We start from the raw sequence: 72,089 nt of genomic DNA, 5'->3' as shown, positions 1-72,089 counted from the left end.
TCAGGATTCCCCGGGCCGATTCAGATGATTATGGGTATCTGTTCAGAGTTGGTTTGGTGATGATGATGTTGATGATGTATCTGTCTTCCATTTATTTCGGAACCCGTGAGGAGGATTGGTGGTTACATGTTCCCTCAGATGGTTGTGATCGGTTCAGAGATCAGGGCTGTGATTCAGAGCAACAGATGATCAGATGACTTGGAGGATGGCCCAGTACATTGCATACATCTGCATCATTCTCATTTTGCATTCATCTGCACTAAACTATGTTTAGCCATATGGGGAGCATTATTGATTGAGAATTTGGTTGAGAGACATCTTGAATTTCAGAATGTGGATGTCAAAATATTATCTGTCTCGATGAAACCAGAATCAAAGGACAGAAGCTTCCTCATATGGATAGACGTTGCATTCATGCATATTAACCTGTTTGTTGTTTTGCAGGAATCATTGCTCGTGCTCGTAGAACTGTACCTTTGCACTCAACCCGTCCTCACAGATACTTCACCAGACGCAATACTCCCAGACTGATGGATCTCCCAAATACAGACATCCTCGAGCTGAAGGACAAAATGAATGAACTGATCAACATCATGCAGGGTTTTGCAGTTGGTCAGAAAGCTCTAGCAGACAAAGTTGAAAAGCTCGAGCGGGCTTCAGCTGTTAACAGTGTTGTTAATCTGGACGGTGTCTCCAATCAGGGGCTGGGTGGATCCAGAGACGGTGAAAAGAGAGCAACCGTGGGTATGATGAACAACAATGCTGCTGGTTTTGGTACTGCTGGTGGTCAGCCTGGGCCCGGTCTGGGGCAGAATCTGAAGGATAATTTTGTGCCTCCATTCTATGGTTTCGATGAAGATAGAGAGGAAGATAGGGAAGCAGATCAATTTTCCATGCATAATGAGCCCTTGGGTCAATATGGGGTCCCACCTCAGAACAAGGAGATCCAGCTGCTGGCTGAGAAGATTAAAGTGCTGGAAAGTTATGCCACTCCGGGGATGATCAACATGTCGAATATGGGGTTGGTAGAGGGGATTGTGATCCCACAGAAGTTCAAGGCGCCCAGTTTTGACAGATATAACGGGAGTTCTTGCCCAGAGACGCATTTACAAGCTTTTGTCCGCAAGATCTCTGCGTACACGGTAGATCAGAAACTGTGGATGTACTTCTTCCAGGACAGCCTGTCTGGAGGCTCCCTGGAGTGGTATACTAAGTTGAAATCGTCTGATATAAAGAATTGGCAGGATCTTGGAGATGCTTTCTTCAAGCAGTACCAGTTCAACGCTGACATGGCTCCGAGTCGTACCCAGCTGCAGGGTATGTCTCAGAAACATAATGAGGGATTCAAGGAGTATGCCCAGCGGTGGAGAGAACTGGCTGCGAGAGTGCAACCTCCTCTGGTTGATCGTGAGATGTCTGATCTCTTCATGGGTACCCTGCAAGGGGTTTTTGCTGAAAGAATGGTGGGCTGTCCGGTAACCAACTTTGCTGACATTGTGGTGGCCGGAGAAAGAATTGAAAGTTGGCTGAAAATGGGGAAGATACAAGGTAATGCTTCGTCATCAGGGTCGAAGAAGCCATTCGGGAACAGTCAACGCAAGAATGAGGGTAATACCAGTGCGGTCTACGCTCAGAGAGGACCCAGTAGGGATCGTTACTTCCCGCACACCGCTGCGGTAACTATTCCTGCTGACAATCAGCCTGCACAACAGCAACAGCAGCGTCAGCCATTTCAGCAGAGGTCTCAGAGGGTAGGATATCCAGTCAGGAGGAGGATGAGTGATCGGCATTTTGACAGGCCGCCTGTGACATATTCTTTCCTATTGAAAAAGTTGAAAGATATGGGGCTGGTACAGTTGAGGACTTTGGCACCTATGAGACCTGATCAAAGGCCGGCCAATTTTGATGACGATGTCAAATGTGAATTCCATTCGGGTGCTCCCGCGCACAGCGTAGAGGACTGCAAAGCTTTTAAGCACGTAGTCCAAGACCTGGTGGATTCAAAAGCAATCAACTTTGCTCCATCTCCTAACGTTAATGCCAATCCCATGCCGGCACATGGTCAGGCGATGGTGAGTGCAATTGCTGAAGATTCAGGTCACACCGGTGTGATGGGTGAAGAGAATGACGGTAACTGCAAGTTCAATAGTTGGATAAAGCCGTGCGTACCAGGAAGCTGGAAGGCTTAAAAGATCAGCACTGACACTCGTCCGGAAGAGTAATATTTCTTGTTTTCAGTTTTATCTGCATGAAAGCCATACGTGTTGCCCGACACGTAATGGTCCATTGTAAGGGCCACCTCATGTTCATAATTTGCAACATTCTGCATCATTAATAAATGGATGTTTTTCAGTCAAAAAGCGGTGTTCCCTGTTTTTCATTTATTTTTGCAGTTTTAAAACAAATAAAAATGGCAATGTTTATTTTCATTTTTCTTTTTTGATTTGTCTCGTTCCGAATTCAAAAATATTCTCCGGATCTCGTTGATAACGATTCGGTTACACCTCATATGACTTCGACAATCCGAGCAATCAGGCTGAAGAAGAAGGCGAAGAAGATTGTGATCTGCTGGAATTAGCCAGGTTGTTTAAACAAGAGGAGAAGGTGATTCGGTCGCATGAGGAGCGGATTGAGGTTGTTATTCCAAGCACCGAGGTCAGAAAGGAAGTGAAAATTAGAGCCGCTTCAGAGGCGAGTTGAAAGCAGAATGGTAGCCCTGTTGAAAGAGCATATGGATACCGTCACCTGGTCATGTCAGGATATGCCAGGGACGGATACCGACATCGTTGGGCACAAGATACCGTGGAAAGGAGATTGTCCTCTGGAGAAGCAGAACGACAGTGCCTGTATCAGAGAGCCATGGTGACTTTGTTTCATGAGATGATTCATCATGGAATTGAATGCTATGCTAGGACATGATAGCAAAGTCCCAAGCAGACGAGGGGCATCTGGCAGACCGGGGCAAGTCGTTTGACCGGTTGAGACAATTCAAACTGAGGTTGAATTCGAATGAGTGCACTATCAGAGTGCGGTCCGGTAAGACGCTGGGGGTTCATTGTAAGAGAGGAATCGAGGTTGATCCTGCTAAAAAAAAAAAGGGAAAAAATATATAAAAAAAAGAACAATAAAAGAAATGTCTGAACCGAGAAAGAAAAAAAGAGGTTCGTGGTTTCTTAGAAAGATTGAACTACCTGTCATGGTTCACATCTCATCTAATAGCCACGTGCGAACCTATACTCAAGCTATTGGAAAGGAAAAGATCAAACGGTCAGGTGAAATAATGATTGCCAAGGGGCGTTGGAAAAATAAAAAAAATTGCAGGAACCTCTGAGTCTGATACCTCCTGGGAAAGAACAATTGTTAATCTGGTACTTGACGGCCTTCGAGGGGTCTACGAGGTGAAGTGGGTCGGCATGACGAGTCTTGTCGAAAAGAGCATGCAATTTACCTTAGCAAAAAGTTTACCGACTGTGAAACAATACATTCACTGTTCGAGAAAACTTGCTGTACTTTGGCATAGGCTGCTCGCCGACTGAGACAGTATATGCTGGTTCATACCACTTTGTGGATTTCGAGATGCATCTGATCAAGTACATATCTGAGAAGCCAGCATTGACCGGACGGGTTGCGAGAAGAGCAAAAGAATGTTGACTGATTTGTGATGCTCTCAGAGAGCAATCAAGGGGTGTATTGTCTGATTACATCGCTCAGCAACCCGTGGAGGTTATCAACCGATGAAGTTTGAGTTCCCTGATGAGGACATCTCGAGGTGCTCCAATCGAAAGATTGAGGGTGACCGATTCCGGAGGAGGGGCCTGACCCCAAATCCGAACGGATTCTGATGTCTGATGGGGAGGTTAAGGTGAATGAGCTTTTGATTGCCCGGATAACGTTTGCATGCACCGACGGTGATTGTGCAGAAAATGGTGGTAACCTACAAAGATTGGCATGAGATGCTGCCATTTGCATTGCATGAGTATCGAACGTCGGTACGTACATCTACTAGGGCAAACGCCTTTCTCACTCAGAGAGCATGATTGAAGAAAAGAGGCTGGCAGCCATCTGTCATGGGCAGCTATATCAGCAAAGGATGAAGCGTGCTTTTGACGGAAAGGTGCGACCTCGGGTATATCACGTGGGTGATATGGTGTTGAAAAGGATCCTTCCTCCTCAAAACGATCGAAGGGGCAAATGGACGCCGAATTATGAAGGTCCATTCGTGGTCAAGAAGGTTTTCTCTGGTGGAGCCTTGTTGTTAACGACCATGGATGGTGAGGATTTTCCATCCCCTGTGAATGCGGACGCAGTTAAAAAATACTTCGTATAATAGACCCGCTGGACGAAAAGAATAAAATAGTCCAGGCAAAAAGGGGCATCCTGGCGAACCAAAAACAGAAAGAAAGGTTCGGGCAAAAATTAGGGATAAAATGAAAAATGTACACCCGGCAAGTCGAAAACCTGAAAAGGCGACTTGGGCAAAAAAGGGTATCCCGGTGGACTGAAAACCCGAAAGGGCGGTCCAGGCAAAAGAGGGATTGAAACGAATAACTGCGTCTAGCATGATCGTTTTCGCTTTGGTTAAAGCATCATGGATAATACCCGGTAGGGATCAGTTGGAATCGTCCTGTTCAGAAGGCAGAAAGCACGGAGAGTCTGAGGACATATGGGGTGTAACCGAGTTGGAACTCGATGAGATCACGGGTTTCACATTGCCATTAGGATAGATTTTTCCTTTTGTGCAATTACCTCTTTTCAGGAATTGCTTCCTTTGTATTGCTCAATTTGAGCCACACTTTTTCAAATCAATAAAATGCATATTCAGTCAAATAATTTTGTTTTTTGTTTTCATTACCGCTTTGATTGCAAAAACATCCAGATATTTTTGATAAAGAATCTTGCATTTTAAGACATACAAGTCCCTTCCAATGCATGTTTATAAGATTGAAAGCTTGAAATCTTATTTGGAAGGTTGAGTGACCCAAGTGTTGAAATCTTGACACGCCTGGGGCACGGTTTTATCTGACGATCTGTTTTGCAGGAACTGTTGGATATTTTCACTCACTTGCAGGTTGTGATGTGGAAGCTTTAAAACAGATCCCCAGAGAGTTCGCTCAGGGACGAATGTATGAAGGAATGACGAAGACGTTGAGACGTACGACGGTCCTTGATAGTAATCAAGAAGACTCTTCAAAGTCAGAAGGCTTGAAAGTATGTAATTCCCCGCAGAGTCCGATCAGGGACGAGTGCATGAAGAAAGGACGGAGAGACGACGAGACGTCCGACGACCTTTGGAATTAATCAAGAAGACTCTTCAAAGTCGGAAAATTGAAATTTCTGTATAATCCAGGAGTACGTTTCCGTCGAGCGCGGAGCGATTTGGAGTACAAGATGATGGAGCCGAAAAGGTCCAGACGAGTCTGGGAGTTCTCAAAAGTGGAAAGTCGGTACGAGATTGGGAGGTGGATACCGTGGTTCGACGAGTCGACAGGTGTTCTGTACCAACTGTTCTCATTTCCCAGCTAGGTCCCCGAGCAGAATCAGAGGGCCAACTCCCTTGCAGATCCAAGGTCTGTGACTTCCCTAGCCGAGTCAGGATGGTTATCCCGGTAGGTTTACAACGGTGTTTCCTCAGCAGCCAGGTCTGAAGGTTGCTACTCCCCGAGTGGAGCGGGTTTCAATGAAATATATCTCCAGCAGTGTTCATCCTACCAGTGGATTGGACAAGTTTCCGTAGCAGACGGATATCTGCATCCCCAGCTGAGTATCCTAGGGGTGGATTGGATGGATTCCCCAGCGGAGTAGCATTCGCTTCCCTAGCAGGGTCAGGATGGTTATCCCCAGCAGGTTTCAGATCGATGCTTCCCCAGTTGCCAGGCCTGGAGGTGGCTGTTTCCCAGCAGAGTATCTGTGAGCATTTTCCCCAGTAAAGTCGTCAGGTATCTGTGAGGGTTTCTCGAAGCAGAGGTAGGATGTGATATTCCTAGCAAGTCAAAGACTGGTGTATCCCCACAGAATGTTGGTGGTGTGTATCCCCAGCAGTTTCTCGAGAGGATTGGGTGCGAAGGATGTTCTTTCCCCAGCAAAGGTTGCCTTATCCCAGCAGCAGTGCTTATTCCCCAGCGGGGTGGAATCGGAGTTGACGAGTTCCTCAGCAGAATGTCTCGTGCTCCTCAGCAGAGTTCCTTGAGGGGGATACTTTTTATGCATTCATCATGTAGCGTAATCATAGCATACTGCATAGAAAAAATAAATCGCGTAGCATTTCCATAATTATGGAGCATTACGCAGAAAAAGATCATGCATCATTGTTGCAAGCATAGAGCTAGTCTCAAGCCGTGGTTACCGTTTGAGAGGTGGTTGTGCCAGAAAGCGAAGATGTTACTCTGTGGAGTTTACCATCATGACGTCAGATCAGCAATGTTCCCCCAGTAGTGCGATATTGGAGGAAATGTTTCCGTCGGACAGAGATGGAAATAAAATCAGAGGACATTACGCGATCAGCGCGATCCAAGCCGTGGTTACCGTTTGGGAGGTGGTTTTATCAGACAGTGAAGGTGTTACTCCGAGGAGTCTAGCATCATGGTTTTAATCAAGGATATTCCCCAGTAGTACGATACTGGAGAGTAAGTTTCTGTCGAGCAGAGATGGGAATGTTAATCAAGAAAGTTCTGGGGTTCAAGAAAAACAAGAAAGAAGATAATCACCAGCTAAACGCGAAGTGTTTGTCTGCTAGGGTTGAATAGAGAGCAGTCGGCTCAGGGCTTGTCATTCTCAGCATGGGTCGTTGTGGCACTCCGGCCAGTTTCCGATTTCCAGATCGAAGAAGTTCTCAACCATCAGGACGAAGAACTTGTGGCACTCCGGCCAGTTTCCGATTTCCAGATCGAAGAGGTTCTCCACAATCAGGACGAAGAACTTGTGGCATTCCGGCCAGTTTCCGATTTCCAGATCGAAGAGGTTCTCCACAGTCAGGACGAAGAACTTGTGGCACTCCGGCCAGTTTCCGATTTCCAGATCGAAGAGGTTCTCAACAGTCAGGACGAAGAACTTGTGGCACTCCGGCCAGTTTCCGATTTCCAGATCGAAGAAGTTCTCAACCATCAGGACGAAGAACTTGTGGCACTCCGGCCAGTTTCTGATTTCCAGATCGAAGAGGTTCTCCACAATCAGGACGAAGAACTTGTGGCATTCCGGCCAGTTTCCGATTTCCAGATCGAAGAGGTTCTCAACAGTCAGGACGAAGAACTTGTGGCACTCCGGCCAGTTTCCGATTTCCAGATCGAAGAGGTTCTCAACAGTCAGGACGAAGAACTTGTGGCATTCCGGCCAGTTTCCGATTTCCAGATCGAAGAGGTTCTCAACAGTCAGGACGAAGAACTTGTGGCACTCCGGCCAGTTTCCGATTTCCAGATCGAAGAGGTTCTCAACAGTCAGGACGAAGAACTTGTGGCATTCCGGCCAGTTCCGATTTCCAGATCGAAGAAGCTCACGATGATTAGATCGATGCAGCTTGCGGCAATCCGGCCAGTTTCCCGGTATCCAGACCGAAGTGGTATCCAGACCGAAGAGGTGCAGACCAAAGTGGTGTTCAGGCCAAGAAAATGAAAAAAGAAGAGAAAATTTCGGGGTTCAAGAAAATGAAAAAAGAGAGAGAATAGTAAGCCCGAGCGAGTGGTGTTCAGGCCATGGGTTATCCCTGTGTTACCATTTGTTTTGGTATCCAGGTCGACAGTGTTGTTTTGGTATCCAGGTCGACGTTTATGTTTTGGGGTTCAAGCCGAGCTTTCTCCGTTCCCGACGGATTTTTGTTTCAAGACTGTTTCTTCGCCGATTCCGACAGGCGTTGTTAATTATTTTCCCATCAGAGTGCAAATTGTTCGTCTGTTCTTGGTATTCAATCACTCTTCATCCTGATCATTTGAAAGCCGAGGCTATTCATATCGACAGGTTCACAGTGGATTGAATAGGGGCAGCTGTAACACCTCAAAATTTGCCCTCCTCTCTTGGGACTAGCATTATCATTTTGCATATCATTTTAGGTCATTAGGCATTGCATATTGCATATCATGTGGTTACATTGTGCAAGCCATTTTTCCAAGTCTTGATCAGAAGATGAGGAAGTCAAAGTGCAAGTTAGGGTTTTGTTGACTGATCATTGGCCATCTGAGGATTGGGCTGTGAATTAGGGTTTTGTGATTCTCAAAGGATATTGGTCTTCATCTTGATTACAATGATTCATCATCATCATCATGTCTTGTTATCATCAGAGGATTCAAGTGTTGAAGCACATTCCTTGAGATTAGGGTTTTGACCACTGGTCAACCCTAATCAGTTGCATTGGGCCAATCAGGGCATAATTAGGAGGTGGGGTCTATGATGGCTATGGGGTTCATTATGTGGTTATATTGTGCTTATTGAGGCTAGGGTTTCACCCTTGAGCCATTTCATCAGGAGACTGGAGTTTAATTGGATCTATGCATTGCCAGATTCATCTGTCAGTTGAAAAGTCAACTGTGGTCAACTGTACATGATCTGATGGATTTGGAGGTGGAAATGAGTTGGATACACTTCTTTTATGTTGGAACAAGTGTTATTTGACATCTCAAAGCTTAAGAATGGAGAAAATCAAGTCAGACAAAAACTGCCAAAAATAGAAAGTGACTTGTAATGGAAGTTTCCAAAAATGGAAAGTTTTTGACCTCAAGACCACGTGTCCAAAAATGCTTCAAATGAAAAATTGTTAAACATGAAAGTTGTAGATCTTGTTCTCACCTTTCCAAAAAGTCCAAGAACTTGAAAATCCCATGTATGGTTGTCAAGTTAGGGTCTAGTGAATTTCAGAAATGACCCATAATCAGGAGGCCATAACTTCCACATGGATTGTCCAAATTGGAAGTTCTTTATATGCACAAACTCCATTTGACATGTGCTTTCATGGTGCATAATTGGATTTTCTCAAAAATGGTCAATGCAAAAAGTCAAATTTCAACTGGACAGTTAAAATGACCAGGGGCAAAATTGTCCAACTTGTGAAATAATTGGAATTTTTGGATGGGGATTTTTGCAACACTTCACAAATGGCATTTGAAACTTGTTGGAATATTCATAACATGCCAAAGCCTTATGGTTTGGAAAATGGCTTTTGAAATGAACTTGAATAATTGAACACATAAGCCATCACATAGTGAAAATGAGAAATACACCTCCAATGAGCATGAACCAAGTGGCATTAGCTCATGACAGGTGTTTAGAAGGTGTGTGAGGTGGCATTGAGCTGTCATGAGCTGGCACATGAAATGACCATTTTGCCCCTAGCTTGAAATTAACATTTTTGCTAATCATTTCCATTTTGGCTAATGAGAGTGATTAAACATGGATTAAGCTTGAGTATATATTGTTAATCATCATCAAATCATAACAGAAATTCACCATTCCCAAAATCAGATCAAAAACTCTCAAGATTCATCACATTCTCTCAAGAACACATAGAACTTCAATCTCTTGAAACTTCCTCAATTCTTGCTCAATTTTCGAAGTTCTTCTTGCTGCCACTTCCTCTCATCATCATCTTCAACTGTTTTTGGAAATTGGATGGAAAGGAGTTATAGATCGTGACTGTTCAAGTTTGCATCATTCATGGCAAATCGAAATTCATTGCATTAGGAGCAATTGCAATCGAACCTGAACGCATCAATCACCTCACACATCATCATTCTTCGACTGTTTGTGGAAATCGAAGCTCAAGAACACCAATTTCATCACTGTCATCTCCAGGTGTGTGAATTTCGAATCTCACGAATTGCTTAATTGTTATGTGCATTTGAAAGTTCATTCCATGTAGATTGCAATGCTAGGTTTATTTTGGATTATGATGACGCATAGAGTGAGATATCGTGCTTGAAAGTTTCGAATGCAAACCCTAAGTCGATCGATCCGTGAGATTTAGGAACATTTAGGTTAAATCAGGATCATATTTGGACTCCTTGTTCTTAGACGGTTCCAACCATGTGTGGATTGTGGATTCTTGTGAAGTTTTGATGTTCGTCATATTCATGCGTGTTCTTGGTGTTGCTGGGCGAAGATGATGATGAAAACTGGTGTTTGATCTTTTGTTTCGTTTGAACTTTTGAAAAAGCTGTTTCCCGCGCCCGCGTTCCAACAATTACAATTGCCATTAATGAAAATTCATTTAATTAATATTAATTCAAAAAATTGTTAAAAATCATAAAACACTTTAAAAAATTCATAAAAAATAAATTAACAATCCAAAAAATATGTGGTTTTTTTTGTTGACTTCCAAATTCCCTGTAGAATTTTGTTGACCTATTTTTGGAAGTTGTGCTTGGTGAATTTTTAGTTTGACCTAGGGTTATTTAACATGTGTGCAATTTTGATACCTTTGGCCATTTTGATTGTGAAATTCTCATGCTCTAAAAGAAATTCTTGAAAATTTTTGTGGTAATTGTAGACATGTCAATGGTTATTTACATGTAAATTTCATGAATTTTGGATTCCTGGTGATGGAGTTATGAATTTTTGAACCTAGGTGTGACAATTTGTGTCACACCTCATTATGTCAACTTGCTGGATTTATTTTCATGACCTAAGCTTGTTGGATTGAAGTGAAATTTTGCATGATTGTTCATTAACATGTTAAGATGCTATGTGAATTTTTCTGGATTTTTCCATTGCATTTTCAATTTGATTGCTATTTTTCATCTCTGTTGGTCAAATATGCAAGTCCATGTGACACATGTTGTGAAATTTGTTGTGAAATGCTCATATGGTATTGAATGAACATGAAATTTGGTATGCTGGTTATAGACACATGATAGGACATGATGCTTTTGGTCCCATTCATTTCTTTATTGTTTTCATTGATTTATGAATTTTTGAAGTGAATGCATGTGTTGATGTTGTGATTTGGCTCATATAATTGTGTCTGTTTTTGTTGATTTTCATTGACATGGTTCCCTTTGTCCAATTGAGCTAAAATTTGACATGCCATACCTTGAATATGTCCTGTTTAGGTGTAAATTATTTGAGGATTTTTGGAATTGTTTTGACATGGAATTGAATGCAATAGTTCTGTTTGGATGTTTGGTGTTCCATTTGACCTAAATTGAATTGTTTTGTGCATGAAATGAATATAATGAATGGTATGAGCATGGGACTAATTGTGTTGGCTTTTGTTTGACATTAATTTGACTTTGGTTAGAAATCCCTTGCTGTTTAGACATTTTTGTCACCTTTGGACCCTAGGCTTGGCCTAGTGGTCTAGTTTCTAACATTTGATTGATTTTTCAGGATGAAAAGGTGCAATGTGTATGGAGATTGAATCAAGTTAATTCAAATGAGTTTGGTTGATGTTTGTACACTAACATGACTTGGTTTTGTAGGTTATGAAGCTTGAGCTTGAGCTTTGAGCTTGCTTTGTTGTGCATTAGTTTGTATAGTCTAACTGATTAACATTTGCTGTTTATGTTTGTCTGTCTGAGTACTGATGATACTTGATTGTTTTCAGGTACATTTAGTTGCTTATAGTTCATATTGAACTTGCTTGCTGCTGCTTGGTTGTGAAAACCACTTGAGGTAGGACTTCTATTCTTCATGTAGTCTGGAGACCCGGTCTGTTATTTGACCGGGCAAACTGTCTGAAGTCCTCCTTAAAAGGCGATGTTTGTGATTGTTTAATATTGTGCCTAAGCAGGTAAAGTCCTTAATCAAGGCAATTGGTGGAAGGTAGGATATGCAATCTATCCCCCACTATTCTGTGAGTCGTCCCTCTGCTCACACGGCTGTGTGTTGATGCATTGGGACACAAACCCAAGATCTCGTGCTGTTGCACAATCGAGTCAGAGTCTTTGAGCGTAGAAGGGTCCCTCCATTCTGGACCCACGCTCCCTTGTCTGAAGCTCTCCCTGGTCAGGGATAAGAGCTGTGAGGTCTGATCCTCACTTCACCTTTCATCTGCTTCACCTTAGCCTCGTAATGGCAAGGTTAAGAGCAAACACAGCCCGTACAGATGACTTGCTGAGGCAGTCAAACCTATTGTGTGAGCCCACTTGTTTGGTTATAGTGCGTGCTATGTGGATATCTGTTTGAGATGCTTGTTCTCATTTGATGTATGCTTGAATTATTTTGTATGCTTGTATGCTTGCTTCTTTCCTGGATAGGAGTAGTTTGCTTATGCAAGTAGGATAGAAAACTGAACTTAGGGTAACGATGCATGACAACACTAGGCTCGAGTCCAGCTCCCTGGTAGTGTGTCTTCCCCTGGTTTCTGGCTAGTAATTCAGTCCCTTTCAGGGGAACTACATCGCCCTGATCCTTGTTCCAGACGAGGTATGTAGGCAGGTGGTCGAGCGAGACCACTCCGGGCAACCTTTTTCTTTTTTGCGTGTGTTTACTTGTTATCTGATTGTGTTTTGGTTCGGATGCCGACGTAAGTCCAGTAATTGGCTGTCGGGCTCCATGTTTGCCATTTTGTGCGTGTTTTGGTTCGGATGCTGGCGTAATTCCATCAAGTGGTTGTCGGGCTCCATGTTTGCCATCTGTTTGTGCGTTTTGTGTTGTTTGGCGTGCGTAAGCCGAACTACAGTGGCTCTGATTCTCGTTCCAGACGAGATATGTAGGCATAGGATGCGATGTCCTATCGAGCTCCCTTCTCTCAACCCCACCTGCGTTCCCTGTGTGTGTGTGTGATGTTTAGCAACCTATTCTTTATTTTAGAACGTGGATCCCGTCGAGTACGACGGACGTGAGGGGTGCTAATACCTTCCCCTTGCGTAACCGACTCCCTTACCCTTTCTCTTTGGTCGCGAGACCATTTCCTTTCCAGGTTTCTCTGAGCGTTTCCTTTCCCTATTTTGGGATAAATAACGCGCAGTGGCGGCTCTGTGTTGTGTTTTTATTTGAGTCCCGCCGGTTGTTTTTTCGCAGGATGCGAAAGCGGGCGACTCTGCTGGGGAACTCGGATGTAGACCTGTGCTGGTCCATCTTCCCTAAGCGAGTCTTTCCTAGCGTTTTAGGATAGTTTAGGTTGCTTGTGTTGTTGTATTTAGTGCATTTATTATTCTAACCACTGTATATATTTGCATTAAATATGTGCATGCATCATTCTATCATGTTGCCGTCCTCTGTGCAGGTGGTTCCTCTGTGTTGGGGTGGGTGTTCTGAGTGGGGCTAAAACCCAAGCCCGAGTATACACCTAGGATTAGTGTGGTCTCACGTTCCTCATTTGCTAAATCAGCATAATGTTGCAACGTGACATACCACAAGCCGGACGAGGTTCATCTGATAGTGCTTTCCATTGTGGAATATTCCACTTTGGTTGAGTTACTTCATTTGGGCTATTGACTCTGGTGACCGATCATTTCCCGGATCTTTGGTTTAGACGATCTCAGGAGAGCTACAATGGCACACCCGAAAGGGCAAACCCATTGAGTATCTTTGCCCGATTGTCGAGACTATTATCCGCCTTAGGATGACCTGATTAGAATTTACCTGTGAGGGGAGGGTGATTATTACAGATGCATGTTCTGTTGGTGACTCAGAGGGTGACTTTTTGTTCCGTGGATTGGAGTCCTATTTATAAGTCGGATTTATGGGCATTTCTTGCCGAGACGCCGGAGTGCTGTCCGAGTTATTTATCAGTGGGGATCCGTTTATTTCAGGATTCCCCGGGCCGATTCAGATGATTATGGGTATCTGTTCAGAGTTGGTTTGGTGATGATGATGTTGATGATGTATCTGTCTTCCATTTATTTCGGAACCCGTGAGGAGGATTGGTGGTTACATGTTCCCTCAGATGGTTGTGATCGGTTCAGAGATCAGGGCTGTGATTCAGAGCAACAGATGATCAGATGACTTGGAGGATGGCCCAGTACATTGCATACATCTGCATCATTCTCATTTTGCATTCATCTGCACTAAACTACGTTTAGCCATATGGGGAGCATTATTGATTGAGAATTTGGTTGAGAGACATCTTGAATTTCAGAATGTGGATGTCAAAATATTATCTGTCTCGATGAAACCAGAATCAAAGGACAGAAGCTTCCTCATATGGATAGACGTTGCATTCATGCATATTAACCTGTTTGTTGTTTTGCAGGAATCATTGCTCGTGCTCGTAGAACTGTACCTTTGCACTCAACCCGTCCTCACAGATACTTCACCAGACGCAATACTCCCAGACTGATGGATCTCCCAAATACAGACATCCTCGAGCTGAAGGACAAAATGAATGAACTGATCAACATCATGCAGGGTTTTGCAGTTGGTCAGAAAGCTCTAGCAGACAAAGTTGAAAAGCTCGAGCGGGCTTCAGCTGTTAACAGTGTTGTTAATCTGGACGGTGTCTCCAATCAGGGGCTGGGTGGATCCAGAGACGGTGAAAAGAGAGCAACCGTGGGTATGATGAACAACAATGCTGCTGGTTTTGGTACTGCTGGTGGTCAGCCTGGGCCCGGTCTGGGGCAGAATCTGAAGGATAATTTTGTGCCTCCATTCTATGGTTTCGATGAAGATAGAGAGGAAGATAGGGAAGCAGATCAATTTTCCATGCATAATGAGCCCTTGGGTCAATATGGGGTCCCGCCTCAGAACAAGGAGATCCAGCTGCTGGCTGAGAAGATTAAAGTGCTGGAAAGTTATGCCACTCCGGGGATGATCAACATGTCGAATATGGGGTTGGTAGAGGGGATTGTGATCCCACAGAAGTTCAAGGCGCCCAGTTTTGACAGATATAACGGGAGTTCTTGCCCAGAGACGCATTTACAAGCTTTTGTCCGCAAGATCTCTGCGTACACGGTAGATCAGAAACTGTGGATGTACTTCTTCCAGGACAGCCTGTCTGGAGGCTCCCTGGAGTGGTATACTAAGTTGAAATCGTCTGATATAAAGAATTGGCAGGATCTTGGAGATGCTTTCTTCAAGCAGTACCAGTTCAACGCTGACATGGCTCCGAGTCGTACCCAGCTGCAGGGTATGTCTCAGAAACATAATGAGGGATTCAAGGAGTATGCCCAGCGGTGGAGAGAACTGGCTGCGAGAGTGCAACCTCCTCTGGTTGATCGTGAGATGTCTGATCTCTTCATGGGTACCCTGCAAGGGGTTTTTGCTGAAAGAATGGTGGGCTGTCCGGTAACCAACTTTGCTGACATTGTGGTGGCCGGAGAAAGAATTGAAAGTTGGCTGAAAATGGGGAAGATACAAGGTAATGCTTCGTCATCAGGGTCGAAGAAGCCATTCGGGAACAGTCAACGCAAGAATGAGGGTAATACCAGTGCGGTCTACGCTCAGAGAGGACCCAGTAGGGATCGTTACTTCCCGCACACCACTGCGGTAACTATTCCTGCTGACAATCAGCCTGCACAACAGCAACAGCAGCGTCAGCCATTTCAGCAGAGGTCTCAGAGGGTAGGATATCCAGTCAGGAGGAGGATGAGTGATCGGCATTTTGACAGGCCGCCTGTGACATATTCTTTCCTATTGAAAAAGTTGAAAGATATGGGGCTGGTACAGTTGAGGACTTTGGCACCTATGAGACCTGATCAAAGGCCGGCCAATTTTGATGACGATGTCAAATGTGAATTCCATTCGGGTGCTCCCGCGCACAGCGTAGAGGACTGCAAAGCTTTTAAGCACGTAGTCCAAGACCTGGTGGATTCAAAAGCAATCAACTTTGCTCCATCTCCTAACGTTAATGCCAATCCCATGCCGGCACATGGTCAGGCGATGGTGAGTGCAATTGCTGAAGATTCAGGTCACACCGGTGTGATGGGTGAAGAGAATGACGGTAACTGCAAGTTCAATAGTTGGATAAAGCCGTGCGTACCAGGAAGCTGGAAGGCTTAAAAGATCAGCACTGACACTCGTCCGGAAGAGTAATATTTCTTGTTTTCAGTTTTATCTGCATGAAAGCCATACGTGTTGCCCGACACGTAATGGTCCATTGTAAGGGCCACCTCATGTTCATAATTTGCAACATTCTGCATCATTAATAAATGGATGTTTTTCAGTCAAAAAGCGGTGTTCCCTGTTTTTCATTTATTTTTGCAGTTTTAAAACAAATAAAAATGGCAATGTTTATTTTCATTTTTCTTTTTTGATTTGTCTCGTTCCGAATTCAAAAATATTCTCCGGATCTCGTTGATAACGATTCGGTTACACCTCATATGACTTCGACAATCCGAGCAATCAGGCTGAAGAAGAAGGCGAAGAAGATTGTGATCTGCTGGAATTAGCCAGGTTGTTTAAACAAGAGGAGAAGGTGATTCGGTCGCATGAGGAGCGGATTGAGGTTGTTATTCCAAGCACCGAGGTCAGAAAGGAAGTGAAAATTAGAGCCGCTTCAGAGGCGAGTTGAAAGCAGAATGGTAGCCCTGTTGAAAGAGCATATGGATACCGTCACCTGGTCATGTCAGGATATGCCAGGGACGGATACCGACATCGTTGGGCACAAGATACCGTGGAAAGGAGATTGTCCTCTGGAGAAGCAGAACGACAGTGCCTGTATCAGAGAGCCATGGTGACTTTGTTTCATGAGATGATTCATCATGGAATTGAATGCTATGCTAGGACATGATAGCAAAGTCCCAAGCAGACGAGGGGCATCTGGCAGACCGGGGCAAGTCGTTTGACCGGTTGAGACAATTCAAACTGAGGTTGAATTCGAATGAGTGCACTATCAGAGTGCGGTCCGGTAAGACGCTGGGGGTTCATTGTAAGAGAGGAATCGAGGTTGATCCTGCTAAAAAAAAAAAGGGAAAAAAATATATAAAAAAAAAAGAACAATAAAAGAAATGTCTGAACCGAGAAAGAAAAAAAGAGGTTCGTGGTTTCTTAGAAAGATTGAACTACCTGTCATGGTTCACATCTCATCTAATAGCCACGTGCGAACCTATACTCAAGCTATTGGAAAGGAAAAGATCAAACGGTCAGGTGAAATAATGATTGCCAAGGGGCGTTGGAAAAATAAAAAAAATTGCAGGAACCTCTGAGTCTGATACCTCCTGGGAAAGAACAATTGTTAATCTGGTACTTGACGGCCTTCGAGGGGTCTACGAGGTGAAGTGGGTCGGCATGACGAGTCTTGTCGAAAAGAGCATGCAATTTACCTTAGCAAAAAGTTTACCGACTGTGAAACAATACATTCACTGTTCGAGAAAACTTGCTGTACTTTGGCATAGGCTGCTCGCCGACTGAGACAGTATATGCTGGTTCATACCACTTTGTGGATTTCGAGATGCATCTGATCAAGTACATATCTGAGAAGCCAGCATTGACCGGACGGGTTGCGAGAAGAGCAAAAGAATGTTGACTGATTTGTGATGCTCTCAGAGAGCAATCAAGGGGTGTATTGTCTGATTACATCGCTCAGCAACCCGTGGAGGTTATCAACCGATGAAGTTTGAGTTCCCTGATGAGGACATCTCGAGGTGCTCCAATCGAAAGATTGAGGGTGACCGATTCCGGAGGAGGGGCCTGACCCCAAATCCGAACGGATTCTGATGTCTGATGGGGAGGTTAAGGTGAATGAGCTTTTGATTGCCCGGATAACGTTTGCATGCACCGACGGTGATTGTGCAGAAAATGGTGGTAACCTACAAAGATTGGCATGAGATGCTGCCATTTGCATTGCATGAGTATCGAACGTCGGTACGTACATCTACTAGGGCAAACGCCTTTCTCACTCAGAGAGCATGATTGAAGAAAAGAGGCTGGCAGCCATCTGTCATGGGCAGCTATATCAGCAAAGGATGAAGCGTGCTTTTGACGGAAAGGTGCGACCTCGGGTATATCACGTGGGTGATATGGTGTTGAAAAGGATCCTTCCTCCTCAAAACGATCGAAGGGGCAAATGGACGCCGAATTATGAAGGTCCATTCGTGGTCAAGAAGGTTTTCTCTGGTGGAGCCTTGTTGTTAACGACCATGGATGGTGAGGATTTTCCATCCCCTGTGAATGCGGACGCAGTTAAAAAATACTTCGTATAATAGACCCGCTGGACGAAAAGAATAAAATAGTCCAGGCAAAAAGGGGCATCCTGGCGAACCAAAAACAGAAAGAAAGGTTCGGGCAAAAATTAGGGATAAAATGAAAAATGTACACCCGGCAAGTCGAAAACCTGAAAAGGCGACTTGGGCAAAAAAGGGTATCCCGGTGGACTGAAAACCCGAAAGGGCGGTCCAGGCAAAAGAGGGATTGAAACGAATAACTGCGTCTAGCATGATCGTTTTCGCTTTGGTTAAAGCATCATGGATAATACCCGGTAGGGATCAGTTGGAATCGTCCTGTTCAGAAGGCAGAAAGCACGGAGAGTCTGAGGACATATGGGGTGTAACCGAGTTGGAACTCGATGAGATCACGGGTTTCACATTGCCATTAGGATAGATTTTTCCTTTTGTGCAATTACCTCTTTTCAGGAATTGCTTCCTTTGTATTGCTCAATTTGAGCCACACTTTTTCAAATCAATAAAATGCATATTCAGTCAAATAATTTTGTTTTTTGTTTTCATTACCGCTTTGATTGCAAAAACATCCAGATATTTTTGATAAAGAATCTTGCATTTTAAGACATACAAGTCCCTTCCAATGCATGTTTATAAGATTGAAAGCTTGAAATCTTATTTGGAAGGTTGAGTGACCCAAGTGTTGAAATCTTGACACGCCTGGGGCACGGTTTTATCTGACGATCTGTTTTGCAGGAACTGTTGGATATTTTCACTCACTTGCAGGTTGTGATGTGGAAGCTTTAAAACAGATCCCCAGAGAGTTCGCTCAGGGACGAATGTATGAAGGAATGACGAAGACGTTGAGACGTACGACGGTCCTTGATAGTAATCAAGAAGACTCTTCAAAGTCAGAAGGCTTGAAAGTATGTAATTCCCCGCAGAGTCCGATCAGGGACGAGTGCATGAAGAAAGGACGGAGAGACGACGAGACGTCCGACGACCTTTGGAATTAATCAAGAAGACTCTTCAAAGTCGGAAAATTGAAATTTCTGTATAATCCAGGAGTACGTTTCCGTCGAGCGCGGAGCGATTTGGAGTACAAGATGATGGAGCCGAAAAGGTCCAGACGAGTCTGGGAGTTCTCAAAAGTGGAAAGTCGGTACGAGATTGGGAGGTGGATACCGTGGTTCGACGAGTCGACAGGTGTTCTGTACCAACTGTTCTCATTTCCCAGCTAGGTCCCCGAGCAGAATCAGAGGGCCAACTCCCTTGCAGATCCAAGGTCTGTGACTTCCCTAGCCGAGTCAGGATGGTTATCCCGGTAGGTTTACAACGGTGTTTCCTCAGCAGCCAGGTCTGAAGGTTGCTACTCCCCGAGTGGAGCGGGTTTCAATGAAATATATCTCCAGCAGTGTTCATCCTACCAGTGGATTGGACAAGTTTCCGTAGCAGACGGATATCTGCATCCCCAGCTGAGTATCCTAGGGGTGGATTGGATGGATTCCCCAGCGGAGTAGCATTCGCTTCCCTAGCAGGGTCAGGATGGTTATCCCCAGCAGGTTTCAGATCGATGCTTCCCCAGTTGCCAGGCCTGGAGGTGGCTGTTTCCCAGCAGAGTATCTGTGAGCATTTTCCCCAGTAAAGTCGTCAGGTATCTGTGAGGGTTTCTCGAAGCAGAGGTAGGATGTGATATTCCTAGCAAGTCAAAGACTGGTGTATCCCCACAGAATGTTGGTGGTGTGTATCCCCAGCAGTTTCTCGAGAGGATTGGGTGCGAAGGATGTTCTTTCCCCAGCAAAGGTTGCCTTATCCCAGCAGCAGTGCTTATTCCCCAGCGGGGTGGAATCGGAGTTGACGAGTTCCTCAGCAGAATGTCTCGTGCTCCTCAGCAGAGTTCCTTGAGGGGGATACTTTTTATGCATTCATCATGTAGCGTAATCATAGCATACTGCATAGAAAAAATAAATCGCGTAGCATTTCCATAATTATGGAGCATTACGCAGAAAAAGATCATGCATCATTGTTGCAAGCATAGAGCTAGTCTCAAGCCGTGGTTACCGTTTGAGAGGTGGTTGTGCCAGAAAGCGAAGATGTTACTCTGTGGAGTTTACCATCATGACGTCAGATCAGCAATGTTCCCCCAGTAGTGCGATATTGGAGGAAATGTTTCCGTCGGACAGAGATGGAAATAAAATCAGAGGACATTACGCGATCAGCGCGATCCAAGCCGTGGTTACCGTTTGGGAGGTGGTTTTATCAGACAGTGAAGGTGTTACTCCGAGGAGTCTAGCATCATGGTTTTAATCAAGGATATTCCCCAGTAGTACGATACTGGAGAGTAAGTTTCTGTCGAGCAGAGATGGGAATGTTAATCAAGAAAGTTCTGGGGTTCAAGAAAAACAAGAAAGAAGATAATCCCCAGCTAAACGCGAAGTGTTTGTCTGCTAGGGTTGAATAGAGAGCAGTCGGCTCAGGGCTTGTCATTCTCAGCATGGGTCGTTGTGGCACTCCGGCCAGTTTCCGATTTCCAGATCGAAGAAGTTCTCAACCATCAGGACGAAGAACTTGTGGCACTCCGGCCAGTTTCCGATTTCCAGATCGAAGAGGTTCTCCACAATCAGGACGAAGAACTTGTGGCATTCCGGCCAGTTTCCGATTTCCAGATCGAAGAGGTTCTCCACAGTCAGGACGAAGAACTTGTGGCACTCCGGCCAGTTTCCGATTTCCAGATCGAAGAGGTTCTCAACAGTCAGGACGAAGAACTTGTGGCACTCCGGCCAGTTTCCGATTTCCAGATCGAAGAAGTTCTCAACCATCAGGACGAAGAACTTGTGGCACTCCGGCCAGTTTCTGATTTCCAGATCGAAGAGGTTCTCCACAATCAGGACGAAGAACTTGTGGCATTCCGGCCAGTTTCCGATTTCCAGATCGAAGAGGTTCTCAACAGTCAGGACGAAGAACTTGTGGCACTCCGGCCAGTTTCCGATTTCCAGATCGAAGAGGTTCTCAACAGTCAGGACGAAGAACTTGTGGCATTCCGGCCAGTTTCCGATTTCCAGATCGAAGAGGTTCTCAACAGTCAGGACGAAGAACTTGTGGCACTCCGGCCAGTTTCCGATTTCCAGATCGAAGAGGTTCTCAACAGTCAGGACGAAGAACTTGTGGCATTCCGGCCAGTTCCGATTTCCAGATCGAAGAAGCTCACGATGATTAGATCGATGCAGCTTGCGGCAATCCGGCCAGTTTCCCGGTATCCAGACCGAAGTGGTATCCAGACCGAAGAGGTGCAGACCAAAGTGGTGTTCAGGCCAAGAAAATGAAAAAAGAAGAGAAAATTTCGGGGTTCAAGAAAATGAAAAAAGAGAGAGAATAGTAAGCCCGAGCGAGTGGTGTTCAGGCCATGGGTTATCCCTGTGTTACCATTTGTTTTGGTATCCAGGTCGACAGTGTTGTTTTGGTATCCAGGTCGACGTTTATGTTTTGGGGTTCAAGCCGAGCTTTCTCCGTTCCCGACGGATTTTTGTTTCAAGACTGTTTCTTCGCCGATTCCGACAGGCGTTGTTAATTATTTTCCCATCAGAGTGCAAATTGTTCGTCTGTTCTTGGTATTCAATCACTCTTCATCCTGATCATTTGAAAGCCGAGGCTATTCATATCGACAGGTTCACAGTGGATTGAATAGGGGCAGCTGTAACACCTCAAAATTTGCCCTCCTCTCTTGGGACTAGCATTATCATTTTGCATATCATTTTAGGTCATTAGGCATTGCATATTGCATATCATGTGGTTACATTGTGCAAGCCATTTTTCCAAGTCTTGATCAGAAGATGAGGAAGTCAAAGTGCAAGTTAGGGTTTTGTTGACTGATCATTGGCCATCTGAGGATTGGGCTGTGAATTAGGGTTTTGTGATTCTCAAAGGATATTGGTCTTCATCTTGATTACAATGATTCATCATCATCATCATGTCTTGTTATCATCAGAGGATTCAAGTGTTGAAGCACATTCCTTGAGATTAGGGTTTTGACCACTGGTCAACCCTAATCAGTTGCATTGGGCCAATCAGGGCATAATTAGGAGGTGGGGTCTATGATGGCTATGGGGTTCATTATGTGGTTATATTGTGCTTATTGAGGCTAGGGTTTCACCCTTGAGCCATTTCATCAGGAGACTGGAGTTTAATTGGATCTATGCATTGCCAGATTCATCTGTCAGTTGAAAAGTCAACTGTGGTCAACTGTACATGATCTGATGGATTTGGAGGTGGAAATGAGTTGGATACACTTCTTTTATGTTGGAACAAGTGTTATTTGACATCTCAAAGCTTAAGAATGGAGAAAATCAAGTCAGACAAAAACTGCCAAAAATAGAAAGTGACTTGTAATGGAAGTTTCCAAAAATGGAAAGTTTTTGACCTCAAGACCACGTGTCCAAAAATGCTTCAAATGAAAAATTGTTAAACATGAAAGTTGTAGATCTTGTTCTCACCTTTCCAAAAAGTCCAAGAACTTGAAAATCCCATGTATGGTTGTCAAGTTAGGGTCTAGTGAATTTCAGAAATGACCCATAATCAGGAGGCCATAACTTCCACATGGATTGTCCAAATTGGAAGTTCTTTATATGCACAAACTCCATTTGACATGTGCTTTCATGGTGCATAATTGGATTTTCTCAAAAATGGTCAATGCAAAAAGTCAAATTTCAACTGGACAGTTAAAATGACCAGGGGCAAAATTGTCCAACTTGTGAAATAATTGGAATTTTTGGATGGGGATTTTTGCAACACTTCACAAATGGCATTTGAAACTTGTTGGAATATTCATAACATGCCAAAGCCTTATGGTTTGGAAAATGGCTTTTGAAATGAACTTGAATAATTGAACACATAAGCCATCACATAGTGAAAATGAGAAATACACCTCCAATGAGCATGAACCAAGTGGCATTAGCTCATGACAGGTGTTTAGAAGGTGTGTGAGGTGGCATTGAGCTGTCATGAGCTGGCACATGAAATGACCATTTTGCCCCTAGCTTGAAATTAACATTTTTGCTAATCATTTCCATTTTGGCTAATGAGAGTGATTAAACATGGATTAAGCTTGAGTATATATTGTTAATCATCATCAAATCATAACAGAAATTCACCATTCCCAAAATCAGATCAAAAACTCTCAAGATTCATCACATTCTCTCAAGAACACATAGAACTTCAATCTCTTGAAACTTCCTCAATTCTTGCTCAATTTTCGAAGTTCTTCTTGCTGCCACTTCCTCTCATCATCATCTTCAACTGTTTTTGGAAATTGGATGGAAAGGAGTTATAGATCGTGACTGTTCAAGTTTGCATCATTCATGGCAAATCGAAATTCATTGCATTAGGAGCAATTGCAATCGAACCTGAACGCATCAATCACCTCACACATCATCATTCTTCGACTGTTTGTGGAAATCGAAGCTCAAGAACACCAATTTCATCACTGTCATCTCCAGGTGTGTGAATTTCGAATCTCACGAATTGCTTAATTGTTATGTGCATTTGAAAGTTCATTCCATGTAGATTGCAATGCTAGGTTTATTTTGGATTATGATGACGCATAGAGTGAGATATCGTGCTTGAAAGTTTCGAATGCAAACCCTAAGTCGATCGATCCGTGAGATTTAGGAACATTTAGGTTAAATCAGGATCATATTTGGACTCCTTGTTCTTAGACGGTTCCAACCATGTGTGGATTGTGGATTCTTGTGAAGTTTTGATGTTCGTCATATTCATGCGTGTTCTTGGTGTTGCTGGGCGAAGATGATGATGAAAACTGGTGTTTGATCTTTTGTTTCGTTTGAACTTTTGAAAAAGCTGTTTCCCGCGCCCGCGTTCCAACAATTACAATTGCCATTAATGAAAATTCATTTAATTAATATTAATTCAAAAAATTGTTAAAAATCATAAAACACTTTAAAAAATTCATAAAAAATAAATTAACAATCCAAAAAATATGTGGTTTTTTTTGTTGACTTCCAAATTCCCTGTAGAATTTTGTTGACCTATTTTTGGAAGTTGTGCTTGGTGAATTTTTAGTTTGACCTAGGGTTATTTAACATGTGTGCAATTTTGATACCTTTGGCCATTTTGATTGTGAAATTCTCATGCTCTAAAAGAAATTCTTGAAAATTTTTGTGGTAATTGTAGACATGTCAATGGTTATTTACATGTAAATTTCATGAATTTTGGATTCCTGGTGATGGAGTTATGAATTTTTGAACCTAGGTGTGACAATTTGTGTCACACCTCATTATGTCAACTTGCTGGATTTATTTTCATGACCTAAGCTTGTTGGATTGAAGTGAAATTTTGCATGATTGTTCATTAACATGTTAAGATGCTATGTGAATTTTTCTGGATTTTTCCATTGCATTTTCAATTTGATTGCTATTTTTCATCTCTGTTGGTCAAATATGCAAGTCCATGTGACACATGTTGTGAAATTTGTTGTGAAATGCTCATATGGTATTGAATGAACATGAAATTTGGTATGCTGGTTATAGACACATGATAGGACATGATGCTTTTGGTCCCATTCATTTCTTTATTGTTTTCATTGATTTATGAATTTTTGAAGTGAATGCATGTGTTGATGTTGTGATTTGGCTCATATAATTGTGTCTGTTTTTGTTGATTTTCATTGACATGGTTCCCTTTGTCCAATTGAGCTAAAATTTGACATGCCATACCTTGAATATGTCCTGTTTAGGTGTAAATTATTTGAGGATTTTTGGAATTGTTTTGACATGGAATTGAATGCAATAGTTCTGTTTGGATGTTTGGTGTTCCATTTGACCTAAATTGAATTGTTTTGTGCATGAAATGAATATAATGAATGGTATGAGCATGGGACTAATTGTGTTGGCTTTTGTTTGACATTAATTTGACTTTGGTTAGAAATCCCTTGCTGTTTAGACATTTTTGTCACCTTTGGACCCTAGGCTTGGCCTAGTGGTCTAGTTTCTAACATTTGATTGATTTTTCAGGATGAAAAGGTGCAATGTGTATGGAGATTGAATCAAGTTAATTCAAATGAGTTTGGTTGATGTTTGTACACTAACATGACTTGGTTTTGTAGGTTATGAAGCTTGAGCTTGAGCTTTGAGCTTGCTTTGTTGTGCATTAGTTTGTATAGTCTAACTGATTAACATTTGCTGTTTATGTTTGTCTGTCTGAGTACTGATGATACTTGATTGCTTTCAGGTACATTTAGTTGCTTATAGTTCATATTGAACTTGCTTGCTGCTGCTTGGTTGTGAAAACCACTTGAGGTAGGACTTCTATTCTTCATGTAGTCTGGAGACCCGGTCTGTTATTTGACCGGGCAAACTGTCTGAAGTCCTCCTTAAGAGGCGATGTTTGTGATTGTTTAATATTGTGCCTAAGCAGGTAAAGTCCTTAATCAAGGCAATTGGTGGAAGGTAGGGATATGCAATCTATCCCCCACTATTCTGTGAGTCGTCCCTCTGCTCACACGGCTGTGTGTTGATGCATTGGGACACAAACCCAAGATCTCGTGCTGTTGCACAATCGAGTCAGAGTCTTTGAGCGTAGAAGGGTCCCTCCATTCTGGACCCACGCTCCCTTGTCTGAAGCTCTCCCTGGTCAGGGATAAGAGCTGTGAGGTCTGATCCTCACTTCACCTTTCATCTGCTTCACCTTAGCCTCGTAATGGCAAGGTTAAGAGCAAACACAGCCCGTACAGATGACTTGCTGAGGCAGTCAAACCTATTGTGTGAGCCCACTTGTTTGGTTATAGTGCGTGCTATGTGGATATCTGTTTGAGATGCTTGTTCTCATTTGATGTATGCTTGAATTATTTTGTATGCTTGTATGCTTGCTTCTTTCCTGGATAGGAGTAGTTTGCTTATGCAAGTAGGATAGAAAACTGAACTTAGGGTAACGATGCATGACAACACTAGGCTCGAGTCCAGCTCCCTGGTAGTGTGTCTTCCCCTGGTTTCTGGCTAGTAATTCAGTCCCTTTCAGGGGAACTGCATCGCCCTGATCCTTGTTCCAGACGAGGTATGTAGGCAGGTGGTCGAGCGAGACCACTCCGGGCAACCTTTTTCTTTTTTGCGTGTGTTTACTTGTTATCTGATTGTGTTTTGGTTCGGATGCCGACGTAAGTCCAGTAATTGGCTGTCGGGCTCCATGTTTGCCATTTTGTGCGTGTTTTGGTTCGGATGCTGGCGTAATTCCATCAAGTGGTTGTCGGGCTCCATGTTTGCCATCTGTTTGTGCGTTTTGTGTTGTTTGGCGTGCGTAAGCCGAACTACAGTGGCTCTGATTCTCGTTCCAGACGAGATATGTAGGCATAGGATGCGATGTCCTATCGAGCTCCCTTCTCTCAACCCCACCTGCGTTCCCTGTGTGTGTGTGTGATGTTTAGCAACCTATTCTTTATTTTAGAACGTGGATCCCGTCGAGTACGACGGACGTGAGGGGTGCTAATACCTTCCCCTTGCGTAACCGACTCCCTTACCCTTTCTCTTTGGTCGCGAGACCATTTCCTTTCCAGGTTTCTCTGAGCGTTTCCTTTCCCTATTTTGGGATAAATAACGCGCAGTGGCGGCTCTGTGTTGTGTTTTTATTTGAGTCCCGCCGGTTGTTTTTTCGCAGGATGCGAAACTTACCATATTCTGTATTCTACTTAAGTACATCGTACCTTACGATGTCCTACAATTCACTTAAGTTCACCGTACCTTACGGTGTTCCTTAGTTACTCTATCTCTCATCAATTCGTTCTTTTGTGTGTGACCCTGTAGGTTTTCGCGACATTGGCAATTATATTAAATCACGTATTTAACATAATAAACAGTGAGCGGTATCTAGCAACACATGACTGCTATCCAAGACACGAAAATGTCATGTGATCTGACAAATCCTTTTATGATAATACTTATGTATATAATTACCCTTTTGCCCTTGTGTCTATATTAAACACAAGGCATAAATCGTTTCATCCTTGTCCAGTTCAATATTGGACCCATAGATATTTATCCTGTTACGTGGGATAGGCAAATTCCATCTAGGTCACTCATGTCCCTTAGCATGCTTCGTGGAGTACCCAACAACTGTCTTTATGGTCATCCAGTTATGGACAATGTTTGATCAGCAATAAGGCACCTGACTCTACATCTAGGGTCCATAGTGGTTTCAGGTCGAAGGGTGGTATACATCATTATCACCATGAGAATAACTTATGACACTTTGCATAACATTCTATATAGTATTCTCATAGCGGGTCAATCCAGTATAAATATTACTCTTAATATTCATACCTATGTTTAAGACTTGATAACTCCTTATCCATGATCCATGAGATGTGATCATCAGTCTATATACATAATAGTCTCAATGCTTTAATGTTATCCCACTTCACAATAAGGCTCGACTACGGATACTTTAAGAATAGTCTCCTTATGTTTAATGTGATCTCATGATTAAGTCACACTTGATACATTAAATTGACTATCTATTCTAGGGACTTTATTAAACAACCATAATAAAGAAAAAACCTTTTATTATTAATAAATAATTCGATACAAGTACCAAAAGTATTGGCCTCTAGGGCTTACACCAACATATGTCGTAGGACTGTGTGTGCAGGTTTATGAGCAGACCGAGTAACGAGCACTAGCAAGCTATTGAGTGAGTCATGAGGTACCTTAAAAAGACCATGGATCTCAGACTATATTATCAAAAATTTCCTACTGTACTGGAAGGGTATAGTGATGCAGATCGGAACATCTTATCAGATGATTCCAAAGCTACTAGTGGCTATATATTTAGTATAGTTGGAGGAGCAGTATCTTGGAAATCAAAGAAACATACTATCCTGACTCAGTCCACAATGGAGTCTGAGATGATAGTACTAGCCACAGCCAGTGAAGAAGCAAGTTGGTTAAGATGCTTGCTAGCTGAGATCCCTTTATGGGAAAAAAACTATGCCAACTGTATTGATCCACTACGATAGTACCACGACTATTATAAAAATTTAGAACCGTTATTATAATGGTAAAAGATGTCAAATAATAAGAAAACACATCACCATTAGAGACTGCATCTCTAAAGGAGCTGTAAGAGTGGATCATGTATGCGCACTGATGAAAATTTAGCAGATCTTTTAAAGAAAGGATTAGCTATAGAGAAAGTCCACAATATATCTAAGAAGATGGGACTAATGCCTATAAACAAATGAGTTTGTCATGATGGTAACCCGACCTAGATGACTGGAGATCCCAAGAAATAGGTTCAATGGGTAATAACAAGTTATGAGTAATATGAGATGATCATGCAAGTGAAGCATGAATCCTGAAATAATAAGAGGATGAGATAATAGAAGCTCTTAATGAGATCTATATTCTATATGAGGGAGTACCTAGGCTATAAGATTACTCTTAATATACTCACCTTTGTGATTGTGGAACTTGAGCTGATTCCTATGGAATTTCGAGGCAGAATTTCTAGAGCCTTCACTAAACCGGGATACACGTGCAGGACCATTGAAACACGAACTATTAGAATACACCTTAAGAAAAGGTTGTGTGCGGGTCTGATGTCTGAGATAGAGTTCAAGACAATTGTGTCACTCTTGTTGAATCAGAATCCTACTTGCTACGCAAAGATTCAAATCGTAGACACATTTGCTTATGCACGATCTTAGAAACGTTTGATGTTACTTCTAAAATCACCTTTTAAATTCAAGTGAGGGATTATTGGAAAACTTGATGTGAATTTGAAAAGGTGATCTGTATTAATTAATAGAAGTTAATTGCGTAGAAATTAATTAATTAATATTAATTAATAATTATAATGTGATACTCATCAAAACCTAGTTTTAACCTAGTTTTGACTAAGTAACTCTCTTCCACTATTTCTCTCCACACAGTTGAATCTTTTACCCATAAATAGCGTTCCTCAATTTAGTTGCAAATTATTTCAGATTTATGAATTTTTGGAATCTCTCTCCTCTCTCTTTATTCTCTTCATCTCAGATTATTTGTATTCTTCTTCATTTTTTGAATGGCTTATTATGCCATCATCGACTAAATTTTTTCAGATACAACGAGTGGTTTAAACATCGTCTGAATGTGTATTTCTTCGAACGATTTATTACAGTGCAAGTGATAATCGTAAAATTGAACGGACTATTTTATCCTGGAGACGTCGTCGATACTCGACTGCATTGCATATTTATTAACAGTACGGCAAAACATCTTAAAGAAAATGACTTAATACGTGACTCGTTCCGATAATTTTTTTTATGATAAATTTTTCAAAACCGAAAATAACACACATGTTGAATATTCTCTCAATTTTTAAAATGAGTAATTCATTTGTATAAAATAAATTCAAAATAAATGATGCATTTCAATTTATAATACAATATTGATTCATTTTTATCAATTATACTCTTTAATTAATATCATTTTCATCCCTTATAATATTTGATACTAAATATTTGGTAAAAAAATATTTTCTCTCTCATTTATATATTATTTTAATAAAATTATCAAGTAAATCATTATGAAGGGAGTAAAACTTTACCACAGTTCCATTATTTGCTTCTTTTCCTTCTTGTTGAAATCTCTAGAAATGAGGATGTCTCCTTTTTTTTTCTCCTCTTGGAGTCTTCTCTTGCTTACTACAATATTAAAATATAAAACATCACATGCAAATGAATTTTTGTTAAATAATTATAGACAACTTTGTTCCCACTTTCGACAAATATCCAAAAACAGTGGGTTTATATTTGTCCTTTCCAGCCAATTGATTTGAATTTTATAAATTAAATATGTCAATAGTAATCATAATAACATTTAAAATCAAACATATTATTAATAATTTCTATCTTCCTTTTATTTCACAAACAATAGTCCTAAATCTTTTTATAGATAATGCTAGCTAGTACTTTATGCGAAGAATACAACAAATTCAAAAGCTAATAATAAGAACAAAATTTGCTTTATAAGGTAATGCTGTCCACATGAACACGTGATAATTTCTTTTTTTTTTCTATTTATGTAATTGTTTAGTTATGACATTATTCTCAAAAATAGATAGACATTGATAAAATTCTTTACCTTATCTTAACGTAATTAGATCTTTTTATCACTAAAGTAGTAAAAATATTTTTTGTCGTAAAAAGGGTGATAGAAACCTGAACAATCAATCTCAAATACTCAATTTTCATGTCAAAATATAAACAAACACTAGTACTTTATATTTGACGACAATTATATTTACGGTAATTGTTTATTTCCTATCTCTTAGTGTGTTTAATACGTTATTACCAGTCTGGCATTTGAAATATGTTTTTTTTTGTTAAATGTATTTATTTAATCAAATAGGTCCAAATATACTTTTGTAAAAACAAGCAACCTTGCCAATCTTGAAACATTCAAAGTCTAAATAAGTGAGTTGGATTGCATGAACGTTGGTGCAATTCCTTGTAGGTTTTTCTCCATTACTGATTAGCATCATAGTAGTAGTATTTTTAATTTGACGAAACAAAAAGAATTGTATTTTTAGCTATAAATTAAATGATGGTTTTGTGTAAAAAAAAAAAATTAAATGATGGTTTACTAATTACTCAATCCGTGTAATAAAAAGTTGTAATTTTTAGAGGGTGTGCACTGTATTATATAGTCTTTATTTTAAATTATTTAATACTTCCTCTATAATAATTTATTTAATACTTCCTCTATAATGATTTATAAGTAAAAGTTAATATTTTACACTTATTAAAATAATTCAATTTTTTTATATCTTTTCAAAATATATTTTATAGAAAGATCTAAAAATAATTTCAACTAGTTGTTCTTTATAAAAAATTAAGAGAGAAAATAAATTAAGTATAATTTGTATGTAATTTTTTTAAAAACTGCATTTTTAGAATAAAATAATTAAACAATAAAATTAAATATTTTTTCTTATAATTTATAACCAAAAAAATGTGTTTTTTCTATAAATAGTTACAAAGATTCACATCCAACCGTTTAACACTAACACTGAAATTGATCCTAAAGAAATAGAGAGAAATTCTCGTTTGTATTAAATTAAAACTAGGTTAGAGTATCTATCGTTATAATTGTATTGGACTCTAAGAATGAACAATCCACGAAAGGAAGGCAAAACACACTAACAAGAGGCGAGTTGTCATACGAAGCCACATGTCGTCCAAAATGGGCCACTAAACTGCATGGATCTTAGTAGGCGCTCTCCGATTGATTTTAGTCCACCTGAACTCATTCACATATCCACTTGCCAAACGTGGGAGATGACATGTTCCATCATAACAAATTGGAAGAAAGGGTCAAAGAGGATAACAATTATCTTTGTGGTCTAAGGAAGAATAACTCCCTTACTCTCCATGTTTCTGATGGAGGAACGAATGTAACCACTCTCTAGCCAAGGTCTAATGAGTCTCTATAAATGCCTCAACCGGTTGAGGGAAGGAGAATCATTTTCACCTAGAACCACATATATATAGAGCTTCTCATCACTTTGCAAGTGTTAGCTCTAAACACCTTCAACAATCCTAAGCATCATAGACAACCCTCTAAATACATGGCTACCCTCATTGTACTTTTTTAGCAAGTACATATGACGCCCACCGTGGGGCTCTGGTAAAACACACTTTGACAACCTTTTTATCCAATAATCAACCCAATGTTTTCCTCTCGAATCCCTTATAATAAAGTGAACAAAAAAATAACGACTTCGCTCGACAACAACTTTGCGACGACCATGAAGCCATATCAGAGGTGTGTGTCTGCATGGATAATTTGTGTCGTCATAATTAAACTCTAGAAGACATCATCCTTAATCTCCAAAAAGTCCACTAGAAGGTTGATCCCACCGATGACACATACGATTTGGATCCTTAGCCTCTCTCTAACGAGATATTGGGATCCCTCATACCATAAAGTTTGAAGCCGCCATTACTCACAAAATTTGATGGAAGAAGTGATCCCCAAGAGCATGTAGCATTCATCAACACTCAAATAGAGATCATTAGAGCCATAGATTCTTTGAAATATGAGCTCATCTCCAGCATCTTTAGGGATGTTATGTTTAGATAGTACATGCGTGTCATACCCTAATTGTGTCCCACCAATTTATCTATTCATTTTAATTCATCTTGTGTATCATACATTGCATTTTTCTAAGCTTGATAAAATCAAGGCCAGAATAAAATTCAAAGTGCAAGTTTAATCATTTCCATTCATCTGCATTTCATTTTTGTAATATGGTCATTTCAAAGGTGTTTTTAATAAATAAAGAGAAATTTCATCTTCATAGCATTGTCCATGGCATTTTTTTTGCATCATCACTCAATTTAAGATTTTTATCCAAACCTTATGTCATCATTCAAGTTAACCAAAGCTAAAGCTTTTTTTCATACCTCATAAAATATTATATTTCAAATTAGAGTTAAAGTTGCATTTAACCATAACATCACCATCATTTGGCTCATCCAAGAAACCATATTTCCATAACATGTTTATCTAGCCAATGAAGAGCAAAATTGAATTTTAAAGTGAAAACAAAAAATATCATTCATTATATGACATTAACCACGTATCATTGTATTTCCCTCATCATCCGATACACATTGCATCACATAAGTTAGTTTAAAATGAAATAATTTGAATTCAATTGGAATTAAAAGGCTTGTTCCATTACATTGAATCACAAGTAGCAACCTCATTAATATCATTTTTTTTCATATTTCCAACCATATCATTCTCCACATTACATTACACATTTGAATTGAAAGGAAGTGAGACTAAATGGGAAATCCAAAATTGAAGTATAAATTATGCTTATTACACAAGTCATAACATCAACATCCCAGACACAACCATACCATTATACACATAATCACATAAGCATAAAACAAAATTGAGTTTAGAGGAAAATAAAACAAATGAAATCCAAAGAAATTTATATTTTTGTTACATTCCATAAAACGTGAAGTTACATAATCAACAACATAACATCATCAGCATCCACATCATGACAATAAAAGTTAAATTAAAACAAAATGAAAAAATAAGAAATAATTTGAATGGAATGGGTTAACTTCTGTTACAATTCACATGTTTTGCATAATATGAGTTACATACAAAGCCTCAATACAACATTAACCATCCTTGCTCATGAGATTTCGGTTGCTTCCCCAAAGGATTTCCCAAATCCTAGACCCTAAAGGCCTTTATAAATATTTCTCCCCAAAGGAGAAAAGAAGAGATCTTAACTCATATGTGTATACCTAAGCGCTCAACACATATATTTAGCCTCTCACCTCACATAAGAAGTTCCTCCAAACCATCATAAGCACCATCATACATGGCATCTCGCCATTGTGGGCAAACCCTAGTTACCATTATATGTTAAACACATACTAAGGCCTCTGATTTCTCTTTCCCTTGCAAGGGTAACATGCACACATGTACTTTTTAAATAATACAATATCTTAGGAGTTCTCTCCTAATTTTATAAGACTCTGGTCACTCAGAAAGACACAACTAGATGAGCTTTCACACTTCCTCTCTTTCATACATATAAAGTTTTCTAGTTACTTTTCCAAATACATTGATTATATAAGCATTTCATTGGAACATTAAATCTTCTACTTGATGAGGCTTGAGATGTATTCAAGTTAATCACCGTCATCAAAGAGTTGAAAATATATCACCACTGACTTCAAAAAGCATCAATGTTGATATCACCAAGAACACCAAGATTATTAACAATATCAAGATCATTAGCTTTATATATGCAAGCACATATATCCACAATAGTGAACTTAGGTTGTCAACTACAATTTAGACATCTAAGAATTTTCACAACTAATTACTCATTTCAAAGTGTTCTTTCTTAAGTTCTCATATGACTCATGATATAGGTAAATTGTGTTTTCATTTGACAGATGTTCTCTTTAGGTTTCATTTGAAAAAGTTCATACTCAGAGGTTAATGTGCCAAACATTTCCCTTTTGACCTCAGTAATTCCTTCATGGGTAATTTGGAGGATTTTTCTCATTTCTTTTGCAGTCTCGCAGTGCAAAACTCACAAAAACTCATCAAGACCAAGAGCGGTAGTGTTGATGATTTTCACCTTTAAACAATGCTACAAATTTTCTCTATAAGTGTGTGTGTGTGTGTGTGTGTGTGTGTGTGTAAGTGTGTGCGTGTGTGCATGCATGTGATTGTGTGTGTGTGTGTGTGTGTGTGTGTGTGTGTGTGTGTGTGTGTGTGTGTGTGTCTGTATGCGCGCATGCGTGTATGTATGAACATTCCTTCACAACCTTCCAAATACCAGAGTAAAATTAAGTGTGTGTTCTCAAAGTACTTAGGTCGTGTCACACATACTCATAAAAGAATTTGCTTCCAAACTTTATCTATTTTCCAAAACTTAAAAAAAACATCTTCATTTGAGAAAATCTTTTGAAAATAGTAGTATAATCGATTATATTTCTTACTTAATCTATTATATAACAAAATGCACTCTTTAATCTGTTATGACACTTGTGTAATCAATTATGGGGCGAATTCTCTCAGCAGTCGATTAAAGAATCCTCTGTTAGAGACTTTTTTAGACACTTTGTGATTTGGGTTTAGGGTTTAGAATTATCACACATGTGCAATCTATTATGGGGAGAACTTACTCATTAAAATAAAATCTAATGCGTTCTTATCTATTGTGTCATCTATTTACTTTTTTATCTTAAAAAAAATTGACCCAACCCACAAAGATCAAACTCATTCCAACCATGCAGGAGATGGTTCCAATTCCAAGAGTTACTCCACCCAGAAAAACACAACTTCATACATGGCCTCCACATGAAGAAGGCATGACGGAGGTTGACACTTCCTTAGGTAAGAGGACTCGAAAGGGATTAGGCAACTTACTTACCTTGAATTGATAGAGATAAGGGTAAAAGGCACGTGTTTCAAGCATGGGAAAAAATATTCATCTCTGCATCAATGTCCAGAAAGACTACTAGGGTTTGTTGCGAAAACTCAAATCTTGAAGTTAACCAAATCAATCTTGACGAACAAGGATCAATCCTTCTGATTGGTCACACATCTTGTTCTTTACCCTTTACTCAGGTGAAACAACAATGGTTGCAAGATGATTATATATTACAAAGAGAATTGAAAGAATAAAACAAGACAATTGAAAGTTGTTTACCTTGAAAATTGGTAAACAACCGCTGATCTTTCAAATTTCTAAATTTGGTTGGTCGCAGGATCGATCAGATTGATTCTAGGACATGTGCTAAGTGTTTTGTAAACGTGGTAGTGACAAATAATTAAGACTAAACGTTAGATCAAAGTTTGAAAGAAAACTAAGGACAAAGGGAACTTGAATGAAAAAGGTCTTAAATCAGAGTTTAGAACTAGTAAAGAAAAATGAGGTAAACGACAAGAATTATAAAGGATTTAAAATGGTAAAGTAAAGTTTGCAAGTACCATAATCTTAAGACTGTAAAGTAGACGTTGAATGTAGGGAAAGGAACGAAAGGATCTTAAAATTGCAAATGACAAAGTAAAAATAAAGTGTTTGAAAAGAAGAAGCAATGAAGATATGTTTCTGGAAAGAAAGTAAAGACAAATTTATATTGCTTTGAAATAACTAACAATGGTGTAGACAACGTACATTCTACATTTTACAATTCTTCTTCACATGAATACTTAGTAAATTTGCAGATTTTATACACAATTTGACACACACTTTTCTAACACTAAGACCCTATATTTATACTGAATCGAAATAACCGCTTTGATGGTCCTTCAATCACGTCGATACACGTGGCGCCCTGCATGCGCGCATTCGTTCACCCTACTCCACATGTGCTCTTGCGGTTTCTAACGAAGGTGAAATTCCCTCCTTTATTTAAATTTTGAATCTTTGATCGAAAACCGTTTTTAACCGCTTCTCTAAAGAACTATTCCGAAGTTTCAGCTACGAGCTTGATTTTTATCCAACTAGCCAAGTCGATTCACCTCTAGCTGGTCGAATACTACTTCTTGGTTGAAACCAGTTGTGCATATTTTTCCAATTTTGGTAATCAGGGTGGGCGTCGAAAATATGAGCTAACAAATTGCCCCCCAAAAATGTCATTTTCGACACACGAGAGAAAAATACATTTTTTGAGACCTTACTTCGACGCCTTAATGACTCTGACACTGTGTCAGGTGTCTCAATGTTGGCAAAAAAATTCAGTTCCTCCACTTGTCTGGTGACGTCAGAGTCATCATTGCTTTTCATACCCACGTCTTTTCATCCTACAACAGAATCTTTTTTGCTCATCACGTTTCCTAGCTTCTAGGAAATCATGGGCTACAACATTAATTGCCATCTTCACTACACTGCCCAAGGGATACACGTGTCCCATTAACTCGTCCACCATTAATGTTGACTTGAAACGTCTTCCAAGCAAGCCCATAAAACCCAATTACTTACCCATTTCAAAACTTTCTCACATTCTATGAATCTCAAGCATTCAAACTCTCATCTCTTCAAATATTTTCTAACTGAACCCAGATTTTGTCTTCAAACCCTAACAACGGACGCTTCAAACAAAGCTCTAAGGGAACAAGAGTCTCTTTCAAAACCACCACCAACAGGTCTAAAGCTCCGAAGGAGATCTCTGAACTTCCTCCATTTGCTATGCTATCTGCTCCACTCGCAGTTGGCAATCGTCAATACATACCAGAACCTCAAACAGAGGAGCAACGCCAGAGATATGCTTCTCAGGTACTCATTCTTGTTTTTGTCTCTGATAAAACTCATGCATTATCTGGGCCTTTAGCTGAGTTAGACGCTGATACCAGCAGACTTAGAGAATTTTTCCCTTCTTACCATAAATGCAAACCCATAGGACAGGCTAAAAACCCTAGGACTACCTCTACCAAAAACACTCAGGCTGGGGATGCTATAGATTTAAGGTTTATGAATAATGGTTTTAGAGCCTTTCGTGCCACCCCAACTTTTAAAGATCCCACTGATTACTCAAATTGGTTAACCAAGGTAGAGAAACAAAAAGCTCAGACTTGGAAAGATATAGGGATATATGACCTTATTATGCTGTCGAAATTTGATTTAGATTACAACACCCCTATGTTAATTTCTTCGCTGTACTTCTGGGACAACACACATTATACCTTCCATCTTCCTTGCAAAATGGTCGCACCGGCTCTCTTCGACATGGCCACTATCACAGGGCTGAAACCCATTGGACATACTTATGACCCTAATATTGATTCTATGGATACTATTGCCTTCTCGACTACCAGAGCAACGTATTCAACGCACATAGCACACTACCATGATAAAGATATTGAAGTTGCCTCCGACGTGGAGCACATAGCCTTTTTGGCTTTATGGCTGTCACACTCCGTATTCTACTCAAAATCCCTATAAGTTGCCAAAAAATATCTTACCCTAGCCAACCAACTGCACGTGGGGCATGATGTCTGCCTAAGTGAAATGATTCTGGCAAGCCTTTACGAATCATTGAGCGACAGAGTGGCGCAACTGAAGAATTTGGGGGACAAAGGGAACCTTCTGCTGTCTGGCCCCTTTTGGTTATTACAACTTTGGCTTAACGTCACCTTCGAGGCCAACCTTCCAAACAAGGGCCTCGTCGACGAGGATGCTGAGGGAATCTGGCATAGGAGGGTTGAAGGCCCACGGTTTGCTCAACTAACCCTTAGGGCTTCAACTAACTTTCATGAGTTATATCATGATGTTTGCTAAGCGTCATACCTTCACTTCGAGTATGGCCCCATTCGCCTTCAGGAAAGTTGGCCCTAAGTGGTTCACTAGGACCTTCCCCTCTCCATCTAAAAAACAAGAGACATAATCTTTGCTAATTTGGGAAACCTTCTTGACGCCCAGGATTCTAACTCTTCAATTTAACCCTTCGAAGGTCCAGGTTACGCTGATAACTTACCAGCCCAACCTTGTTGCTCGACAATTTGGGTTGGTTCAAGTCCTCCCGAAGTGCCTGTATGACAAGAAGAGTAACCTCCTCCTTCATAATGCAGTCCATACTGAAACCACTGCTCTCAAACAAATAGCCAGGTATACTGGCACAACCCAGTTGACTCCATTCAACTTCGAGCCTAGCTTCCTTTGCAGTCGAGAATTTGGGAAGTGGTGGGTTAAGTATTACGTCGAGGAATTCTGCGACGTCACTTCCTTTATTCAACTGTTTGAAAAAGATTTTCTTCTTGTGCAGGAAAAGACCAGGAAAGGTACTTATACGCTTATAAAATAAATTCAATCTTTTCAAAACTACTTTGAAACTGCCTATCGACCTGATGATCTTAATCGAACCATCCGCGAAGCAGCTATTACGCTCAAAGAGAAATTTTCAAAGAAAATAGAAACCTTAAAGATTCCTTCATACGTTCCTCACGAGAAACACTATGAAATGGATATTGAACTATTTCCCCCAAAGTTTCCTCCACTGCCAAATGCTGACTTTGGAGTGGCTCTTGCCCCCCCATTTCCAGATTGGTTCATTTGTGGAGACTCTATTAAAATACTCCAACAACAATCTTAGAAAAAGGTTCAGCGGGTGGTTGCGACCAAGCATACTTTAGGCAGTTTCAAGGGGTATCTTCATATAGGGATCGAAGATGTCCGAATCGAATCAGATATATATGAATGTGTGACACAGGGGGATTCTCTCGAAGTATATTCCCTTTGACAGGCTATTTGCATTTAGCTAACACTAATTGTTTTATATTGTTCTTGTCTAGCTATCGAGATCCCCCCAAGAAACACACCAGCAAAAGACCCATCGAGTCGAAGGCCGAAGGAGGCAGCAAACCTGTAAAGGTACCTCTTTTTCCTTGTTCTTTTATCTGCGTTATACCTTGATGATATAATATTTCATTCTTGGCTCAGGTTGCTCGAAAAACTCCAGTGAGTCCCCTAAGAATCCAAAAACCTGCCACTACCCCCATCATCGTAGAATCTAACAAAGATGACTTGTCGCCTGTTCTCAACCTCACTTCTAGGAAAAGGAAGTCACAGCCAAAGGCCACCGATGCTTCGGACCAACCACCGATCAAACTTCCAAGGAAAAGGCCTGCTGCATTTATTATCCAAGAACCTACTCCTGAGGAAATGGCAAAAGTAGCAACGGCCCAAAATGAGAGCGATAATTCTAGCCCTGGGGTCAAAGGTGATAAGATATGTAACACCTCAAAATTTGCCCTCCTCTTCTTGAGACTAGTTTGACACATTGCATTTCATATTGTAGAGCATTAGGCATTGCATTTTGCATCTCCTATGAAAATAAGAAGATCATCCTCCAAAGTCTTTTCAAAAGATGGAGAAGTTACATGATTCAAGCCTGAGGGTCTCTAGGAATTGATTATCAACCATTTGAGGGTATGGGCTTCAATTAGGGTTTCTTGATTTTTCAAAGGTCTTGAGCATCATCTTGTTTGCAAGGATGTATTACCATCATCATGGTTCTACTATCATCAAGGGTTTCAGAGTTCTTCCTCAAGTTCCTTTGGATTAGGGTTGTGACCTCTGGTCAACCTTAATCAATGCCATTCTTCCAACTAGGGTTTCTCAAAGAGATGAGGTATTTTCTTGGGATGAGGATCACATGATTGTTATAAGGAGCTTACATGATCTAGGGTTTCATTTTTGAGCAATTTCCCCAAGTAGTAGAGGCTCAAGTGGATCAAGGCATTTCAAGGTCATCTGAGGACCAAAAAGTCAATTGTGCAGTCAACTGAGGGCTATGAGGTGGGGAAATGAGTTGAGACACCTCAATCATGTTCAAAAGAGGTCCATTCATCATTCTAAACATGTACCTTGAAGATTCAAAAGTTATGGCAAAAGTTACTAAAAATGGAAAATGACCTATAATTCAAAGTTTCCAAATTTGGCAAGTGTTTGGTCCACTTTCAACTTGACTTTTCAATATCAAAGATGTTTCAAATGGATTTATGGTGAACATGAAAGTTGTAGATCTTTGTCTCCCTTTTCTAAAAAGTCCTAATTCATGTCCACATGATGAATGGTTGAGGAGTTATGGTCATTTGATCACAAGGTGTGCATGGGAATTCAAAATGGCATAACTTTTGATACAAAGCTCCAATTTGGTCCATTCTTTTTGCAAAATGTTTCTCTTGATCAAGACATCTCAAAATAGCCTTTGCCATGCATGGGAAAAGTTTGTATTCTCATTATTTCTCATGTGATCATTTTGGAGGGGATTTCCACAATTCAAATTTGACTTATGATACAAGCAAAATAATCATTCAATCATGACCATTGGCTAATTTGGAGTGGATTAGAAGCTTAACATGGGAGCTTGCACGTGCATTATGGGCATGGGAGTGCAATTTTCATTTTTTGCAAGTTGCTTCATAATTCACTAATCATGATTAGTGAAAGGTTAAATTGGTTTTCAGCATCATTAGCATGAAGTATAAAAGCTCAAACCCTAGCCATAACTGCGATAACAGAAAATTTCAGATCAAAAATTCAAGAAAATTCTCCAAAATTCTCTCTCTTCGATTCTTCAATTTCTCCACACAAACACCAAATATTTTTGTAGATTCTTGATCCTCATGCAATTCTGAGCAAGAATCAACTATTGTTTTGATCAATTGAGCCAGAATTCAAGCTGTTCGTGTGCACTCTCATGTTGATGGAAGTTTGAAATTGAGGAAGATTCAAGTGGCTTCAAGTATTCCTGTTTGCACAAAGCTTCATAGGAGGTGCAGTGGAAGAGATCTGGAGCACTAGAGCTGTTGAGAACTCGTGTACAGTAACCTCCAATTTCAGGTGATGTAAATTTCATCATCTCCTTTTGATGTTTTCTGATCATAAATGTGTAGATCATGCTTAGTAGATCATGGATATGTGTTTAGATTTTGATTTGGTTGAGAATTGAGCATGTATGATGAACTTCAAGTTTGGATCTCAATAATGTTTTGCTTCGATCTGGAAAATTCATGACGAATTAGGAGATTTGATTATGATATTTGGAATGTATGTGAGAGGACGGTTCGAATGATGTATAATTTGTTGAATTCTGGAAATTTTGTGGTTGAACTCCGTCGGAGATGGCCGGAGAAGACGATCGGAGACTGTAGCTCCGGCGTCTGGTTTTGCTTAGGGTTTTGCCTCGTGTGCTTCCATGTGTACGCTTGCTTGTCCATTTGATTGGCTATGCTTTGTTTGACCATGCCATGTGTGTGTTTGAATGCTGACCGTGCACGCCAAAGCATAAATGAAACGCAGTGTTTTTGTAGTTTAAATGAGGACCGTTGATCATGTTTTCGCGCCTCGTCGTGCGGTTGATGTTATTTCTGAATTTAATTCAAATAATTGTTTCCCTCCATATTTTCCATGCATATTCAATTATATTAGTCATCTTAGAAAAATCATAAAAAATAGAAAAATGATCCAAATGAACTCCAATTTTTTTCCTAGTTTTGTATGAATATCTAGTTTTTTATGGAATTAATTTCATGAATTGTTGATGGCTGGATTTTTTATGTGTGATTTTTGAATCCATGTTGTGCTATTTTGATCATGTGCATTCAATGTATTGTGAAATCATCATCTTTGAGCCAATTGATCCAATTTTTTGCATGCTTGATCTTCATACATGATGTGATTTTTTGGTCACTGGTTTTGATTTTTTCTCATATGTTATCATTGTTTTTGACACATAGAGAATAATGTGACAATTTGTGTCACATTTTTGACATGGAGTTTGTGCATTTTTGTTCATATATCATTTGAACCCTTCTGGATTTGATTTTTTGCATGTTGATTATTCATGACATGAGGAACTTGTATGAAAAATCTCAAGGTCATTGCATGCATCTCTGTTTTGATTTGAATTTTCTAAATTGGAAGTCCATTTTGTGCATATTTTGTGATCATTGCATAGCATAGGCCATTTGAGATATTTGCTTATTGAATTGATGCTGGTCCTTTTGAGGACATTAAATGGAATGTTTGAATGTGCATTATGTGGAAGATTGAATTCTTTTTTGATCATTTGGTTTGGTTTTGAACTTAGTCTTTGTACTAGTGTTTTGTGCATAAACTAACTGTGCTTTGTGTTTCAGGTTTGGACATTTAGCATTGATGGTTGATTTGTTCTCACTCTGTGAGATGCAAATGATTTGAGTTCTAACTTTTGTTTGTTTTGTAGGATTTTAAGTGATGTGCTTGAGCTCATGAGTCCATTTGAATGCTTGGGCATTGTTCATTGAGTTGTGTAACTGTGAATGGTTTCACTGTTTGTCTGTTGGTTTTCTGACTGAAATATTAACTGTTTAGTCTTTGTACAGGTACCTTAGTTGCTTGCTTTTTGCTCTTTCTGGAGCTTTGGATTATGGTTGATACACCACTTAGGTAGTTATCTTCTTACTTCATGTAGTCTGGAAGTCCTGTCACCTTTTTGGCAGGCATTTTGCTGGCAAGTCCTCCTTCAGAGGCTCTGTTTGTGTTTGTTTACAATTGTGCCAAAGACCTCCAAGATGAGGCATGTGTTACTTGATAAGACCTCCAAGAGTAGAGGCAATTGACAGATAAAAGGGATTAGTAGCCAATCCCCCGTTATTCAGTGAGTCGTTCTTTATGCTCGCACTACGTGCTGATGCTTCTGAACATGTACCCAAGATCTTTGTCCTGTGTCTGTCAAGTGGAATAGGATCCCACTTTCTGGATCCCCGCGCTTTCTTTGTCATGAGCTCACCTTGGCCAGGGTTAAGAGCATGAGGTCTCATCCTCATTTCCATTTTGATCAGCTTCACCCTAACGTTCAATGTTAGTGGTTAAGAGCTACAGATTGCCTCTTACAGTTTGGCTTGTTTGTCGAGGTTGATATGACCCCTCTTGACTAAAGCCCACACATTGTTTGAGCCTCTTGTATGGATATAGTGTGTGATGTTTGTTCACTTGTGTGGGTGATTATTTGCTTTTGAGTTGACTCGTTTCCAGGATGAGTTAAGTTTTTGTTAGAGACCTCAACTTAGGGATATTTGATTGCATGACAACTATTAGGCTCGAGTCTTAGTCTCCTTATTAGTTTGTTGTCTCCCTGGTCTCTGGTTAGGAGAGTGTTGTACCCTTGTTAAGGGGAACTACGTCGCCCTGATTCTCATACCAGATGAGATACGTAGGCAAGAGGTTGTAAGCAATCTCTTCGGGCAACCTTTTTTTTTATGTGTGTCTACCCTTTATTTGTTTCTTTGGTGAGAGTACTCGTTTGTTCAGCGTGTGCATGTGTTGTACGTTTATACCTTGGGGATTTCTTCTGTTATCATTTGGGGTTCATATTCGGGGTTCGTTGGTGATGATTGTTATCATTAGGGTTCATTTTCGGGGTTCGTTGGTGATGATTGTTATCATTGGGATTCACTTGGGGTTCATTTGTGACGGTTGTCACTCACTTGGGGTTCATTTGTGACGGTTGTCACTCACTTGGGGTTCATTTGTGACGGTTGTCACTCACCTTGGGTTCATTTGTGATGGTTGTCACTCACTTGGGGTTCATTTGTGACGTTTGCGGTGATTATTCACTTGGGGTTCATCTTTGGGGTTCATCTTTGGATATTTGGTTACTCTATTGGGGTTCATTCTGATAACCTTTTTCTTTGGTGCTCGCTGGTTAGTGTTTGTTATTGTGGGGAGTCGGATATAAGTCCATGTATTGGCATTCTGTTTCCTGTTTGTTATTGTTGGGAGTCAGATATAAGTCCATGTATTGGCATTCTGTTTCCTTTTGTTTGCTATTGTTTGGAGTTGGATGTAAGTCCAAGTATTGGCATTCTATTTCCTTTTGTTTGGTTGTTGTTAGGAGTCGGGTGTAAGTCCATGTATTGGCAATCTGTTTCCTTTTGGGTGTTTCTTTTGACGTCTCAACGTCTTTTTTTTTTGAAGTCTTGTTTCAGCGTGTGTTAGCCAAGCTACGAGTGCTCTGATTCTTCTCTGGATAGAGAAGATACGTAGGCATAGGACACGATGTCTTAGCGAGCATGTCTCCCTTTTCCCGAACTACGTTGACTCTGATGTTTGTTTCTGACAAACTACGTAGGCTCAGGATGCGACATCATGCCGAGTCCTTTTCCTCCGTCTTCTTTCTACTCCCCCCTGTTTATTATTCCAATTTGTGCATTTTCTTTGAGCAGTTTATTAGCAACCTATTTCCTTTCCTTTGAGCTATCTTCTGAGCGTGGATCCCGTCGAGTACGACGGACGTGAGGGGTGCTAATACCTTCCCCTTGCGTAACCGACTCCCGTACCTTGTAATCTCTGGTCGTAAGACCGTTCCTTTCCCTTTCTTAGGTTAGTCCTGCGCTCCCTTTCCGTCATAGGATGAATAGCATCGATGGCGGCTCTGTAAACTGTATTTTTCCCGCCGGTTGTTTTTCGCGTTGCGACAAGATACAACACACTTCTCCTTACTTTATTTAACTTGTTTGCCTCTTCTAGCCATTTATACCTTCTGATCGTATTGATTTTAGGGTGGTGTGAGCACTGTCATTCTACCCAAGAAAACGGCTTCCTCCATGCATGTCTCTGCGCCTGATGTTTTGAATAGTGATGGCGAACCTACTTATCGACCATCCTCTGAGAATGGGTCTATAAGTGAGATTAATCAACCTCCACCTGGTGACCTCGACGTTTCACCATCAAAAACTGCTACTCAACATTCTCATACCAATGACTCTGGTCATGAAACCGATTCGAGCGAAGAAGATGAGGCCAAAGGTGATCCAGACCCCATGGCTGAGGATGAGCTAGTTGAACACGAGGAAACCCTTAGGGATGATTTACATAGAGCTGAAGGACGGAATGATCCCTAGGGAGAAGGATGAGGCGTCGAAGACATGGTTGTAGAGGAAGCGGATGAAGGAAATCTTGCCACTAACCCTGATAATGCTGAAGGCCAAAAAGAAGGAAAGGCTAGTGCAGGCGAAGAGCATGCTCGAACTCAAACCCCTGTTATGGATGATAATCCGACGGTTGGAGTTTCGTCGAGTAGCATTGGGGCCCTTTCTGCAGAAAAATTGGCTATCTTGAAGCGAAGTCAGCCACTTGAGTATTTGAATGCTATGCTAAACTACAGGGAGAGTTCTTCTGACCAAAGCCATAATACTTCAGTGTCTGAAGATCAACCTTCGAGCACCCCTGCTGGCGAAGTCCTTTCTAAGATCAAAGACAAAGTCTTCAAGGGTGACTTGTTTCTGTTGCTGCTGGCTGATCCTTCTGCCCCTTTGACTCTAAAAGCTCTTCTCAGCCAAGTTGACCTGCTAGAGGCTTCCCCCGAAATGGAAAAAGTTATTTTGGAGATAGGAACCCTGATCGACCAAGTTGTCGCAGATCATAAGTTGCTACCTCAACTTACAGGGGAAATAGAGAAAAAGTCTGGTTTTGAGGCTGCAACCTGGGATGCTGCTACTGAATCCACCAATAAGGCAATGCAGTTGGAACAGACAAAACATAAGAATCTGGAAAAGGTTGACGCTCACGATTGCAACATCGCTTCTTGGAGACAATAAATAGAAGAACTTCAGGCAAAGATCTCTGATGCCGAAAAAGACAAACATCAACTATTGGAGTTTGACGAAGCTTCGATGGCTCAAGAGCTATCATTTGGCAAGGAATTTATTGAAAAAGCTCGACAACTTGAGTCGGACATTAAACTCCTGCGATCAAAGAGATCTTTGTGCGAAAAACAGTTGGAGCTCCTTAAGGTCAAGTATCTTCAGATTAAGGCTAACCTTCCCTTTTAGTGCTATTTTTATTTATCTGGCAATGTAACGGAATTTCTCTTTGTAATGAATATTGGTCTTCTGGCCCTCTGACTTCAACATCACCATTTTGGCACTCTTACCATTTTAGCTTTGCTTCATTTATGTGATTATTCGTCTCTTATTTTTACTTCTTGGATTGTCGGTTTATATTTTTTCAAATATTTCCCGTTTACTCTTATGACATTGGAATTCCACGGTGGTATCTCAATCCTCTCGCAATGAAACAATAGTATCTCCTTAGCCACATCCTCGACCTTTTCCTTGTGGAACAAAACCTTAAGGGGATTCAGAGGTCCCTTGCATTGGCTCTGAAATCAAAATAGATGCTCCTGAACCTCCTTCCTTGAGTACTGGTGACCTCATGTCAATCAGTTTTTGCAACTTGAGCTTAAAATTATTGCATTCCTCGATGGAGTGTCCCATTATTCCGGTATGAAACTCGCACTTGGCTCTTGGATGGTCTTCTTCGAAGACTAGGCTCTTGTTGTTAATCAGATCCTGTACCAAGGCTTTCAGCACTAAGCAAGTATCCAAGTCATGTCCTACTTCCCCTTTATGGAATTCACACATTGCGTCTGGATTGCACCATGGAAGGTCTGGTGACGTAGGTGTGAGATCTCGAGGAGTTACCAAAGAATTCTGGATCAGTTACGGATAAAGCTTACTATACGACACCGAAATCGGGTCATTGTGATCTTTGTTCCCCTTGTTCTGATTCTGATTCTTGTTCCGACGCTGACTTTGGCGATTTTGAGGAAGAATAGCCAGAGGACGTTGATGTGACAATTTGGTAACTAAAGGCTAAAGATGACATCCTAAGGGAGGGCCATAAACTGAAAAATGAGGAGTTTACACATGGAATTGCCCTTGACTTGGGGTAACACTTGATGGATTTAGAGCATCAGTCCCCTCTGCAGCAGCGATGGGCACATGGTGACCCTCTTTTCTCAACAAGGTTTTCAGGGTTTCCAAGACCCATCCCATTTGGATCTTCAAAAGATTCATTTCGTCTTTCAATGCTTCTTGATCTTTCCTTAGCTTGTCCATCATTTCCTGAGACATGGTTCTTTGTTCTAAATACGTGTCGTGAATCACCTTACTGGTCATTTGCAAATGATGAATGAATTTCTTTTCTAGAAAATGTTATGCATGCATGTTGATGAGATGCAGATTCAATGTATGTGAGTGGATGCAATACAATGTGATGTATATTTTTAATTTTTGGTACATGGGTTCAAAGGTCCGAGGTAACAGATGAATCTGATTTTCTTTTCAAAACAGGGTTCTCACCGGGTCTGATCTAGGGTTTTTGTTACAAAAAACTCCCTGAGTCACTGATTCACAAGAATGTCCGACGCTTATGGAAAATGCTTACCGGTCGCCAACTCCATCAAGGGAATCTATTCTGGGTGAGGTTCTCGTAGCGACCCTTACGAGGTATCCACCTCGGGAATCCGCACTATGTGACCATCAACTTTGATTCTAGACAGATTACTCAGAGTCATGGATTCACAAGATAATTTGTCGCTTACGGCAAATGCTTGTCGAGCTTTAACTCCATCCAGAGAATTTATTCTGAGTGAGGTTTTCGTATCGATTCTTACGAAGTATTCACCTCGAGAATCCATACTACACAACCATCATCCTAGTTGGCCAAAGGTTCAGTATTCTAAAAGGTCCTTAGAGTCATGAACCCCTTTGAAACATTGAAGCTTACGAGGTATTCACCTCGGGCGACAATATTTTCAAAACAATCTACTCTAAGTGAGGTTCTCATACCGAACCTTACGAGGTATTCACCTCGGGAGTCTGTACTACTCAACTATCGTCTTATCTTATATTTTTACTCTAGACTCGGGTAGAGAGTTTTTCCCACAAGGTTTACAATCAGAGTAACGATCTAAAACCGCAACATAATGGAACCAATACAAAAAATTATATCAATATATCAATAAAGATAACAAAAACAATAAAGAGAAACCACACAAGTAAACACACAAAGGTGCACAAATGACCTAACTAGGCTTGACTCACTAAGGGAAACCGATTCCCTAGTAGCGTCGCCATCTGTCGCACCTCAAAAAATGAGAACACGACCTAGCGAAGCGCAATCGCACGCTCGCAAGATGGACTAAACAGAGTCACCACTAAACTTTATTTATTCCTAAAAAGGAAAGGGGAAATATCAATAAAACCAAAGAAAAGAACGACAATGATATTTGTCTTCGCAACCAAATCAGGATTTGATAGTTGATTACGCAAGAGGAAGGTATTAGCACCCCTCATGTTTGTTGTACTCAACGAGAACCATTAAGTTAGTTGTGCGTGTTAGTGTTAGCTTAGAAATATTAGGCTTCTCAAGTTATTGTGAGGAAAATAAGAATAAAAGGAGAGAGAGATGTTTTTGGATTTTCGCAACGAAGGGGACTAAACCTAAGTTTTTTTATTAATGAGTCTGACAAGATTTACAAATCCTACTCCTACGTATCTCTGGGTGCAATAATGAACTCAAGGTTGACGTAATTCTGGGTAGAAAATGTTTGTTTGTTGATAGTTTTTAGTGAAAGCTACATTGTGTCAATCGACGAAAACATTATTGGCTACCAAAAACAAGTGGATAAGGGAACGTTTGCATCACGGCCGAATGGATTTACAAATCAACATTTGTGGGCGACGTCGCAAGCTTACTCACATGTTCAAGTGGACAAAACATTTTTTTGCACCGTCTTGAGACAAAATACCTTTCGTTTATGGAAAGGGTTTGAGGATCAATTGTGAGACGATGAGAAAAGAGTTTGATATGTTTGAGACGTGTTTTGATTAATGGCGAGAGCTTGGATGGACGAGATATCCATCTCAAATCCCAGTCTTTGGAGCTCGTGGTATCCATCATATTCCTTTTCCATCTTATTTGGGAAAGAATTTACTAAGAATTAAGCGTTTTTTAATTTTGATTTGGGAAAATAAACTTGATGTTGGATCAAGCGTTTTGTTTGTGATACAAAAATGAAATGGTTTGAGAAATGGCTTGAGGTGCTTATTAAAGAAAATGGTTAGGCATTGATTAAGTTGAATTTTTCAAAAGATTGATTTTATTTGTGAAAGTTAATGGATGTTAAGCGATTGATTTTGGTTTGGAAAGATTTTGGTGTGGTTTTGAAAAATGTACTTGATGTTGATCAAGTACCTTTGATTTTTTTTGTATTTTTTAAAAGGTTAATTTTAAGAGTCATTTTATCTTTTTGGATTAACAATTATGCATCAACAATAAACTAAAAATAAAGTAAATAATAATAAATAAATAAAGTAAATAATAAATAAATAAATAAATAAATAAATAAAGATAAAAGAAATAATAAAAGGGATGGGAACACTATCAATACAACAGATAAAAGAATTAAAAAAATTAAAGAAAATGAAAAAAAAAATAGATAAATCAATAATAAGAAAACAATAAATAAAAAATATACAAAAGACAAAAACAAGCTGAAAATTGGGGATGTAGCTAGGAAAATGCTTCGGGCCCAAAGGAGGGGGATCCACATGTGTGTGTTGAACAATCAAGGGGTGTGGGGAGACTTCATCTTCCCCAACCCCATATTTGGTTATTATTCTCGTCATAAAAAAATGGAAGAAAAGGTGTTCCAACAAAAATGTAAAAAGACCATAATTTTCTCATTTTTTTTACGTAATTAAGCAAATAAATATTGAAAAATTATCTACTCAATCTCACGAACACAATGTATATTTATAATCAACAAATAAATAACAACAAAAATCGAAAATCAATAAAACTACAGCAGTATATATTTGCTTGATTCGACCATCTTATCCACCCTAATGACAAACGAACCTTAGATTCATGCTCAGGGTGATGCTTGGAAGCTATTGGATACATTATTTATGTAAAACAAGCATCATTTACATTTTACCATTTTTGTTCATGGAGGTTCAAGAACACTTTAAACTATTGATTTTTAATCAATGGAGTTTTCATTCAAAATAGTGGTGATTAATCAAGTGCAACAAGAATAATAATGCAAATAAAATTAAATAAACAAAAATTAAATTATATTGAATCACTATAAATTGAGTTTCCATGCAAAATGGGGATTTTGAATCAATGGACACTATAAACTTTTGATTTTGAATCAATGGAGTTTCCATGCAAAATGGTGATGATTAAGATACTAATTAAGTGTAGCAAGAATAATAATGTAAAGAAAATTAAATAAACAAAAATTAAATCACATTTAATCATTTTTTCTCATGGAGGTTCAAGAACACTTTTCAACTCTTGATTTAAAATCAATTGAGTTTCTATGCAAAATGGTGATGATTAAGATACCAAATAAATGAAGCAAGAATAAAAATGCAATATAATTAAATAAATGACAAGGATAAGAGCATACCTGAAATAAAATTCATTTAAGAAATAAATAAATGACTTGAAGAAAAATGAAGAGAATTTTGGCTTAATTTTTGTGAATGATTGATGGTGAGATTTGTGAATGAGAATTATTTTATTTATAGGCTCTAAAAAGGATAGTTTAGGAATTATGCAAAGAGCGTGAGTGCCTTCTAGAAACTTATTTAATTAAATAGTGAATAATGATGTAATATATGTATGAGATAATGATGTAATATATGTATGGAATAATGATGTAATAAATGAGAGATATTTTGGACCTTCTAGAAACATTGATTTTTGTTTTATGATGCACGAAAATGATTAATAAAATTCAAATGGATATTTTGCTGATAAATCAAATGATCATGAATTTATTTTTCAAAATGCATAATGAAAAAAATGCAATTTTAGTCAATTTCTTCAACATGTAAAATGTTGACTTTATATTGACTTTTTTTACTATAATGCATATATGCATGATTAGGTGACTTTTTTTTATGATAAAAATGCATATGGATAAAAATGCAAAAGTTGACAAATGGACTTATATCAGATGAATTTAAAATATCCGAACAAAATTGGACTATGATAGACACACACTAAAACCCTTTCGACACCCGTCGAATACAAACACATTATTCCAACTTCGACACAAGGAATTGCATATTTAACACACCACCTAATTCGTTGTGTCTAAGCTATCCATATTCATCATTATTCTTAATCTCTTGAACAATTCGACATGTACAACCTTCATCATTATATATGCAATCTGATTCTCTGATTTCCAATGCTTTAAGTTCAACTTTCCATTTACTACTTGCACTCCCAAGTAATGGAACCCCATTTCAATGTGTTTGGTTCTTCCATGTGCTATTGAATTCTTTTCCATGTTGATAGCCGACATGCTGTCGATCTTCATGGTCATTTCTCCATGATTCTTCCTTGTAATTTCTTATAATAGATTCATCATCCATGTTTCTTGGCATGCACATAGCAAAACTACTATGTATTCATCCTAACATGATGATAAAGCTACAACTGGTTCCTTTCTCGAACTCCATGCGACTGACGCACCACCTAATATGAACATATATCCTGTCGTCAATTTTCAATCTTCAGCATCACCACACCAACTAGAGTTAGTGTAAACCACAAGTTTTCATTATTTTCCTTCATCAACTAAAGGAAAAAAAGATAAATTTGGCCTTGTGTGACATAAGTATCTAATTGATCCAATGAGTCTTTTATACTATGTTAGGTCGACATCATCTTCAATCGAATCTTTTTATCAGTTACAATTTGGGTTCAGGTGGAGTCGATGTTGGGTTGCAATCTTGCATTTCAAATCTCTTAAGTAGTTCATATGCATATCTTCTTTCTTGCATCATCAAGCCTCTACTACTCTTGTAGAATTTGATACCAATGAAGTATGAGAGATTTCCCAAGTCTGACATTTTAAACTCCTTACTTAAGTCATGTTTGAAATCTTTGATATCCTTCTTGCAAGTACCTATTATCAACAAGTTATCGACATAAAGACAAAGTATATGCAACTCACTCCTTCTTCTTCTTACATACATACCATGCTCTATTGTACCCTTCTCAAACTCTTTCCCTCTTATAAATTCGTTGATTTTCTTGTTCCAAGCTCTTTGAACTTGTTTTAGCCCATACAAGGCTTTATGCAACCTGCATACTTTCCTTTCTTGGTCCTGTTTCACAAACCCAACTGGTTGTGTCACATACACCTCTTCGTCTATAAGGTCATTCAGGAATTCACATTTCACGTCCATTTGACATATTGACCAGTTATGTATATTGGCTAGACCAACAACCAACCTAATTATTTCGATTCTACCTGCTGGTGCAAAGGCTTCATCATATTCGATTCCTTCATTTTGAAACCCCTTTGCTACAAGTCTTGACTTGTGTTGAGTTTCTTCAACTTTTTCATTTAGCTTTACTTTGTATAACCACTTCACATCAATTTCCTTCTTCCCTTTTGGAAATTAGACTAGTGACCAGGTATCATTGTCTGCTATGGATTTTATTTCATCCACCATAGCTTTCATCACCTTGAGTCTTTCAAAACTTCAGTTGCATCGAATGGCTCAGTGTCTGATAGAAGTCATAATATACTAAATCACCTTTATCATCGACCACATCATCTGATGTGATTATACATTCATGTAGTCTTGTAGACATGTTTCTAGTTCTCTGAGGTTTGCTTGTGCCAGTTTGAACTTCGACAACTTCTTGTCAAACTTCTCTAACAGTTTCATAAGCTAGTTCATCACACAGGATTCTAATTGGATCCTTCTTGATGTTCTTAGTCCAATCGCATTCCTTAAGCTCATCTACAATCACATCCCAGCTGATCACGACTTGCTTGTTCACCGGGTTGAACAGTTTGTATCCATCAGTTGAATGATATCTCATTAGGATCATATGACTCGACTTATCATCCAGCTTTCTTATCAACTGATCTGGAACATGAATATGTGATATGGATCTAAACACCTTCAAGTTGCAGTCGACATAACCTCACTCCATAGCTCATTTGGGAGATGCTTGCCTTCTAACATACTTGTCACCATATTAATAATGGTTATGTTCTTCCTTTCAACAGTACCATCTTGTTAAGGAGTGTATGGTGGCACTACCGCATACACAATTCCTTTTTTTTACATAGTGTGTCAAAAAAATTTGACACGTACTCTCCAACTCAATAGGTCCTCAGAACCTTAATCTTGTGACCATTATGTCTTTCCATAATTGATTTTCACTTGGTGAAAACATCGATCACATCAATTTTCTTCTTGATTAAGTAGGTCCATAGCTTTATGTTGTAATCATTTATGAATATAACAAAGTACTTGTTACCTCCAAGTGAATCTACCTGGAGAGGACCACACACGTCTCAGTAGATTATCTCGAGAGTGACTTTCAACTTGCTTCTTGCATCCTTGCTAAAGTTATTCTTGTGTTGCTTTGCTTGAACACATTCTTCACACACTTCTTTTGGAATATGGGTTTCTGGTTGGCCTGAAACCACGTTCTTCCTCTTCAAATTGCTGATGTCATTAAAGTTCAAGTAACCAAGTTTATAATGCCATAACCATTTATACCTGCTAGCTGCAGTCGCCAGGCATTTGTGTTCCAACACATCAAGTTTAATCCTGAAGGTTATATTATGGGACATATAAGTCTTCAAGACTAACATGCCACTCGAGTCGATCACTCTCATCATTCTATCTTCGACCAATACTTTATAATTTCTTTCGATCAACTGACCTATACTTATCAGGTTGCTCTTCGTACCTAGTATGTACAACACATTGAAAATTACTTATTATTTACCATCCTTTCTCCTGATCAGAACATCACCAATACCTTCAGTAGATAGGGTATTATAATTTGAAAATTTTGCCCTATTCTTCGATGAGGGACTAATGTTGATAAACCAAAATTTTTTCCAATCATATGTGACACACAGTCTGAGTCGAGATACCATTGATCTTTAAATCTTTCTTCTTCTTTTGTTGTTACCATTAACATCACTTTGTCTACTGCAAGCTTTGCATCACTTTCTTGATCTTTCTTGCATCCTCGACATTTACTTACACAATAAGCATAATTTTGACAATTGTATTACCAAATATGACTTTTATTAGGTTTTCTTTCATCGCCTCTTCCTCTACCTGCACCACCACCTCTGTGATTTCCTTGGTTAGAAGATTGTCTTTGATTTGATGAACTACCTTCTTCATGGTTTCCTTTGCCTTTACCTCCATTCCATTTTCCTTTGCTTTCCTTTTCTTTAGTTGACTGATCCTGAATATCCATGTTAATCTTCGACTTGCTTGCAGTTCTTTCAACCATTCTTTGTTCGTGAGATTCAAGTGTCCCTTGAAGCTTTTTAATTGTCATACTTGAAAAATCCTTAGACTCTTCTATGGATATTACCACATGATCAAACATTGGATGTAACAACCTCAAAATCTTTGACACTATAGATTTTGATGTCAACACTTCTCCATACATTTTGATTTGATTCACCAATTTTGCCACGGTAGTGAAGAAATCAGTCACATTTTCATTGTCTTCCATCTGAAGCAATTCATACATTCTTTTGTGAGTTTGTAACCTCACCTCCCTCACTTTCTCAGCGCCTCCAAATGATTTTTCCAGGATGTCCCATGCTTCCTTTGCTAAATCTACATCACTAACTTTCTCAAAGTTGTCTGAATCAACACATTGGTGTATTAAAAAGAAAGTTGTATAATACTTCTTCTTCAAATCTTTGTGTGCAACCTTTTTTGTTCATCTGTAGCATTCTCTCCAATTGGTGTTACTTCATTCTTCACAAGATCCCAAAGATCTTGATAATAGAAAACAACGTTCATTTCATTACACCAATTTTCATAATTCTTACCATTCAAGATTGGAAGATTCGCTAGAAAATGGCCATTAGGATGATTCATCATGATTTAATGCCTCCCAAAGATCACACAACCAGTGCTTTAGATACCTAATTTTGGGAAAACTCCAACCTTGAAGTTTACTGAATCTTTGATTGATCATGCCTCTTGCTCTTTACCCTTTACTCAGGTGAAACAATCATGGTTGCAAGATGGTTATCACTACATAGAGAATTGAAAGAATAAAACAAGACACTTGAAAGTAAGAGAAAAGAGGAATTCTGGAGGAAGAATAAGAATGTATTATTGTGCAAGCTGCACTCTAAGTGTTTGGTACAATGTGTGTTAATCACAACTGTGATTTTTGAAACTACATAATGCCACTACAAAACTTGTTATTCTCACTTAATACAAATGAAATAGAGATCCTCTCTATTTATAGATGACATTAGTTGTACTCCAAGTAACCACAAAATAACTAACTCAACTAAAACTAAGCTAAGTCAATCTTCTTCGACTCCTTCGGCAGCTACATGCTTCGGGTGCATGCTTTAACAAGCTGAATTTGACTTTCTGTCAAATACAATTAATATAGACTTTGTTCGACGTATGCTATTTCAAAACACACTAAAACATCTTTCAACACTCGTCGAATATAAACACACTATTTTGATTTCGACACAAGGAATTCTATATTTATTACACCACCTGATTCATTGTGTCTAAGCTATCTACTTTCATCATTATTCTTAATCTCTTAAACAATTTAACATGTATAACCTTCATTATTATATCTGCAATCTGGTTCTTTGATTTGCAATGCTCTAAGTTCAAGTTTCCATTTGCTACCTGCTCTCCCAGGTAATGAAACCTCATTTCGATATGTTTGCTTCTTCTGTGTGTTGTCGAATTCTTTTCCAGGTTGATAGTTAACATGATGTCGATCTTCATTGTCATTGCTCCATGATTCCTCCTTGTAATTTCTTCGAATGGATTCATCATCCATGTTTCCTGGCATGCGCATAGCAAAACTACTATGTATTCAGCCTCACGTGATTGTTAGATGCCCAAAAGTGCTTATTTGAGCTATCAAATGTGGGCATCTTTCACTCCTTTTTGTTGCTAAAGTGTTCGAAACCGCCTTTGTTTTAGATGAATTGTAATACAATGATAAACGATCTTGGTACCTTTAATTTGTGCGTTATTGTGCAGGAATTAGGCATGAAATAATAGAAAATGAAGGCACAAGAAAGTTGGAAAAGGGACCAAGAAAATGAAGCATTCATCAGCATGCTCGCTAGGCGAGTGCTGTGGCGAAGTGCTCGCTAAGCGAGCACCCAGCGAGCTTCCAGCGAACGTCCCCAGAATTTTACAGTAGCAAAGTCAGCAAACTCGCTAGGCGAGCAGCCAGCGAAGGTGGTAGCGAACACGCCCAGACTTGGTCAAAAGCACAGCCAACACTTACTCGCTAGGCGAGCCACTATTGAGATCCCAGCGAGCAATTCCAGTAGCAAAACCACCTAAACTCGCTGGAGCGAAGGTGGAAGCGTGGGCTTCGCCTAGCGAACATGTGAAATTTGGACTTAGATATTTTCTGGGCACAGGCACCTCAGGTGGCCTATTTTGGGGCTCGCTAGGCGAACCATTCTGCTCACCTAGCGAGCATGACAACTCAGACCTTAGTACTATAAGTAGCAAGGGCTACTTTTTGGAGAGAGGCACTTAGCATTTTTTAGATATTTTCCAGCATTGTTCTAGAGATATTTTGTAACCTAGAAACCCATTTTTCATCTTTGATCTTCTCTTAGCAATATTTTACAAAAAGAAGGTGGATTCCCATCCAATCTCAATTCTTCGACTCGGATGTTGATCAACCTTCTTCCGAAACTTGTTGACCAAGCTACCATGAAAATGAGTAGCTAAGTCCTTCATTTTGTCAAGGTTAGATGTAGAGGATCATTAGCTTTGTGTGTAAATGGGATGATCTTCATTTGTAAACTCTTTAATGATGAATACATGGTGAAAACTTTGTTTTATTGATAACTCTTTGTGTTGGTTTATGATCGAGAGATGTTTACCAACTCTTTACCTAGGTTTTCATCCAATCTTGTTTGTTAGCTAGAGATAGTAATGAATGATTTTGTTCACGATAAAGTTGAACCAAAAAGTTGTCATTTTGATAGATTGTGTTAGAGATAAACAATGGATCAAAATGGGAAAACCCACAATGTGTGTTAGAGATAAACACATTGGGAGGACTTTGTGAAATAATTTATCATCTAAAGGAGTTTATGAGTTTGTTGATCGAACATATACATGCAAAGTGATCGTCGAACCCTAACTTTGACAATCTTTCTCAAATAGAAAAACCAAAACTTTTACCGCATTTTCTTACACTTTTATGCAAGCTACCGTGACTAAAACCAAAACCCCCTTGTTACTACGAGTTAAGAATTAAAACAACTGTCAAACGGCGGCGATATCTCACAATCCCTGTGGAGACGATAACAAAAACCTGACACCAAAACTACACTCAATAAAATGGCGCCGTTGCCGGGGATTGTGAATTGATATTGCGAGCATCGCAATAGTTGCTTAATTTTTAACTTTTGAATTTTTGACTTGTGCTTGTGATTTGTTTGGTTTAGTGTGCAGCTTTCGTTTTATGCGAGGGCAGGTTCCTGAGGACGAACTTCTTTTTGATCTCGAGATTGAAAGAACCGCAAGGAGACTGAATAGCAGAACGAGACGAAGGAGGCAACAAGCTAGACAACGACAAGAACAAGGAGAAAGTTCTTCTACAACACATCCACCACCTTTCATACCTATCATGGATCAACCACCACAACCACCGCCCATGTCCACACCTTGTGTCAACAGTCCAAGGAATACTGCTCAGTTTGCCAACCACACGGGAAGGCAAGCCGAGATGAAAACGGGAACTCTTAACCTACTATATGGAAGTCCATTCACCGGAATGGACCATGAAGACCCCTTTGCTTTTCTCACCAAATTTTATGAGATAGCATTGGCGGTCGGAGTTGATCAAGCTCAAGAGCTACCGTTGTTCAAAAGATTATTCCCCCACGCTTTGCTCAGCAAAGCAAAAGATTGGTACTTGGATCAAACACCTACAGTCATGACGGATTGGAACGTGTTGGAAGAGAAGTTCATTGAAAGATTTTTCTCCCACAACCGTTTCATGGAATTCAAAACGGTAATCTCAGTGTTTTCACAAGGGACAAACGAATCATTGAATGAGGCGTGGGAAAGATTCAAATACATGCTTCGGAAGTGTAAAGGACATGGTTTTGACGAATTGACTCAAATCCACATTTTCAAAAATGGCCTCCAACCGAATTGCAAGACTTTGCTGGATGCTACCTCGGGTGGTTCTTTATTGTCTAAAAGCGCCGAAGAAGCTACTGATATCATCAACAGAATGGCTCTAAATGACCTCCAAAGTCAAAGTAGAGGCAACTCTTTGAAGAAACCGGGAGTGCTTGAACTTGGGACGAACGATGTTATTCTTGCCCAAAACAAACTCATTTCACAACAAGTGGAACTCTTAACGCAACAAATAAAAGAGTTGAGAGAACCTTTAAAAGCTAAACAAATAGCTTGTTGTGAGCTTTGCAAAGGTGAGCATGACACTGGATTTTGTCCACCTCCCGGATTCGAAGAAGTAAACTACATGGCGAACCAACGAGACTACCAACCGAGGCAACAACCACAACAACCGTATCAACCACCTCCTCAAAATCAACAACAACACTTTCAAGGGAATCAAGGGTGCCAACCAAGGACTAACTATTACCATAACCAAGGTTATGGGGGTGGTTCTTCTAGCCGTCAAAACCCTCCCCAAAATCCTTACCAACCTCAACAACCGCCGGTCATGACTTCAAAATTGGAAGAGACATTGACACAATTTATGCAAATGTCGATGGCTAATCAAAAGAGCAACGATGCGGCAATAAAAAATCTCGAAACTCAAGTCGGACAACTTGCTAAACAACTAGCGGAATAACAACCCGGTCCATCTTTCTCGGCGAACACGCAAACGAATCCTAAAGAGCATTGTAAAGCGATAACGACGAGAAGTGGAAGGGAGTTGATTAGTGAGAATAAAAAAAGAGATGAGAGTGAAAAAAGAGAGGAAGAAAAAAATGATGAGGAGAAAATGATAGAGGATAGTATTGATGGTGAAGTTGGGGAGTGGAGCGAGGAAGAAGTTGAAAAGGACGAAAAAAATGGTGAAGTTGAAAATAAAGAAAGTGTGGAAGTCGAAAAAAATAAGAATGATGAAGTGATGGTGGAGGGAGTGAAAAAGAAAAGAGCGAGGAGTTCTAGAGTTGCTAAAGGAAAGGAGGTAGTGAGCACTACTCCAATCCAAAACCTTCCATATCCACATGCTCCATCTAAGAGGGAGAATGAACGACATTACGCCCAGTTCATGGATATTTTCAAACAACTGCAAGTGAACATTCCGTTTGCCGAAGCATTGGAGCAAATGCCTAAGTATGCAAAATTCATGAAAGACATACTTACTAAAAAACGGAGGTACACGGAACCGGAGACCATTGTCCTAGATGCGAGCTGTAGTGCAATCATTCAAAGGACGCTTCCAAAAAAAGAGGTTGACCCGGGCCGAGTCACTTTGCCGGTTAAAATTGGTGATGTCTATGTCGGAAAAGGACTAATTGATTTGGGGTCAAGCATTAATCTTATACCATTGTCTATTGTGAAGAGGCTTGGCAACATTGAAATTAAGTCCATCCGTATGACTTTGCAATTGACCGATAAGTCGACTACCCATCCTCATGGTGTAGCCCAAGATGTTTTGGTTAAAGTCGACAAATTCTTTTTCCCGGTCGATTTCATTGTGATTGATATGGTATAGGATGACGATGCTCCGCTCATTCTTGGCCGACCGTTCATGAAAACCTCACGCATGATGATAGACGTTGACGACAGTTTGATGAAGGTAAGGGTCCAAAATGAAGAAGTTACATTTGACCTATTCGAAGCCATGAAGCATTCAAATGATAGACATGATAGTTTTCGCATTGATGCGATTGAAGAGGAAACCTTTGAAGTTTCTAAGCATATTCATGAGATATCTCCTATGGAGTTAGCTCTTGATGACTCCTTTGAAGTTTTCACAGTTGAAGAAGAGCAAGCTCTTGATGAATGCTTAAGGGAACTTGATAGTTTAAACGAACTACAACCGTGGGAAGTTGAGGAGGAAGACTTGAAGAAGGAGGTTAATGAAGAAAAATCGCCAATTGAATTGAAAATGTTACCTTCTACTTTGAAGTATGCATTCCTCGATGATACCGAAGCCAAACCGGTTATCATAAGCAATCTTTTGACAAAGAATGAAGAAGCCCGTTTGATCGATGTGTTGAAAAAGAATTAAGAAGCCATGGGTTGGACTCTTTCCGATCTCAAGGGAATTAGTCCTTCCTATTGCATGCACAAGATCTTAATGGTAGAGGACTTTAAGCCGGTAGCTCAACCATAACGTCGCTTAAATCCTACTATGAAGGAAGTTGTTAGAAAGGAGGTTGTTAAGTTGTTGGATGCGGGAATGATCTACCCGATTTCGGATAGCCCATGGGTTAGTCCTGTGCATGTGGTTCCGAAGAAAGGTGGCATTACCGTGATTCGAAATGAAAAGGATGAATTGATCCCGACCAAAGTTGCAACGGGGTGGAGTATGTGCATTGATTATAGAGGGTTGAATACCGCAACTCGAAAATATCATTTTCCACTCCCGTTCATGGATCAAATGCTAGAAAGACTCTCGGGGCAACAATAATATTGTTTCTTAGATGGCTATTCCGGGTATAACCAAATTGCGGTTGACCCGACCGATCATGAAAAGACGGCTTTCACATGTCCCTTTGGAATTTTCGCATATCGTAAAATGCCCTTTGGGTTGTGCAATGCACCGGCGACTTTCCAAAGATGTGTGCAAGCTATTTTTGCCGACCTTATCGAGAAGACAATGGAAGTCTTTATGGATGACTTCTCAGTATTTGGTGGTTCTTTTAGTCTATGCTTGGAAAACTTGGAAACGGTTCTTGAAAGATGTGTGAAGACCAATCTTATGCTTAATTGGGAGAAGTGCCACTTCATGGTAACCGAGGGGATTGTGCTTGGCCATAAAGTCTCTTCAAGAGGGCTTGAAGTTGATCATGCTAAAGTTGAGGTGATTGAAAAGTTACCTCCTCTGGTGAATGTGAAGGGAATCCGAAGCTTTTTGGGGCATGCCGGTTTCTATCGGCGCTTTATCAAAGACTTCTCAAAGGTAGCTAAGCCTTTGAGTAACTTGCTAGCTAAGGATCAGGTATTTCTTTTAACTGATGAATGTTTGCAAGCTTTTGAGATTTTAAAGGAAAAATTGGTTACCGCTCCAATTATAGTCGCTCCAAATTGGAATCTAAATTTTGAGCTCATGTGTGATGCGAGCGACTATGCAATCGGAGCGGTATTAGGCCAAAGAAAAGAGAAAAAATTTCATGTGATACATTACGCAAGTAAAGTTCTTAATGAGGCTCAAATTAACTATGCCACCACTGAAAAAGAATTACTTGCGATAGTGTATGCGCTTGAAAAGTTTAGGTCTTATCTTATAGGGACCCAAGTCGTAGTGTATACCGACCACTCGGCGATTAAATATTTGCTCACCAAACTGGATTCGAAGCAAAGGCTCATCCGTTGGATCCTCTTGTTGCAAGAGTTTGATGTTGAAATCAAAGACAAGAAAGGATCGGAAAATTTGGTGGCGGATCATTTATCTCGCTTAGTTAATGTGGAGGTTACCGCTTCAGAGAAGGAAATCCGGGAAGAGTTTCCTGATGAAAAACTTTTTAAAATTCAAGTTAGGCCGTGGTTTGCAGACTTTGCGAACACAAGGCTTGTGGTTTGGTGCCTCCCGACCTAACTTCGAACCAAAAGAGGAAATTTCTCTCGGATGCCAAGTACTACGTATGGGATGACCCATATTTGTTTAAGTTGGGTGGTAACAACCTTTTGAGAAGGTGTGTTACCGGCGATGAGGCGCAGAGCATCCTTTGGCATTGTCACAACTCGCCTTACGGCGGACACTATAATGGGGTAAGAACGGCCACTAAAGTCCTTCAGTCAGGATTTTATTGGCCCACTATTTTCAAAGACGCACATGCCCATGCGCAAGGTTGTGATAGTTGCCAAAGAAGCGGTGGGATTGGTAAGAGAGACGAGATGCCTCTCCAAAACATCCAAGAGGTTGAAGTATTTGATTGTTGGGGTATCGATTTTGTAGGACCATTCCCACCCTCTTATTGTAACGAGTATATGCTTGTGGTTGTTGATTACGTTTCAAAGTGGGTTGAGGCGATTGCCTCACCTCGGGCGGATGCGAAAACGGTAATAATTTTTTTGAAGAAAAACATATTTTCCCGTTTCGGAACCCCCCGAGTGTTGATTAGTGACGGAGGGTCACACTTTTGTAATGCACCGTTGGAAAACATTTTAAAACATTACGGTGTATCACATAGAGTGACGACTCCGTATCACCCACAAGATAATGGTCAAGCCGAAGTCTCTAATCGTGAGATTAAGAGAATTCTTGAGAAAACTGTGTCAAATTCGAAAAAAGAGTGGTCACAAAAATTGGATGAAGCATTATGGGAATACCGTACCGCTTTTAAAGCTCCAATTGGGCTAACTCCTTTTCAATTGGTGTTTGGTAAAACTTGCCATTTGCCGGTCGAATGGGAGCACAAAGCCTTGTGGGCTCTGAAATTATTAAACTTTGATAAGGATTTGGCCGGTGAGAAAAGGAAAGTGCAACTGCTTGAGTTGGAAGAGATGCGCAATGCCGCATATCACTCAAGTTGGTTGTATAAAGAAAAGGTAAAAAATATCATGACAAAAAGCTTCGAAAGAAGGAATTTGTGCCCGGACAGTTGGTCCTATTGTTCAATTCCAGGTTGAAGCTATTCCCCGAAAATTGAAATCAAAATGGTCCGGGCCATTTCGGGTCAAAGAAGTCAAGGAATATAGAGCTATTGTCATTGAGGACATGGAAAAGAAAGAGAGTTGGACGGTAAATGGCCAACGTTTGAAGGTTTATCTCGGCGGTCATGTGGATCGCGGGAGCTGTGCTATTTCCTTGGATGCTCCTCTGTGAGCATCGAACCGTCGAGCTTATCTGACGTTAAACAAGCGCTTGTTGGGAGGCACCCCAACATTGTAAGTATTTACAGTTTTCTGTTATGTTGTATTGGTGTCCATTTTGAAAAAACCTTGCTGAATGTGCTTTACCTGTTGTTAGGAAAAAAAACAAAATGTTGTCATGCTCGCTAGCTGCTCGCTAGGCGAAGGCAGTAGCGAGCTGATTCGCTATCCGCTCGCTAGGCGAAGCAGTAGCGAGCGCTGCGTGGCAGCAATTTATTTCTGTTTCATAGGGCCACTCATTTGGGCCCAAACACTTGTTATTTCGTTTTTTTTTAGTCTGATAAAAGATCAAGCTTATTTTCACTAGCACTCTCAATCACTCTCTCACTTTCCATCTAACATAAACCTCAAGCATTTTCACAAACCCTAACTGTTACATTGCATTGCAAACCTCACTGTGCATTTCAAATTCAATCGATCTCTTTCAACAGGTTTGTCCTATCTCATTTACTTTATGCTGTCAAGTTGAAATTTCTGAAGTATGTCATATTTAGGGTGAATTTCGTAGTGTGGGTATCATTAGGTTTTGCATGTGGGTTTAGATTTGCATGTACCTTAGAACGATTCTTTGCATGATAAATCATTTTGTTTCTGAATTGGATACCGTTAGATTTAGGGTTTTCTGAAATTTCAGTGTTAACAATGCAGAACCCAAAAACCCGTAACATTCGCTAGCGTCTCGCTAGGCGAATCAGTGGCGAGCATTCGCTGCCACTTCGCTAGGCGAACCTGTAGCGAAGCTTCGCTAGGTCCTCGCTAGGCGAAGCAGCAACGACCATGACAGTACTTGGATTTTCTGTTTTGCTTTCTAATCTGTTTGGTGTTTGTGTTGTTTCTTCTCTATGTCTTTGTAGATGGCATCCAAGTCCAGCATTTCGAAAAAGAGAAAGGTCGGGAGCACTTCCCGTACCGTGCCCATACAGTTCGACACCGACAAATTTGTCGGGGTAAAGCAAGCGGCTAGATATGTGGCTTTGGAAAAGCGAAAAATTTTGCCAGAAAAAAGATTTATAATCAACCCCGAAGGCACCTACCGTACATTTGTCGGGTTGATTCATAGCAAAAAGTGGGACCAGTTGATATCTCCCTTTGAGCATTATGACATCGAAATAGTGCATGAGTTCTATGCGAACGCACTACCGAACGACGACGAGCCATTCACATGGACGACTAGAGTGTCCGGCCGTACGGTTGCTTTCGATCGGGATACAATCAACCGAGTGCTGGGTGAACCGCTCCATCTGGGAGCGAATGAGAGGGACACTTACCATCGGGATTTGAGGCTACACAGAGATACCGATTCAATTTCTGCTGCCCTGCTATTTGAAGGGAAATCAGTTGAGTTGAACCCATCTGGGGTTCCGATGAGATACCATAGGGAAGACATGATTCCCATGGCTCAGTTGATCCTTATGTTGGTTCTGACAAATATAAAACCCAAGTCTCACACCTCAACCGTGCCGATCCCAGTGGCACACTTGGTTCATTGCATTCTCACGAATATCCAGATTGATGTGGCGAGGATAATTGCTTTAGAGTTAAAGTCCGTGATTGAGAGCGGGCTAAAGTCGGGGCACGAGTTAACTGTCCCCTTGCTTTCCCGTGTCTCATCATGGCTTTGTACCAACATGCGAGGGTAAAGCTACCCTCCCGGAGTCAAGTGAGGATCCCGCCAGCTATCGATGACAAATATGTGGCCAAGTATTACAAACCGAAGAATTTCAGAGCCAGTACAACTGCTGGTAATACCGGGACTACTGATGGTCCTGGTGTTTATGCTCATGGATCCGATCCTTTCCAGCAGGCTGTTTGCAACTATAATTGGGATTGGATGGCGGCAACTCAGTGCGCCATGGTAGATATTCACGATTCTATGCAGCTGTTACAGTTGTAGGTCCGTGACCCCTCCGGTGAGCATTCGATGATAACGCGTGAGCAGTTTCTGCAGCACGCTAGCTGGCCTGTCGACAGGCCTATTTTCGGAGAAGGGGCGGGTGTCGGTGCTTCTGGTGCTGGTGCTTCTAGTGGTGCTGAGGATGATGGTGATGAAGATGATGATGATAGTGATGATGCTACCGGTTCTAAAGCCGGTAGTGATGAGGGTTTTGAGTCCTTTGAGGGCTAAGTTTGTTTTATTTTTATTGTATTTTTAGATTTGTTGTATTTTGGTATTGGTTATGTACTTTTGGGGTGTTTTGTCCCCCACGCACATTTTTAAAATTTTTAAGTAATAGTTATTGTTATGTTTTTAATTTGTGTGTTTGGTTTAAATTTCTTTTGTTTTAATAAATTTTTGGTTGATTGAGTGTCAAACCTTCTAGATTGGTTGCTCCTCAAAAGAAGTATCCAATGAAGGTGCATCCGAGCTTGGATGGCAATGATAAAAATAAACAAATGAATAATGCTAAGGTACATGGTTACCTCCGGTTAGAATTTTAGAATGCATTAAGAACTTTACTCTTTTTTGTAATTGAATATTGTTCTTTTTGCAACATAATTGAATGAATGTTTCATCTAGGACTTAAAACCACAAATTGTGAGGAAACCTCAATTGTACACTTAAATGCTGGATTCTAATAAGCTTTGTTGATTCATTTGATTCATGCTTTGTCTTTTATTATTGTGAATTTGTGGAAGCAATTAGAAATGATCAAGACACTTGTTTTCTTATGAGCACAACCAGTTCCAAATACAACTTACCCGTGAGCAGAGAGAGTATTCGTTAACCCCTTTGAGCTTAAACAGTTGAATCTCAGCTTGAAATAAAGCGAGATGTCAAAAAATCATTTTTTTCTTAAAACCTGGAATTTTTTATAATTGTTCTTTTGCCGTAAAAAGTCAAGAGCATTCACTTAGGGTGAGTAAGAAATAAGTTGGGGAGAACGAAAAAGAGAATCGGTAAGTGCCACAACTCTTGAAAAACCGAGCAAGCAAAAAAAAATTAGAAAAGAGAAACATCTGTTTTGTGAATACGATGTGAAAAGAAAAGAAAAAAATAGAGAAAATGAAAATGAATGCTTGCTTGGAAGAAAAATAGTGAAAAACAAAAATTGAGTTGTGAAATAAGAGTTGTGAAGGTTTCAAATGAGAAACAAAGGGAACGAAGTTGAGATGTGTGAATAGTGTACAGTGAATGTCTCTTTTGCATCGGCAATTTCGTTTTCAATGGCCTTAGAAATGACCCTTGTTTGTTAACCTAATCAAGCTACAACCGGAAAAGTCCTTAGTGATCTTCGTGCTTCCGCATTTCCATTTATAATTGTTAGACATTGTATGAATTGAATTGTCTTTCGCATTGTTTGTTGGAGAGAGAGATTGTCCCCGCGGTTGCAAACGCGTAATTTCTTCAATCCTTATTCGAAGAGGAGAGATAGGGTGATTCATTCAAGATAATATTGTTGTGGATAGATACATATTTCGCGATGCTATTAAGTTTTAGTTCTTGTGTATTATGTTATTCTAACCATTGGGAATTCGTATCTGGTTGATTCGCTTGTGTTTGAGCCGTTTTATCCGATTTTCGGAGAAACCTTTTTCTTAAAGCAAATCCTCTTGTCCTTCAAGAGGCATACTTTGCTTGAGGACAAGCAAGAATCTAGTCGGAGAGAGTTGTTAGATGCCCAAAAGTGCTTATTTGAGCTATCAAATGTGGGCATCTTTCACTCCTTTTTGTTGCTAAAGTGTTCGAAACCGCCTTTGTTTTAGATGAATTGCAATACAATGATAAACGATCTTGGTACCTTTAATTTGTGCGTTATTGTACAGGAATTAGGCATGAAATAATAGAAAATGAAGGCACAAGAAAGTTGGCAAAGGGACCAAGAAAATGAAGCATTCATCAGCATGCTCGCTAGGCGAGTGCTGTGGCGAAGTGCTCGCTAGGCGAGCACCCAGCGAGCTTCCAGCGAACGTCCCTAGAATTTTACAGTAGAAAAGTTAGCAAACTCGCTAGGCGAGCAGCCAGTGAAGGTGGTAGCGAACACGCCCAGACTTGGTCAAAAGCACAGACAGCACTTACTCGCTAGGCGAGCTCCCAGCGAGCAATTCCAGTAGCAAAACCACCTAAACTCGCTGGAGCGAAGGTGGAAGCGTGGGCTTCGCCTAGCGAAGGTTTCTTCGCCTAGCGAAGGTTTCTTCGCCTAGCGAACATGTGAAATCTGGACTTAGATATTTTATGGGCGCAGGCACCTCAGGTGGCCTATTTTGGGGCTCGCTAGGCGAACCATTCTGCTCGCCTAGCGAGCATGACAGCTCAGACCTTAGTACTATAAGTAGCAAGGGCTACTTTTTGAAGAGAGAGACACTTAGCATTTTTTTAGATATTTTCCAGCATTGTTCTAGAGATATTTTGTAACCTAGAAACCCATTTTTCATCTTTGATCTTCTCTTAGCAATATTTTACAAAAAGAAGGTGGATTCCCATCCAATCTCGATTCTTCGACTCGGATGTTGATCAACCTTCTTCCGAAACTTGTTGACCAAGCTACCATGAAAATGAGTAGCTAAGTCCTTCATTTTGTCAAGGTTAGATGTAGAGGATCATTAGCTTTGTGTGTAAATGGGATGATCTTCATTTGTAAACTCTTTAATGATGAATACATGGTGAAAACTTTGTTTTATTGATAACTCTTTGTGTTGGTTTATGATCGAGAGATGTTTACCAACTCTTTACTTAGGTTTTCATCCAATCTTGTTTGTTAGCTAGAGATAGTAATGAATGATTTTGTTCACGATAAAGTTGAACAAAAAATTTGTCATTTTGATAGATTGTGTTAGAGATAAACAATGGATCAAAATGGGAAAACCCACAATGTGTGTTAGAATAAACACATTGGGAGGACTTTGTGAAATAATTTATCATCTAAAGGAGTTTATGAGTTTGTTGATCGAACATATACATGCAAAGTGATCGTCGAACCCTAACTTTGACAATCTTTCTCAAATAGAAACACCAAAACTTTTACCGCATGTTCTTACACTTTTATGCAAGCTACCGTGACTAAAACCAAAACCCCCTTGTTACTACGAGTTAAGAATTAAAACAACTGTCGAACGGCGGCGATATCTCACAATCCCTGTGGAGACGATAACAAAAACCCGACACCAAAACTACACTCAACAGTGATGATAAATTTACCACTTGCTCCTTTCTCGAACTCCATGCGACTGGCGTACCACCTAACTTGAACACATATCCTGCTGTCGATTTTCTATCTTCAGTATCACCACACCATCTAGAGTTAGTTTAACCCACAAGTTTTCATTATTTTCCTTAATCAACTGAAGGAAAAAAACATTCCATAGTCGAGTGTTCCTTTCAGATACCTTAGTATCCTATTAGTAGCTGCAAGATGAGATACCATTGGCTTCTGCATAAATCTACTGACCATGCCTACATAATAAGATAAATCTAGCCTTGTGTGACATAGTTATCTAAGTGATTCAACGAGTCTTCTATACTAGTTGGATCAATGTCATCTTCAGTCAAATCTTTTTGTCATTTGAAATATGGGCTCAACTAGAGTCGAAGTTGGGCTGCAATCTTGCATTTCAAATCTCTTAAGCATTTGACCTGCATATCTTCTTTGCTGCATCGCCAAGCCTCTACTACTCTTGTAGAATTAGATGCCAAGGAAGTATGAGATATTTATCAAGTCTGACATTTCAAACTCCTTACATAAGTCATGTTTTAAATCCTTGATCTCCATCTTGTAACTACCTGTTATCAATAGGTTGTCGACATAAAGACAAAGGATAAGAAACTCATGAAGGAGAAGAGTGATCCAAAACGCAGCGGAATTTAAAATTTTCTCCTTTAGTGATCCTTATGAATGGGTATGATTAGTGATATAATCGTTACCTCTTGTGGAGATTGAAACCTTTGATGCAGATCTACAAAGTGATCACGAACGTTGAATGGTGACAATGCCTCTACTCAGTCCACACAAACGGATTCCTTCAATCTCAGTGCTAGCTACTACGAATGAAGACTTTGAGTGAGAGAGAGAGAGAGAAACAAAATTACAATTGCACCAATGCTTCTGCACAAGGGTTCTATTTATAGAACCATTTGTGTGGGATGCAAGCTAAAAAGCCCACTTAAGTGTATGTGGCCCATATCTTATGATATGCCAAAATCACTTAAGCGTGTGGTACCTTACCATATTTCGTATTCTACTTAAGTACATTGTACCTTACGATGTTCTACAATTCACTTAAGTGCACCGTAACTTACGGTGTTCCTTAGTTACTCTATCTCTCATCAATCCGTCCTTTTGTGTGTGATCCTGTAGGTTTTCGCGACATCAGCAATTATATTAAATCACGTATTTAACATAATAAACAGTGAGCGATATCTAGCAACACATCACTGCTACCCAAGACACGAAAATGTCATGTGATCTGACAAATCCTTTTGTGATAATACTTATGTGTATAATTACCCTTTTGCCCATATGTCTATATTGAACACAAGGCATATATCGTGTCATCCTTGTCCAGTTCAATATTGGGCCCGTAGACATTTATCCTGGTACGCAGGATGGGAAAATTCTATCTAGGTCACTCATGTCCCTCAACATGCTTCGGGGAGTACCCATCAACTATCTTTATGGTCATCCAGTTACAGACAACGTTTGATCAGCAATAAGGCACTTAACTCTACATCTAGGGTACATAGTGGTTTCAGGTAAAAGGGTGGTATACACCATTATCACCATGAGAATAACTTATAACACTTAGCATAACATTCTATATAGTATTCTCATAGAGGGTCAATCCAGTATAAATATTACTCTCAACATTCATACTTATGTCTAAGACTTGGTAACTCCTTATCCATGATCAATGAGATGTGATCATCAGTCTATATATATAATAGTCTTAATGATTTAATATTATCCCACTTCACAACAAAGCTCGACTACGGGTAGTTTAAGAATAGTGTCCTTATGTTTAATGGGATCTCATGATTAAGTCACACTTGATACATTAAACGGACTAGCTATTCTAGGGACTTTATTAAACAAACATAATAAATAAAAATCCTTTTATTATTAATAAATAATTCGATACAAGTACCAAAAGTATTGGCCTCTAGGGCTTACACCAACAATCTCCCACTAGCACTAGAGCCAATCAGACATACCCCTAATGCCCATAGATCTAGTATGGCCATCATGTTTCTGCTGCACAAGAGGCTTTGTCAGTGGGTCAGCAATATTGTCAAGTGTAGGTACTCTGCATATTTTCACATCTCCTCTATCTATTATCTCTCGAATGAGGTGATAACGCCTAAGTATGTGTTTGGATCGTTGGTGAGATATAGGCTCATTAGCTTGTGTGATAGCACCATTGTTATCACAATAGAGATCAATGGGATCCACAATGCTAGGGACTATGCCAAGGTCACTAATAAACTTTTTTATCCAAACAACTTCCTTTGTTGCACTTGAGGCAGCAATATACTCGACCTTAGTTGTAGAATCAGCAACTGTATCTTGCTTTGAACTTTTCCAACTCACAGCGCCACCATTTAAGTAAAACACATGACCAGATTACGATCTAAAGTCATCCTTATCTGTCTAGAAGCTAGCATCGGTGTATCCAATTACAACAAGCTCTTCCTGACCTCCATATATCAATAATGAGTCCTTAGTCCTTCTCAAATACTTAAGGATATTCTTGACAACTACCCAATGAGCATCACCGGGATCAGATTGGTACCTACTCGTTGCACTTAAAGCATACGAGACATCTGGTCGAGTACATAACATGGCATACATGATAGATCCTATTGCAGATGCATATGGAATCTTATTCATGTGATCCCTTTCTTCCTTAGTTGAAGGGGATTGTGTTTTTGATAGACACAAGCCATGTTGCATAAGTATGAATCCTTTCTTAGAATCATGCATATTAAAGCGTCTCAGCACTTTGTCTATGTATGTACTCTGACTTAGGCCAAGCAGTTTTTGTGATCTATCTCTATAGATCCTGATTCCTAATATATAGGCTGCTTCACCTAGGTTCTTCTTAGAAAATCATTTTCCCAACCAAGACTTTACTTGTTGCAGGGTACGGACATCGTTTCCAATGAGTAATATGTCATCTACACATAATACCAAGAAAATGATCATGCTCCCACTAACCTTCTTGTAGACACAAGGCTCATCTTCATTCTTGATGAATCCATATTGTTTTACTGTTTCATCAAAACAAAGATTCCAGCTTCTGGAAGCTTGCTTTAATCCATAGATTGATCTTTGTAACTTACATATCTTTTGGGATTCTTCTGGTATGTCAAATCCTTCAGGCTGTGTCATATACACATCCTCAAGAAGATTCCCATTAAGGAAAGCGGTTTTGACATCCATCTGCCATATTTCATAATCATGATATGCAGCGGTAGCAAGTAAAATCCGAACAGATTTAAGCATTGCAACTGGTGAAAAGGTTTCATCATAGTCAACCCCATGAATTTGTTTATATCCTTTTGCGACCAGTCTTGCCTTATAGGTATGTACCTTACCATCCATGTCAGTCTTCTTTTTGAACACCCACTTGCATCCTATAGGGTTAACTCCTACAAGAGGCTCTACCAAGGTCCAAACTTGGTTTGTGTACATGGAATCCATTTCAGATTTCATGGCTTCTAGCCACTTCTCAGACTCGGGACCAGTTATGGCCTCTTGGTAGGTCACAGGCTCATCTTGATCCATGAGTAATACATCACCTTGATCAGTTATGAGATATCCATATCTCTCAGGTAGGTGACTTATCCTGCTTGACCTATGTAACAACCCATTTTTTTAGTATTGAATTATTATACTATTATTATTATAATTTTAATTTAATTATTTGGAGTGTTAAGTAATTAAGTGGTTATGAGGTAGTATAATAATTGATTATAATAATTGAATTAGTATGTTAATTAATTAATTAGTTGATATGAGATATAATAATTATATTAATTAACTTGGTTGCATAGTGAGTGGTTAATTATTTAAATTTAAATAGAGGTATTTAAATATTAGGTATTATTGGGCCTAGTGATTAAATTAGATGATTTAAGCCCAACTAGAATACTATTATAAATAGTAAGAGTGAAGGAAGTGAGAATTAGAACTCACTTGAGCACTGAAGGCAATAGAAAAAGAGGAGAGGAAAAGCGAGAGGAGTCAAGGTTTCCATC

Source organism: Lathyrus oleraceus, chromosome 2 (genome assembly GCF_024323335.1).
Source record: "Lathyrus oleraceus cultivar Zhongwan6 chromosome 2, CAAS_Psat_ZW6_1.0, whole genome shotgun sequence".
Taxonomy (NCBI): domain Eukaryota; kingdom Viridiplantae; phylum Streptophyta; class Magnoliopsida; order Fabales; family Fabaceae; genus Lathyrus; species Lathyrus oleraceus.
This window is presented reverse-complemented; position numbering follows the sequence as displayed.